Here is a 72,089-nt window from a genome sequence, read left to right as displayed (position 1 = left end):
CTGATGAAGTGATGAGAGGCAGGTGAGCAGAATGGGAGAGGTGATGAGCTGATTGCAACCAGAAGTGTAGAGCTGGGAGCCAGGAGAGCCATGCCCAGGCCAACACACACACACACACACACACACACACACAAAACATAAACACAAAGAAAGACAGACAGGGGAGCACTGGAAACACAGGGAAGGGGGAAAAACAGGGAAACAATAGGGAATCTTCAGGTACCATAATATAAATACATGAAAAGAAATGGGTAATTAGACTACTTAACTTACTGAACTAGCTAGACTATTGAAGATGACTATTGACCAAAATGACAAGATACTCTTGCTGTGATCATTCCCTGAGAGACCAAAACTAGACTAATAGTTTAACAGCCTTCAGAATGGCAATATGAAGAAAACAGAGTATCTAAAAGCACTAGGGTCTAAAACAAGGTACAGTAGTGCTGGTCAATACTTGCATATGCCTTTGGAACAGCATTGCATTGGTTAGTGTAGGATTGTTAAGGGAGAGAGTGAGAGAGTGGATTCTCTGGGAGTGGAAAGTGCTGCAAGGTGCAGCTTGCCTAGACAGACATACCCAAAATAAATCAAGAATAACCCCACAACTATAAGGTATATTTGCATAATCTTGGTCTATATGGATAGGTAAAACCTCACAGAATCTATTCCCAGTGTCTGTGTGACTGTTACTATGTGAGTAAATTGAATAAAATGAATAAATTGTGATAAACCAAGGGAAAAATGTCCAGTTTTATCCTCACCTAAAATGTATTTTAGATTAAACAGTGGAAAACACCAATATAGCAATGATCCCATGCAGAGAGATGCCACTGAATTCATTCAGCAACTCCTTGACTACAACTGTACCAAAGTAGACAGAAATACCACAAAGCACATCGATTCTAGAAAGGTTTTAGTAAGGATAGGGCCAGGTGGACTACCCTTTCGTCCATTTGGATACCCAAAGTACCCAAAGTGTGCCAAATGGGTTTTTTACCTCTTAAAAGGGAATCTGGTTACAAAATATTACTGATTTCCACTACAGGAGGCTATGTGCACAGAATGCAGATTTTGGCCATAACATTTACCCTGTGCATCATCAGATTATACCATTGTGCACTGTATAAAATCAATAAAAAACAACTAAATTGTATAATTTTGTCTCCAAATGGAGTAGTTTTCTTTTAACAATGGAATATGAACAAGTCAAACTTAGATATCAAACCTAGATAAGATAAAAATAAATAATCAAAAGTCAACTATGTACAGTCAATATAAAAACTGTCAAAAATATTATAAAGTAAAAAGAAAACAAAATGTGCAATATGTGCAATAAGAATGTACTCTTAGTGTCCTAGTGTAATTTCAGTAATAAAAACACTACTTAAGTGAATGTACATTCAACGGTCCATGGTCAATGTTACATACTCCCCCCCTGCTGGATGGGATATGTATAACCTGTGATATTCTATTGACCATGTGTTGTGCTCTCTCCCAGGTGGCCCTGATCTGGTAATCAAGGGAGGACCTATAAAGCGGGCAGGAATGTGGCTTGCAGTCTCTCTCTCTTCTCCATTTTCCAGCCTCGGCAGCAGCTGTTTTGTTCTTGTGTTTGTTTGCTATGTTTTGGCTTTGCCTTTGTTAGTTTTTGGTTTGTTTGGTGAGTCCGGTAGTCCTCTTTTCGCAGCATTATTTCTGTTAGGTTTAGTTTTTATGTGGGTTTAGGTTAGAGGCGAGAGCCCAGATCCTACTGTCCTTTGTGGGTTGGTCTGGGTGTTTCCTCTTCTTTTTGTTCTTTTTGGCCGGCTCTCCAGCTTTTGTTAGTAGTTGTTGTTTGTGTTAATAAATTGGTTTAATTGTGGTGAATTCTCCTGACCCTCCTTATCTGTATTAAGAAGTTAGTCCTTAGTACAGATAAAGTAATTATAGTAGGTGATTTTAATATTCATGTGGACGTCGCTAATGACAGTCTCAGTACTGCATTTATCTCACTATTAGACTCAATTGGCTTCTCTGTGTGTAAATAATCCCACTCACTGTCTTAACCACACTAGACCTTGTTCTGGGATTCTTATGGGATTGAAATTTAACATTTAATACATTTTCTACAAAATCCTATTTTATCAGATCATTTTTTAATAACTTTTGAATTCCTATTACTGGATTACACACCATTAGACGGAAATGTCCTCACTAGATGTCTATCTGATAGTGTTGTAGATAAATTTAAGGAAGCAATTCCATCAGTATTGAATTCAATGCCATGTCTCAATACTACAGAGGACTCTTATGTTAACTTTAGTCCCTCCCAAATTGATAATCTTGTTGATAGTGCTGCAGGCTCATTACGAATAACACTTGACTCCATCGCCCCCTTAAAAAGGAGGATGATAAAACATAAGAGGTTAGCTCCATGGTGTAACTCCCAAACCCGCAAATATCACAAAAATTGGAAAGGATTTGGCGTTCCACCAAAGTGGAAGAATCTCGCTTAGTCTGGCAAGATAGTCTTAAAATATATAGGAAGGCCCTCTGTAATGCCAGAGCCGCCTATTACTCAGCATTTATAGAAGAGAATAAAAACAGCCCTAGGTTCCTTTTCAGCACTTTGGCCAGGCTGACAAAGAGTCATAACTCTATTGATCCATGTATTCCTATAGCTCTCAGTAGTAATGACTTTATGAGCTTCTTTAATGATAAAATTCTAACTATTAGAGACAAAATTATCCACTTCCTGCCCTCAACAGGCACCATTTTCTCCCCAAACACGGGCACCTTAGAAACAGCTGTAAATCCTGACATATATTTGGACTGTTTTTCTCCAGTCAACTTTTCTGAACAAACTTCAATGATTTGTTCAGCTAAACCATCAACCTGTCTCTTAGACCCCACCCCAACTAGGTTGCTTAAGGAAGCCTTACCCTTAGTTAGCGCTTCTTTACTAGATATAATCAATCTGTCTTTAGTAACAGGCTATGTACCACAGTCCTTTAAAGTAGCTGTAATTAAACCTCTTCTTAAGAAGCCTACTCTTGATTCAGGCATTTTAGCCAATTATAGACCTATATCTAACCTTCCATTTCTCTCTAAGATCCTTGAGAAAGCAGTCTCTAATCAGTTATGTGACTTTCTACATAATAATAGTTTATTTGAAGATTTTCAGTCAGGATTTAGAGCGCATCATAACACAGAGACAGCACTGGTGAAAGTCACAAATGACCTCCTTACTGCATCGGACAAAGGATTTGTCTCTATCCTTGTCCTGTTAGATATTAGTGTCGCATTCGACACAATTGACCATCAAATCCTTTTGCAGAGACTGGAACATTTAATTGGCATTAAAGGAACTGCATTAAGCTGGTTTAAGTCCTATTTATCAGACCAATTTCAGTTTGTACATGTTAATAATGAATCCTGCGTGAAGGCAAAAGTTAGACACGGAGTTCCACAAGGTTCTGTACTTGGACCAATTCTATTCACCTTGTACATGCTTCCTTTAGGTAATATTATTAGGAAACACTCCATAAATTTTCATTGTCATGCAGATGATACCCAATTATATTTATCAATGAAGCCTGATGAAACCAATCAGTTAAACAAACTCCAAGCATGCCTTAAGGACATAAAGACCTGGATGACCTGCAATTTTTTACTACTAAACTCAGATAAAACTGAAGTTATTGTGCTTGGCCCTAAACACCTTAGAAACACATTATCTAATGATATAGCTACTCTGCATGGCATTACCCTGGCCTCCAGCACCACCGTAAGGAACCTGGGAGTTATCTTTGATCAGGATATGTCCTTTAACTCCAACATAAATCAAATCTCAAGGACTGCCTTTTTTCACTTACGTAATATCGCAGAAAAACTAGTCCACGCATTTGTTACTTCTAGGCTGGATTATTGCAATTCCTTATTATCAGGCTGCCCTAACAAGTCTGTAAAGACTCTCCAGCTGGTCCAGAATGCAGCTGCACGTGTACTGACTAAAACTAGAAAAAGAGATCACATTTCTCCCATTTTAGCTTTGCTACATTGGCTTCCTGTAAAATCTAGAGTAGAATTTAAAATCCTTCTCCTAACTTACAAAGCCCTTAATGGTCAGGCACCATCATATCTTGAAGAGCTCATAGTACCATATTATCCCACTAGAACACTGTGCTCCCAGAATTCAGGCTTACTGGTGGTTCCTACAGTCTTTAAAAGTAGAATGGGAAGCAGAGCCTTCAGCTATCAGGCTCCTCTCCTATGGAACCATCTTCCAGATTCAGTCCAGGGTGCAGACACCCTCTCTAAAGTTTAAGAGTAGGCTTAAAACTTTCCTTTTTGATAAAGCTTATAGTTAGGGCTGACCAGGCTCGCCTTGGATCAGCCCTTAGTTATGCTGCTATAGGCCTAGACTGCTGGGGGACTTCCCATGATGCACTGAGCTCCTCTCTCCTCCTCCTCCTCTCCATCTGTATGCATTCATGTAACATCAATGCATGTCAGTAACTTTGCTTCTTCCTCTGAGTTTTTTTTTTTGTGCTTCCTCATCTCGCAGGAAACGCTGGGTTCTGGGCCGAGCCTTCACGGTCCTTCACAGTCCTGTTGGCATCCTTCCCTGGCTACTGCTGTTGTCATTGTTGTTATGATTGTTGTTATTCTGTCCCCCCCCCCCCCCATTTCCCTCTTTCTTTCTCTCTCTCAACCCAACCGGTCAAAGCAGATGGCCGCCCACCAAGAGCTGGGTTCTGCTTGAGGTTTCTACCTGTTAAAGGGGAGTTTTTCCTTAGCGCTGTCGCTAAGTGCTTGCTCATGGGGGAATTGTTGGGTCTCTGTAAATTAAAGAGTACGGTCTTGACCTGCTATATGTGAAAAGTGCCTTGAGTTGACTTTTGTTGTGATTTGGTGCTATATAAATAAAAATTGATTGATTGATTGATTGATTGATTGATTGACTTTTAATTATGTTGGGCCTTCTGTGGGTGGGCTGTTTTTAGAGAGACATAACAGTCAAAAACAGAAGAAATCACACACACACAAAAATAACTATAAAAAGGATGTTCTTGAGGTATACACTGGTTGAGTGCTGTGGTTTCACAAATGTCTACATCCTCATATGGTACTCCTGAAAGCAGTTCCTGTACTTATTCTTTAAATACTGCTGCTGGCCTGTAAATCTAGCAGTGGTTTAGGACCAAAATCCATCCCTGACTGTCATTTACAATATGAATCCTCTGTTCCCATAGTGCAAACTAATTAATTAGCAGAGAGTTGGCAGAGAGTATCCTGAGAATGAGAGCTGGCTGACGGTCTAGGCAATCAGGCAAGGGGACTAGGCAGACAGGTATTCCTGGAGACAAGAAGAACAGGTGTAAATCTTTTGTTGGCTGGTAGGCAAACAAACTGACAGACAGGTAAGACAACAGGCAGGAGCGCAGTGAAAGAGAGAGAGAGGGCAAAGGGGGAAGGGAACGAGCAAACAGACAGACCAAACCAAAACACACAAAGTACACGGAGGAGGGGTCATATTACTTTGGACACTAGACTTGGGATGGAATCATACTTGTTCCCACCCTCCCATTATCTGTCTATTACAGCACTGTTGCCCTCCATTATTTTGCTGGCACTCAATGAACAACTTCCCAGTGCGCTGTGGACAAATTATACCAATTTCTTCTTGACGGGGACTGGGGCATGCTGAAACTGAAATGCATCAGCTGGAAAATGACAGTTTAATGTATGATCTGTTTCTCTGGCAGTGATGATGCAGTAAGTAAATAATATCAGTAGAGTAGCAGAACTGAAAAAATATCATTACATTTATTTTAAAAAGGTAAACTGGAGATTGGAGAAGTGTTAATGAACTGAAGAGTATGGTGTCAGGGTGTCATGCGCAACACTGAAGAGACACTATACATCCTTTAAACATTGCCATTGTTTTGCTTCACATTATTTAATTGATATTAGCAACATCAGAGAGATAGCTGCAGATAGCATTCATCCCAGAGTCCCCCTTCACTTTACAAACACACTTGCTGAAGAATAATGGCCACTGGTGTCACTGGGAATATAGACAGCATTAGATTATTAAGATGGTAAGTACTGATAAGGAACAGGAAATCTGTCAGGACCTGTCAGTATATCTCTCTGTGTGATTGGGATGTGCAGAGAGCCCAGTATTTGTATTTGTATCTATATTTGTTGAGGCAGCAAAATTATTTATATTTGTATTTGTATTCAAATAAAAGTGAAAATAGGTGTAAAAATCCAGTTTTTGCTTTTATTATGCTTTTAATTTTTGGATAACAAAGTGTTAAAATAAGTGTTTATGAATAAACTATTTTACGAAGGAAGTCCCCACACCAGGTCTCGAACTGGAGTCTCCCAGCTCATAGACAACTGTGCTGACTACTGAGCTAAAACTTTACTCATCACCTCATTGCAGACAGTCCTCTAGTTATTTATACACCCATAACACAGAGACAGCACAACATGTAACGTGTAGAGAAGAACTTCAATGGCGATTCTTGCACTTTTCATTTATTGCCTATTTTTTACAACCTAACTTTGTGGAAAGGAGAAGGAGAACAACAGGTTATGGAGAGTCTCTTGAAAGCACTTCGCTTGTGTCAGTAGCTCAGTTTATCTCTGGGGAACTCCCACGGTGTGAGCGTGTTTGTTTAGTAGTTGTGTCTGATTTTGCACCCTTGAAGATTTTCTTCTCTCTATTTCTCCCTGTCCTCTTGCCTCTCATTTGAAAATGCTGAAAACAATTTGCAAAAGAATAAAGAAAGAAAGAAAATGAGGTAGCAACAGTGGTGTGCTGATTGTATTCGGTGTATATATGATGATTTATTTATGAATTACAGACGTAAAAAAATGCAACTGATAACATGTTAAAGTGAAAACACTTATTTTCAACATTGTCCCAAGAAGTTAAATGACGAACAAGGCATACATGACAAAACTAAACAACAAAATCCTGAAAAAAGTATATCACCACTAATTAAATAAAAAATAATAGTAATAAACACTCACGTAAAAAACACCTTGTGGCAGAAGATTTACAATATTTGGTTGTCTTCACTCCTTTACATGGAGACAAAATGAATACTAGCAATAATATCTAAACAGTCTATTACACAGATGGGTTGTGACACACCATGACGTAATGAGCATGTTGGCATAATTCTTGTGATTCACTATGGAGTGGCCATGTGAGCTATGTTTCACTCTTGGCCTCTCATACGTTTTCTGGTCACATACATACATACATACATACATACATACATACATCCATACATACATACATTTTCACCTTCAATTTAATTAATCTTTTCATATTATTGGAATAATAATCATCATTCTTACAATAACCTTTATTTAGATCATTTTTTCAAAACCCATGTTACAATGCGCTTGTATAAGGTCGCAATGACAGGTCGTTCCTGAGTCTGAATTGCAAATGAAGCATGACGTAAACTGCCCTCTCATGCGCACACAGTTTGACTAAGGTCTTGTCTGTCACTGAGTTGGCCTGTGTGGTAAGATATAGTATTTTTCTGATTCACTGTCACATGCCACTGTGTCACCTTTGTGTTCAAGTCCATGACACAAACAGTGAAGTTTTGCTGATCAGTTGTCTTCTTGCTGAAAGGTGACACTGGAAGCTGCCTCAGTGACCAACTTAAAAGGCCCAAGAAGGAACAACTTTACCAAAGCCCAATGAGCCTTCTCTAGGTGTTTGACAGATTTGGAGTGATGTTCAGTGTCTCAGGCCTCTACTGTCCACAGCAAAGTCTAACACCGTGTCTACACAGAAAGTGTAATGTGAGCAGCACGTTTAGCAGAGCAGCAGCAGCAGCAAGTGCTTCATCTGAAGCGGTCAGGTACAGCTTTGAGTGTAGGTCACCCACATTTTCGAAGCATTACACAATGCACAATACACGACTGTAGTTACGTGTCTAAAATGGAGGAAAATAGACTTGAATCCTCAAAATACATTTAAGGTTGTGGTTAAACACATATAGGACATGTGACACGCAAGCTGGTACACATGCTGCGTTGACAGCTGTATTGATTAACATAGAAGCGTACTGTTCCGTCAGATATGCATGACACAGACAACTGAAAAACGCAGCTGCAGACACAGCGTATTTCCTTCAGATGAATTTCTCCATCAGCTGAAGGCAGAAGTTGCTGTCCCCCTCCATACATGCTTCCTGGGTGGTGCTGTATTTGTGTTCTGAAGCCCACTTTCTGTCGGATATTCTGCTGCAAGAGGTGAACCTCCATAGGACTTCAGGTGGTGTTACACCTCCACTCACCAGAACGGTGGCAACATGCATGTTTAAGTTTGTTATTGTCAGTGACTTAACAGGGATGCATGACCTGAAGCAAGAGATGAACAAGTGTAATGATAAAAAGTAATCATAAGGAGAACAAATGCAACACAAACATGATGGTACACTAACTTTCTATGCACTAAGATGACCATGGACTTCCTCTATGGTGCCTCACATACTCATATTAACAACAAAAATTTAACCTGATTCAGTTTCATAATACATACAACGTACAATCTTGAAATATGATCTGAGATCATGCTTATTAAACTGTTAACAAAAGTCCCATAATAACGTGGCTTCAGCCAGCCATTAAAGTTCGCTAAGTGATGTTACACAGAGGGAATGTTAACAACTATGCTAATTCACCTTTACTGAGGTAATGGTGTGTGTTGTCTGTTGAAGAAACTCAAGTCCTTCAAATCACTCAAGTCCTTGTTCAAAGTTTGCTGTGGTGGAAGTGCTTTAATAGCATTCCAGAAATGTGGTGAGCTTACTGACACAGAGTTGGTCTGATACAGTAGACTGACCCAGAGCACAAGAAATGGAAACGCTTTATACTGTAAGAACAAGGCAGTGATCAACAAAGGGTAAACAAAAGGTAGTGTAATGAGGATGCCTTCAGGACCCTGGGGAAGGCTACATAGGGGACATAGGAAGTGAGTGCTCTCTCTCTCTCTCTTACCTGTCCACGGAACGAGGAAGTACAGCATGGTAGATACAGCACGAGGGATGCCAAACATTTGTTCGCAAGCTCAGAAAGAAGCCCTTGAGGAGAGAGTGGACACTGTAAATGTGCGCTGACATTGACGCTTCCATCATCGTCATCGTCATCTGCTAAAAGACACCATGTGTAAACCTGATGTGGGATTATGATCTATTGGGCATCACGACAGTAAGCACACCGCAGGTCTGGGTGCTATCTAAATTAATTAAAGGTACGACATAGTGGGTTGGTAATTTTATGAAAAATATTCTTTTTAAATATGCCTGACTGTAGCCTAATACTATGTCTATCTTTATAGGACTGTCTTCATGGCAGTATTGACTGTCACTGTTTTTTCCCACATCCAGAGTCAGTAGAGTAACGGGCCTTTTGTTTTAAATTGTTTTTCTTTTTTTTTTCCTTTGTTTATTATTTGGTTATTAGTTAAATCGCGCCTTGTGCAATATTTCTACGGGCACTGTGCAATCCTTGGGCTGTAGCTAAAACACTGAGGAGTTTAAAGCTCCATATAAATTCAGAGATCCCTTGTTGTGTGCTTATAGTATAATGGTGGATGCGGTGTTAGTCTGCCCAGGATAGATGCCTAACCTGAATGCATTCGCATTTGAATTCCTTGCCCAATGTTCTTCCAGGCACTTCCTTGCAGAAGAGAAATTCCCCCAGTATTTTCCCTTCCCATAGATAGCCAACTAAGGCCATCAGAGCATTAGCTATGTCTGTTGATTCATCCAGCTGAATAGAAAATTGTTTGCAGGAACACAGTCTATCCACTAGCTGAAACTGAATGTCATCTGAAAGTTCTTCAACTCTCCTCGTTACTGTGTTGTTTGAAAGAGGAACAGTTTTCAACTTATTAGCTACCTGTGTTCCATGCATGTATCATACCGATACATGCATGGAACACGAGTCATCGCTGTCAGTCAGGATAATAACCAAACCCCTCTGTCCTTGTTGTGGAGAAGGCACACTCTGCTTTTCCAGTCCACCTGAAACAGCTCTCCTGTCATTGCTCTCCTCTGCCTGCCTTCCTGCTCCAGGATATGTCATTTTGCCTGCGCAGGGGTAAACAGGCAAGAGGGCCGTGTATTGCAAACTGTGTTAAAAACCCCAATTGAGACTCAAATTCCAATTGCCCTGTATAAATGTCCAAAGAATGCTCCGAAAACCAGAATAACATCAGCATATCCCACATGTCTTAATTGGAAAATACTACATAAGACCTAATCCAGAATATCCAAATTCAATATGCTGTTTACATGACCTGTAGGCTGTATCAAATTCAGAACATTGTCCCACTGATTTAGAGAATGCTGTTTTGTTGGACCATGTGAAATCTTATTTGTTGGGGCATTTAAATCTCTATGTCTATGAGACCGAAACTATATGGGTGCAGTGGTGTCCTAAAGGTTAGAAAAGGAGATGAAACTGTATAATTTAAAACAAATTTCCTGTATTTCTACACCACATTTAGACAAGAAATAGCCACCTGCACTAGTCTAAATTAGTTAGATTGAGGGTGGTATGAAAACCAAGAATGCATCAACAACAGTATATAATTGGGTGGATAAGGACAGGGAATTATTATCAGAAGAATGTCTATTTCATATTTGAAATTATATATACAAAAACATTATGTAGTCTAAAATGGTAGTAGGTTGCAGGCTACTAAACTGTCTTCAAGGTCAAACAAGGACAAACAGTCTATAGAAATGAAATAGCCTTACAACACATCACAATATGATTTTGATAATTAAACCTGGTTAAACAATCTTAAAGCTGAGGGTTGCTATTCTTAATATTCACAAAGCCATCTTCAAATTCTAACATTTGCAAACAATTTGGATGAATGAAATGGCCTCACAACTAACCTAAAAACCTATTATTGGGAATTGTGAGAAAGTTTCAGAGTGACAGAGACACAGAGCGTCCCCCTAACCATAGTAACTCACTCACTCCTGCCTGCCCGCATAAAGCGACAGGAGAGCAGCATGTATGGGAATACATTACATTATGTATTTGTGTTCATTTGTCTTTTTCCCCTGATAGTCTGAATAACTCGCTATAATAACTCGTCAATACATGAGACTTGGCAGCCCTGCTTAATTCAAGGCTCCCTTGTCATGTTCTTTGGTAATGCTCTTGTTACATCTTAAACATTATTATAGGTTCAAAAAGAAGTTTTGTGTACACATTTAGTAATTGTTTAAAGTTAAATAGTGTAATGTATTAATTGTATTAATAGGTTTTTAGCATCATGCTAAGTGAGGAGTTGTGTCCTGTCAACCAGTCCACCTGGAAACCTATTTGCAAATAGTAGTGCATTAATTAAAGCTCTAAGTAGTAGACCAAATAAGTTTGGATACAACTGTTTTTTTTTTCTTTCATTTGTACATGAAGAATAACAGCACACATGACTGTTGTAGTTTTGTTTGTTTGAGAGAGAGAGAGAGAGCTGCAAGCTTCAAACAGCTGTTTCTACACGCCTCCCCCTGCTTATTGTAAGTGTTTTTGTGATTATTCTGATTAATAAATGAATTCTTTGATTTTGAAACAGTAGCATTATGTTATTATCTATCCTTTCTGAGGCTAATGCATGGTTATATCAATGAATTTTATCTTATGGAGGAAGGCCCCCTTGCAATTTTTAACAGCCCCCTCAGTCACTTCATCCTGGTACCGGTCTGAGAGACAAAGGCTATTGTGACATCCATTGACAAGAAAAATATATGTGCTGGGTGGCTGTTTTAATATTTCCAGTTTCTTTTCAGTTCATTTTGTAGCCTAAATTCTCTGTTTTTTGTGACTTGTTTACTTTGAGTAGGTATAGAGAAGATACCTGAGCTTAAAATGATTATTATGCCTATTCTTGTTTACCTTAAGTCATGTTTCGTTAAGTGTTATAGTCGCTTATCCCTCGCAAAATCTTTTGCCCTGTTGCTACTTCTTTGGTGTGTGTGTGTGTGTGTTTTTTGGGAGGGGCAAGGCTAATTTCAGCTGAGCTGAAGGCCCAGCTCCAATAGCCAAGGTTTGCCACTGTGTAACTGTGAATGTGATCAGCACGTTTCTGTAAAAGTGTGGCTTCCTGTCAGTGAAACTTCTCTGAATACATAAAGGTTTATGTACTCTTCCTCTCTCTCTCTACCAAAATTAATAATATTATTCCTAAAAACATATACTTACAATAACTCTATTAGTACAAACTTGAGTAAGCCTATTGAATACTTGAATAACTTTTTTTTCTTTCAAGTGTGTAACAAATTGCAGAAAAATGTCTTGTTTCTACTTCAGTTCAAAAACAACCTTTAGGACTGGAGTTCATCAGTGGCAAGGTGGATGTCCTTCCTTCTTCCTCCTGCCTCTATGACAAAGGCTTTGGGACTGATGAAGAATGCTGTTTTACCATCCTTTCTTGCCTTATTCACAAGTGGCCAGAGCAGATGAAGGTTTTAAGTTTTTTTTTATTGTCATATACAGTAAGGCTGTGCAATATGATAATATATATTGTGTGACGAGAGAAAAATGTCTATTGTTTCATATTACGCTCTATTATTTATTTCATTGTGATGCAAATCACACTCTTTATGGCAGTATTTTTTGTCATTTGGAGTCTGTCCATCTTTTGCGCGGATTACACTGATAATAATAATTGACTGCTTTTTACTTGCAAAGCTTTTATTACACTTACAGGAACATAATGAGTTTAGTTGTTGTTAGCTCTCTCTATATCAAGATATGAGATTTTGGTCATATTTTATCAAAAACAGAAAGGGTAAAGAAAGTACATGTCTCAGTTCAATGTAGACAGCTCTTGCATGTCAACAAGTGACCAGCACTGATGGGGGAGTGAAATAATCCATTTTGCTGTCCAAAAAACATTAGGCGGCATGATTGTTGGAAATGCCAATTTGTATGGGTTAACAATTACCCTAGCTTGCACTCCGTGCTTGCCCAGCGTTCTGTCACACTGCTTTCAATGTTTCCTCTCCAATACAGCTCCAGGCAAGGCCGTGGTGTCCTTTGGGCCGATTGGGCATAGCAGACAAAGTTCGCTCAGCTGATTTAGCTCCCAGCCAGTATTTCTCTTGGCAAAAGTCTTTGTTACGAATGTCCAAAACAACATATTTCCCTTGCACTCTACACGATGACACAAACGTAGATGTTGGATTTGGTGGGAGTGCGTTTGGGTATTGGTAATAATTATAAATAAATAAAATAAAAGAATAAATAAATCAGAGAATTATGAATTATGAAATCAAGAGATTATTAATTTTGATTAGTAATACGGGCACCACCGGGACAAATAACCTAACTATAACGTAGTCTCATATACAATTTATTCACTTAGGGGAGCAAACATCTGGGATATCAGCACCACTAAGTGAACAGTGAAGATATAAGTCCAAGCTCTGACACTCTCAATCAGTCACTTATCACAATAAAACATGCACAATAATGACAAAAAAACCTCTCTTTAAAGCTATGACAGTATTCATTAATCTCCACGAGAATCAACAAAGTCAACAAATGTTTCAATTAACAAACACTATACTTCCAACTAATACTAAATGAAACACATAAAAACAGCAGCTGTGTACAGTCAAAACATTTAAAAAGCAAAATTGTGTGTGTGACACAAGATGACCGACATGATTTGGCCAGATGACGCCACGCAACCTTATGATAGCGGGCGTGATCTGGCCAGATTTCACGCGAAAACCAACCGGTGGAAGTGGCCACAGTGTCCCAACTGAACAATAGAAGATAGCAGATAACAAAGGGGGCAGAGTGGCGCTATATCCCACGCTATCTGACCATCAGATGTGTAAAAAAAGGTGTGTAATTATGTAGGGGTGTGTGTGTGTGTGTGTGTGTGTGTGTGTGTGTGTGTTAGTAAAAGGAGAGGGATGGAGAAGGAGGGAAAGTGACTCTCGGTCCAGTGACCATGAGAGGAGAGCAGCGGTTGCTTTATCTACATAGAACGCACATATGTATGGTAGTCTGTACACGTTGTCTGGTTTTGAACCGATGAAGCAACTTACTTTTCACTTGCGGTGGCACAAACACAGCAGTCCTGAGTGGGACAACACAGTCTAGCGTGTTGAACACAAACTAAAAAGGAGAAGCAGCAGAATAACAGCAGAAAACGGAACTCTTCGGTCCGTCAAATCACACAACAAAATTACAAAAACACAGAAAACTAATATTATCTTTGCCCAGACAACCTCTTACTTTTGTCGCCCTCCAGAGCGAACCAGTGTGTGTGTGTGAGTCCGTGAGAACCAGCACGGGTCCTACAGTGGGTGGTACTGGCGGCGCCATCTCTGTGAAGAAAATCCTTTCTTCCTTCTGCAGGTAAAGTGAGAGCGCTGAGTTGCAACAGCAGTCTCTCATGGATCCGGTAATAGTGTTCAGGTGAACACGGGTCGAAGTCTTGTCTCGTCCAGCGAGGGGAGGAGCTCCAAAAAGAAAGGGGGATAAGCACACGTGCACAATTCACCTCCATTGGTAATCTGGCTGACAGAAAAAGCAGACCCTCTCTTAGCGCAGATACACTGGCAAGGGACGAGACTTGTTTCCGAACAGTACTTAAAGGGCAGTGATATTATGGCTGCGTTATCATGGCTCCCTGTGGTGTTGATGCGTCTCTGCCAATCAGAGATGAGAACCTGAGGCTCCTTGCTGAGTTCACACTTAAGTGCAAACTTGCAAAGCATCAGGGGAAGTCTGTAAGTAGCATTATGGCACTGTTCCTTTGTTTCAGGGAACAAAGGAAAGAGGCAGCCTTGTAGCTAGGCCTCAGAGTTTACATATAGGCCTACCTTTGTCTGACGCCATGGCTGAGGCCAAACATAGACATAGACGTAGACATGGACAAAGACACTGCCTAGTCGTAACTGGGAGAGGTCACTGCAAACGTCAGTCACACCACCATCACACCAGTTCATGGAAAGAGATAGAATATCACCAACAAGGGCCCCTTCATTTCTCTTCTTATCTTCACAAAATAACTCTTCTGTTAGCTTCCTCAGTGCAGTTTCTCCTTTGGAAGGTTGGTAACAGTGGCAAGTAGCAGTTAGCAGTTGACAGCTAGCTAGTTGTTTTGATTTAAAAAATATATCCAATGACAATATTTCCTCTTCTGTTCTTGCTGCTAATGCTGTTAATTTGATAATTTGAGAATGCATCTCAAACATGCACTTAAAAAGTCCATGTTTCAGGAGCCCATCTCTGGTGCACCCATTCTCATTCCAGAGGGGACTTTTTTTTTTCTTTTTTTCTTTCCAGACAAAATCCTGGTAGTGTCTATTCCATCATTGGCAACCAGGTCAGTGGACACTGCAGATGATATTTGGTAGTTTACTTTTGAGCTCTGGCACAGTTTCCTGGCAAACATTTTCTCCTTCCTCTTTAGCTGACCCAAACATACACAAATCCCAGCGTCGGTTATACATTGACAATTCTTGGATCTTGTTTTCCACTTCATGGATTTTTAGCTCTATTTTGTCCACCCTGTTGATTGTTTCTGCCATTTTTCCGCCTGTAGACCATCAGCTCTTTCATTTATTGCATTTTTATATTTTCATAAGCATTTTTCTGCACTTGCTGGGGGTCTTTGTTGGAATTTTGTTTGTGGCAGTAGATTTGCATTTGTTGTTGAGAGCCATGAAATTTTCGGTTCAGATTCAGAATATCGAAGATTACACTTTTTTTGTTAAAGTAAGCTTAAAACAGATCTAAAAATCATCTTGAGTAGGAGAGTCTGTATAAACTTGTGTAAATAAACTTTAAGCTGCTGTTTTCCTAAATAAATGTAAAGGAGGTTTTGCCCATTATCCGGTTACACTGCCATCTTGCTGGAGGACCTGGCATACATCCCCTGGGCCAAATACATCCCAGGCACATTGCACTTCCTGTTTGCATCACCCACCCACCATCCCGTCATGAGATCTGCAGTGCCAAAACTCAAAACATATTCTTTCCAAATGGAAATCACAAGAAGAACAGGAGTGACAAAATCCATGAAATTCTGTATTATGTCATTTTACATATTCAATGCATTTCATTCCAATTCTTACACTCATCTATCCATTCATATACAGTTGTTTGTGGTTATGTCTTAAAAACCTGTGAACATTCAGAAAAAAGAACAATTACATTTTTTCACAAAAGATGACCTGGAAAATGTGTTTATCATTGACATGCTATATGATGGTATTTCTGAACAGGCCAACATATTCTTTAAAGAAATAAAGGATAATGTATAATATACAGAGCTAAGAAATGTTCATGTAACAATTATGCCATATGCCTGCAAATAAAGGCCTAGGCGAGAAAACTAAGCAAAAACAGTCAAGGGTTCAGATGGTTAAAAGGGGAGACTTGTTTCTCTTTCTTCCCACATTAAAATAGTAATAATTAAAGCGGCATTAATTAATATTTTTATACTAACAACAAATCAAAGACTGCTTAATGTGAAAGGTTACTTATAAGAATGAACCCAGAGAGAATTATCACCAACACTACAGTTCCCCTCAAAGCTTTTTAGCCTCTTTCTGCTCTTGGTTTCAGTATTCAGGCCCATAAACACAACTCTCAAGAACCTCATTTGCTGCAACAGCAGGTAGCTGTTTTCAGTGAATAACTCAACACCAAACAGCAGACAGAGAGTTAGTGACTAGCTGGTGAACATAGTGGACTATTTAGCAGTTAATCTGTTCATCAGGACACAAGCAGGACTGTGTCCTAGCAATGAATGCTGACGTTGCTTTGTGTCTCTGGTTGTCAATAGGCAACTTGCCAACATGTTAACCATATACAACTTTATAAGGTGATAATATGTTACTGTTGTGGTCCTCAGCTTGTCTTGCTGCCCACCAGTGGCCAAAAAAACAATTAATGCAGCTTTAATGATATCAGTTTCAGTCATGCTGTTTCTTCCCACAGACTTTACATGTTTTTGGCATAAAAATTGGCATTGAATATGTAGACAAAGTGCTGAGTGTTTAAAACATTTGGATCAGTATGGCCTTCAAATTCCACGTCATCTATATTATAGATATTACAGCTAAACAGTTTTTATTCTAGTATTATTTGTGTGTTTTTTTAAGTGTGTTTTCAAGCCTGGTGTCCGGCAGCTGTCAGTGACTCCCTACAGGCAGGCGTGGCAGGCAGATATAGGCCTGAGCAAACAGATTAATGTTCAGGGGGTTACCATCCAGACGGATGTCCTCCAAGTTATGCCGAATAAACTTGCGGTCATGGTGGTTACAGAAGGTGTCCTCATGCAGAGACTGGATGTTATTGTTCTGATTTGAGGGGCACAAGGAAGTTGCTGTTAATGTTTTTACATTTAAAGTGTTAGCCATTGGACATTTTACTGTTGACTCTGCATTTGCCACTATTTCATCATTTCATTCATCACTGTTGTAACCTCACACTATCCTACTAATTGCTTTTCAAAACAGGTTTTTGAGGAAATGATTTTGCTGTCTGGATTATGTTTATTATGATTATGCATTTTACCATATTTTATCTTAATGCAGAGAAAACAGAACATTTCCCTTCAGAGACATTAAAGAAGAGACAATAGATGTCTGTGCTCCTACCTGCAGGTGTAACACTCTCAGGCTCAGTGGCAATGGTGTAGGAATGTAATCCAGGTTATTATTGGACAGATAGAGGAATTCTAGTTGGCTCATATCCTGCACAGAGAAGAAAGGAAAGGGAAACAGTCACATAACAAAAAAGTAATACATGAAAATATCCATAAGAGGGAGCACAACACCCACTGACTGTCAACTTTCTACATCTTGAACAATTTATTGTCTTTACATTTTCTTCACATTTTCAATGTTTTCCATCATGTAATCAGTGGTCTGCATCATGCCCCTTTGGATCAACTGTAGTTGATCCAGAGGGGCATTTTATGCTCTAACTATCCAAGGATAAAAGCTGTTTTCTGCAAGAAGAATAAAAGGAGGAGACTGTTCCTGCAGGATAACAGATAATTCCCTTCCTCCCCTGCTTTTCCCAAACCTCCAGACGATTTAGATATAGATGAAGACATAACATTATACAATTGTTTTCACCAGTGGTGGAAGAAGTATTCAGATCCTTTACTTAAGTAAAAGTACCAATACAGCAGTGTAAAAATACTCCATTACAGTCCTGCATGAAAAATCCTACAAAAGTACAAGTAAAATCCTACTTGAGTAAAAGTACATTACACAGTATTAGCAGCAAAACGTACTTGAAGTATTACAGTAAAAGCAGTGGTTTGGTTCCTCTGACTGATATATTATTATATATGACATCATTAGATTATTAATACTGAAGCATCAATGTGTAACCAGCATGTTACTGTTGTAGCTGCTGCTAAGTCCCTCCAAAGGGTCACCAGATAAATTTGAGGTGTCGAAAGACGATTAATGGGAGAGGAAAGAAGAAACAACAAAGTTCTGATACACAAATCTGTTTTCAGTTTTCAAACTTTTCCTCAAATCTTTGATTTCCGGTGAAATACCGGATCATTTGAACATTTATTGAAATTAAACCATGTGAAAAGTTTAGAGGGAAAAATCACTATTTGGTGGAGCTGTAAACAACTCAGACATCTGAAATGTGACCGCGACTACACGCTGCTTTTTGTACGATGTCAAAAGCCTAAAAGGTTGGAAACCACTGCTTAATTTTTAACGATGTGTTGTATTTTAAAAGCTTGTTATATTATGTGTCAAATTTTCATCTGAAAAGTAACTAGAGCTGTCAAATAAATGTAGTGGAGTAGAAAGTACAATATTTATTTAATTATAATGGAAATACTCAAGTAAAGTACAAGTACTTCAAATTTTTACTTAAGTACAGTACTTTAGAAAATGTACTTAGTTACTGTCCACACTGGTTTTCACAGGTGGTAGTGGTACTTCCTTTGACAGATAAACAGATCTGTGTAAAATGGGTTGAGTGACAGTTTTTTTTTTTTTAAAAAAAGATTAAAATAGGATTTTTAAAAGTCTAAGCATATAAGCAGGGGGTCTACCTTGAATACCTCTGTGTGCATCCCCTGGCTGATCAGCCTGTTGTTGCGTAGATCAATGCGCTTCATGGTGATTGGCAGCTCAGGAATCATCTGCAGGTTGTTATCAGCCAACAATAACTGCTGGAGGTGCAGCAGAGAGCGAAACGCGTCCTCATCCATCTCTGAGATCTGGTTCCCAGTTAGATCAATGGACTGCAGCTTATCTGTGAAACAAACAAAAACATAGTCTATATCTGCCATTATTTGAATATTAGTTTTTATTTGAGACTTTACAGTAGACCTCAGTCTCCAAACTGATTCCTCACTGAGGTTGATGAAGTCTGTGTTCTTGAGGTGTCGGATCTTGTTGAAACGTCCATAAAAATGGGTGGTGTCTTTGGGCAGGGGTGGGATCTGATCCAGTCCGGCGTCGTCACAATACACACTCCCTCCGATACATACACACAGCAGGCAGGTAGGCATTCCTGCACATAGACAGAAGACAGCTGTACCACATATGCACACAGCCACACAAAATTTTAAAGGGTAACTACATACTAAATCATCTTTTAATGCACACTGTATGTAGGTCTATGTTGGCACATGATGTTAATTAGGGTTGGGTATCGTTTGAATTTAACGATTCCAATTCTGCTTATCGATTCCGGTTCTTATCAATTCCCAGCTTTAATTCCAATATAGTCAAAAAAGAGGTCAAATGTTTAGATAACAAAAATATCTTAATTCATCTTTATTCTTTTAAAGGTCCAGTGTGTAGTATTTAGTAACATCTAAAAGAGCAGACTTGATAAAAATTGAATAGATTATTTATAAGTATATTTTAATTGGTGTCTAATCAGCTGAAAATAATAATTGTTGTGTTTTTGTTACCTTGGAAATAAGCCCTTTATATCTACATGGGAGCGGGTCCCCCTCAACAGTAGCCGCCATGTTGCATCGTCATGTTTCTACAGTAGCGCAGAACGGACAAACCTAACACTGGCTCCAGTGAGGACCTTACGCATTTTAGATTCAGTGGGCGACTACTGGAAATGCACTGGTATTAAAACGAAGAAGAAGAACGGACCAATTATTTTGTATTGTGAGAAGTTTTTGAAACCAAAATCTGATAAATGGAGGATCATACTTATTTAGAAAATCACAGGAGCGTGAATTGTCGTCGTCAAAGAAATAAAAACACGTAGAAGCTAAACGAAATCGGGACAAGCAACGGCATAAAACGAGGATAAACCCAGATGAAAATCCCTGATGAGAGAAATGTTTGCAGACGACTAACGCCAAAGTTTCCTGTTTACTGCTGGACAGGTAAGAGTGTAATGTATATTTATTTTGCCCCGCTGGTAATGGTTCAAAACCTAGATGATGTACAATGTTTATTAGCAGTACATTTGTTTCCCTGAAAAGAAACGCTGCCACGTAACGTTAAATATTAGCATACTTTAGCCTCAGTTTGTGCCTCTCACTGAGCTGGTGGTCTGACAAGAGACAACAGGGAGGAAACGTGCTAATAACCCAATGACACATTGATTGATAACTAAGATATTTAGCTCTGGTGATGTGCCAAAGACAGTAAGTGAGAGTAATGAGTTAGTGTGAAAGATAAACTGAGGAGAAGTCTGCTCATCACCAAATTAATACATCCTGTGAATATTTTTCACAGCGCTCCATGATTTCATTATTTGCTCCTAATTTGTCATTTAGGAGCACATGTACACACTGGGGCAAGGGAGGTTAGCTTATAGCCCAACACAAGTAACATTTTCCCCGTTTCAATGGTGAAAAACATGTAATTGCTAACATAGTTTTAATTTTACATGTATCAGTCAGAAGTAGAATTTTTCTGTTATTTATTTTGGTATGTTTATCCAGGCCAGCCAAGAATCCCAGCATCTTAGGACGTAACATAATGTATTACAAGGGTTTGTGACTGTGTCATAAAGCACTTATTTTTTTGATGTTGCTGTTGTTTCTCCAGCTATGAGAGAGGTCCTGTAGCATTGATGCATGGTATTGCCTTTATCTTCATCCTGAAGTGATGTAAAGTGGGTATTTCACCATGTGCCATTGATGGCTGGGAGTATGTAGGTTTTCATTACAACCAAAGACAACAAAAGTTGATTTCACTGAATAGCTACTTGTCTCTGACTGAAAGTGTGTTAATCAATTCAATAATCTGATCTAGTCTGTTGTTGGGATGAAAATCTGCATGGAATAAGGTTGAACAGTTTTTTTTTGAACAGTCATTTGTGCTGTTTTATTTTTCTCAGGCACTGTGGGTCGGCATTATTCACCATGTCTGTGACATTCGCACTCGCCATATCAGAAGTATTGCAGACCAAGTCAGGAGAGGTAAGTGATACACATTTGTTTGCCTATGTAGCATATTAACTTACCCTGTAAGTCCTACTCTTGGTTAAATAGCACTAGTTCCACATGTACAACTGCATAAAATGTATGAAATAGTAAATTAACTTGTTGTGTAATGGTACTGTCTTCCACAGAAGCAGTTTTCCCTGCAGCTGCTGCTCTACACACAGCTCCTGGAGCAGATGAGCGACAGTAGTGACAGTGAATCATGGGTGTTGTTCCTGCCATGAGAGCATCTTCATCCAGAGCAGTAAATTGAATACCTTTGGTGTGGTATTGGTCTGACCCTTGTCAGCTATTATATATGCAGCAATTTGACTGCTGGAAGGTGATCGGATAAGTTTAATCACACTGCTTTTAGTGTTCAGACTAATGATTTGATAGATTATTCTGTCTTTATCAGAGTCAACTCTGAAGAACACAGAATAAGCTGTCAAAATGTTTGTTTGAAAAGTAAAAGCTGCATGTTTATGTTATCCTTTTATTGTCCAGATTGAAAAGGATGCCCAAAAATGTTTCTGTTAAATAAAAGATATTTTTATTACAAATTTTATTATTCTTAGTGTTGTTTTTTATATTTTTATTTTGTGGTTCAAACTAGTGAATTACAGTTTACATAACCTGAAGTGGCAATGAAAATGAATCCATAACATGTTCTACAATGCCCTGTTCTGAGGATCAGTGGTATTCCAACTTCACTACTGTCTTCTGTTGCTTTATAATATATAAATAATGAAAATATAAATTAATGGTGGAAGTGTGAATGACAATATACTGACACTGCAGGGAAGTACTGTCATTGTATAAGTATATATTAATATGTTTATCATTGCAATTATCACAGCACATCTGATGAATATCTTTTATTGGTAAACTTGCACATTTAAGTTGAACAAATGTGAATATATAAACAAAGAGTTTAATAATTATCCAGAATATATATAAATATAGAAAATGTATAGAACAAGCGTAAAATAAATAAAGTATCAGAAATGTAACAAATAAATATTTGATGATTCGATGCCTTGATGATGAACAGGCAGGTGTGTGAGTACCTGAGATGCTGTGTAGACGTTCCAGAGGACCTGGAGGGAAACTCAGAGGCCAGGTGTGAAACCAGTGTGATATCTTTGGAGGACCAGGGAACTTGTCCCTGATCCTCCAAACACAGCAACTGTGAAGTGCAGTATTAGGCTCACACAATCTGCAGGGTTCTGGCCACAGCATTTCCTCTCCCTGGCCGTAGGCATGTCTGTACAGTTACTACAAGTACACCATGGTCCCCCTGGTCCCACTCCAGCAAAAGGTGGGACAACATGCCTGCACTGATGCATCATCAAGGCATCAAAAACAAGCCCTGGCTGCCTCTGAAGCAGTTCGCTAGTGAGCTGCCTGTGCTCCTCCAAGGTCATCTCTTCAAGAAGTCTCTGAAAAAATAAAACACAGATAAGGCTTTATAGGTTATAAGTTTCATATGTTGGAAATATGGTAATGGTAGTGCAGAATATGGATTGTAGGCTGTGCAGTGTTCCCAAACATGTCTACAACAGTAACATGATTTTTTAAAAAAGTCAAAACATTGCTGCTCAATACTGTTCCTATATAGTATTTATATCATCATTCAATAGTGTTGCTGATGTTTTCAGTAGCCTCTTTTATACAGAGAACCTGCAATATAGCCACAAAGAGGATCCAAGGGGAGGACATTTCTCTTCGTTTGATAACATTAAAAGTAAAGTTAGAATTTTCTGTCGGCTTCCTGACTCATTTTAAAAAGACGAGCGAGAGAGAGAGCAGCTGTGGTTGAGTGAGCTGGAGGGTGATCGGTGGTAGTGAGGAAGCCGGTGAATCAGATCAATAAACATTATTTTCTTATTGTTTCACAGCGGTTAGCTTCTAAAGCAAAAACACACCCACACACCCCCTCAACCCTGCAGCTGTACGCTGCCCCACCAGATTTGGTCTGAATACGGGCTAAACAGAACAGTGAGGAGGATTACCGGTGCAGTATTCCCGCCTTGAACGGGCTGTGTAAAAGGGGCTACTGACTCATGTTACACTGATAATACATCAAACTATACAGACTACTGTAATGTAAAGCACAGAGCTGCTATGTAAATACCACTTTGTGTTATACTGGCATTTTTAATATCACGCAGAACAGGTAGGAATATAATAAAATAATTGTATAAATAACGTCACAAACCTCAGTTGCTTCGGTCCCTTTGGAGGGTTTCCAGCCTCTTCCCCTGCTTCTGCGGTGCCGGTGTTTGCTCTCCTCCCTCGCCTGGCCCTGCCTGCAGCAGAACCGCTAACTTGCCCTCTTCCTCACCCTCTTCCTCTCCCTTTAACCTCCAGTACTTGACTCTGCAAATGGATAATAAAATATGTAACGTTATCCTGCCAATGCTATCTCGCTATCAATAATCCCTAACGTTAGAATAAAATAATATAAGTTCTGTGTAGCATGACATTGCTAATGTTAGCTTGTATTACCAAAACAATAAAACACTCATAATTGCTATCTTACGTGTGAGCTATAACCTATAGTATTATAGACTAAATAACTAAATACATATTCACCTCATTGCTTGACTTGTTAGAAATGCTTGGAGCTGTCGTGGACAATGACATCTTCAGCAAATAGCTTCTTGTCTTTGAAGATCACCGTAGCTTCTGGAACCTCTCCAAAGTCTTAGGAAGGATAGGGGTGAGCGGCGGAGTGCTTCAATCTAGAACCTCACCGTTAGAGGCTGCTAAATACCACACATATTACACACTGGACCTTTAAGCATTTATGTCTGTGCATGAAGTATAATTCATTTGCAGTTTTTCACTTTGTATTCAGGGTATTTCCTAAGTTCATTGTCTTAAGACGTGCAATGCAATTCAGCGCGCTGGAGCGTCCGCTGGTTCCATTATTCAACTTGTAGAAAAAAAATTGAAACAGGAGCTCGAAACAGAGACAGATCACATTCAAAGTAAAAGTTACACGTTTTGAAGCGTGTTGGCTGCAGAGGTCAATTTAACGACAGCTAAACTAAATAAAAAAAAAGAAATAGCCTAAATAATTAATGTAATTCATACTTCTTTTACACACTTTGGAGATAAAATTATGTAAAAGGAAGCAGAGGTGGCGGAACCAGCCCAGGGGTTTTCAATGTAAATGCAGCAAACACCCAACTCCTATTTCCCCTTCACATGAACTGATAATCCAAGAGGTTCACATACCTTTGCCACGCGCAAATATGTAACATTGGATCATATTCCTCAATAAATAAACGAACAAGTGTAAGGTTTTTTCTCATTTGTTTTAATTGATGTCCCTTTATCTAGCTTTAGGACTTGCATGGAAATGTGATCATGCTTTAGCTCATGTTTATGCAGAAATAGGGAAAATTCTAAAAGGTTCACAAACTATCAAGCAGCACTGTATATACTGTCAAGAGAATTATTGCAATTTCGAAGCCTTCCTAATGGAGAATGAGTAGCATTTTAGAGAACAAATTTAACAGACATCACACATTATTTAATGTCATAGATCATATAGCAGGCCTCAAGTGTTGCAAACATCCCTCATTTTCTAATGAATTCTTTCTCATCACCCCTGCTCTACAGAGGATCAACATGAACAGGCTAAGTATAATTCAACTGGCCTAATGCTTCCCACATTTATGTAAAACTTTAAACCAGTCAAACATTGTTTAAACTCACAATAGTGGAAGGTCACAATGTTTTCAGTGATACATTGTACTGTATAGCATGTTGGATTTTTGTGACTCAGTGAAGTGTTGAAACAATTCAGTATAAATGTGTACATCATACATACAGTAGTGATACCATCATACAGTTTTGATGGGGATTTGTCCCCTGTACATTGAAACATTGATAAATATACTAACCTTACCGACTTGCACCAAGACACTCAGCTGGTTGCATCTCTGCAGTGAAATGGGATCAGGGTAATTGCCTCTCTCCTCATTCAACATACTAGACTCTCCGGGTCACACTGGACAGGTTGTGTAACTAACACATTGTTCAAATTCAAGTTTCTTAGCATCTTATCACCTATTGTTATACATTTGAAATACTTTAAATCTTCTGGTAATTTACATGGAGTTGTATTTATATACAACTCATGTCTGATAACACCTAAACAATGTGATGACATTTTACGTGATACAAGGAATTCTGAAAGCAGTCCAACAACCTCACTATGACTACTGAAAATTGCAGACGTAGATGTGGTTTTCATATTGTGAGTGTAGCCATGTTTTTTGTGTAGTGTTCAGGGGACTCGCCTCAAACTGAAACATTAGAATGTAAATTGAGAACTTCATTTCCTTCACAAGACAGTTTCAGGTTGCCATAATGTTTTACTGAGCTAATTAAGTGAGAATTCCAAGTAACAATCAATTATTTGTGTACTAACTGCAAATGTATTGCAATTAATTACCACCCATGATTAATAACAATACACATCCTTTATTTGATTTTAAAGCAGAAAAAACATCATTCAACACATTATTTCTTTGAGTTAGTGGGTATTTATAACTCCCTCCACTTACTTAAGACATTCAACATTTTAATAGGTTTTTAACAGTGGCAGAAAGGGGGCACAATACACAAGCAAGATTAACTTTATTTCATGAATTGTTGCGTTTTTTTTTTTTTTTGTTTGTTTTACTTACAGAATTAGACTGTGTTGCCAACACCATCAGTGATGAATACAAATCCAACAAAACAATACCACAATGATTTATGATGAAGAATTCAATTTATGGGACCTGTATAAGCCACTGTACATGTTTCATGTGTCTACTGTACAAAAATTAACCATCTCCTCTAATCATCCACATTAAAATGTATTAAAGACACTCAGGACTCAAAGTGTCTTGGATTTTTTATTTCTTGTTTACAGTTGTTTGTACTGATATCATCTTGTCAGTTATATGCATCCTAAATGCATCTATCCATCTATGCATTCTTTCTAACAGAAGAATTAGGACAGACTGTGTATGTAATCACTGATTAATCCAAATTCTAAATTAAAGCTGCAAGCAGCGTTGAATGGTAAGTCTGACCACTTTGAAACCTGTACCAATGGATTTGCAATGTAATTTCCTACAAAAAAATGTGATTTTTAATGTAGTATTTGGCCAAAGTCATGGGATTTATGAGGATATTTCACAAGAAGAGTGACATTCTCCTCTCCAACTGAGAGGGAGAGAGAGAGAATAGGAGGGGGGTGGGTGGGTGTGGGGGTTGAATGGAGCTCAGTGAGTGAGAGTGACAGTTTAGTGATAAAGTGCTGCAGAAAAATAAAATCAAAACTAAAATTTGTAGCTCTGTACTGCAGTTTTTCCTTTATTATGGCCCGAGCACCTAGCGGTTTGCTCACACCCTCCATTCAAATATATGAGTATTTTTCTGTGTCCAGCTGCAGTTACTTATTGTCTCTCCACACCTGACAGTACACATTTCAATCAAACTTTGACCAGGTCATGTGGGTTAAAAGTCTTTACTTTTCTAAAAATAAACTTGATGAAAATCAGGAAATCAATTTGTTTTACACACAAACTCATCAACAGTTTTCTGTTTACTAATTGAAATTCAAGTGAATGGGCCCAAAACTTGCATAATTTTGATGCCACAGGTGTGAGCAAGACAGACATGTCTCACCCTGCAGAAAATTCTCATCCTCACACCGTTGAGATTTGATGCTTCGTCTTGACAGAAGAGGTTGTGATAACTTTATTGTACATGCTCCAGTCTGCACCAAACGTTACATGTTTGAAAAGAGTCTGTCCTGAACAAACTGGCTGAATAACACCCCCTAAAAAATTTTAGCGAAGCAGTCCCAGCAGCAGGCAAAACAGTGGACAAAGGAAGTGATGTTTATCTCCTTCTTGCACTGTCTGAAAACAGCCTGGGTCTGAAGACATCTACATGCCCGTGACAGAAGCCCTTCGACTGCGCCGCGGCCCGACGTGCGCGGAGGCACGAGGGCCCATTCAACGCTGCTTGCAGCTTTAATTTATTATTAACTTTTCGATAATTGTAAAGACCCAGCACCATGTGTGTCTTAGTCCTTTGCACTGAAAAACTGGTAGGTACTGTTAGAGACACAGAAAGCAGACATGAAACCCCAGCAAAAGCATTCAGGGTGAGCGACACTCCATCCACTGGCTGTCTTCCCTGGTGTCTCACAAGGTCTCTACTCTGGTCCTCTGGAAATTCTGTAATAAAAGAAAAAAGGTTTGAAAGTTTAAAACAGGTGTCTTCAATAAATTAAGTAAATTCAGTGAGAATCTGTTTACTTAAACTTTTACTACATATATCTCCATGCCACTGAGTGCTGGTACATTTTACCAGCCAGTGACAGGTGAACAATGTGAAGGAAGCCAGTGTGGTGGTGTGAGCGAGTAGACCTGAAAAACATTAAGGCAAAAATTCCCTGAAAAGGTTCCAACATATTGTCTACTCCAGTAGAGCCACATACGTAATGTTAAGTTGTGCACCACAAATCTTTAATAAGGAAACTGTAATATGACTGCTAAAACTGCTCAAGAAAGACACATATTTGATAGCTCTCTTGTAATTTATCTGTACTTCAGCACATTGGCTATTTAGAACATTTCTTTACTTTGTAGTCTGCATGCACAAACACATTGCTGGTACTGTACACATCTGTGAGCTTAATAAATGAAAAATGCATGTCAAAACACCCCTAATCCTTACATATGTGACTGAAGAGAGTTCAGTTAACTTACTTCTCCCATAAATATAGATATTTCACACAGACTTAGATGAACAAATAATCTAAACGATGTGCAAAACAGCTGATAATAAGAAAGGAGTAACATTAGCATACAACAGCTGTTTGTTAGCTACAACAGGTAGCTAGTTTACTTAAAAATCAATTAGCATTGCTAGCATTGGTAATCTTCTGAATTTAACAGTTAGCTACGCTGGTGGATGAGTAAACAATTTAAACAGTGTTTGGTTGGAGAGGTTAACTTGATAAAGTCATGCACACAACATGATCACAAACACATTAAGTAGGACTCACCGGTACTTAATGTTAATGTCTGCAGCGGCTTAGTGCATCTGTGTAACACATGCTGCATGTACCTCATGCAGAAATCCCCGGGTTGGTTCTGCCGCCTCTGCTTCCTTTTACATAGTTTCATCTCCAAAGTGTGCAAAAGAAGTTATGAATTATGTTCATTATTTAGGCTATTTGTGTATTTATTAAGTTGAGCTCTCCTTAAATTGACCGCTGCAGCCAACACACATGCAACTTTTACTTTGAAGGCGAGCTGTCTCTGTTTCCAGCTCTCAACTTACGGTTTCAATTTTCTTTCTACAAGTTGGATAATGGAACAAGCAGACAGTCTGCATTGCACATCTTAAAACAATGAAATTAGGAAATACCCCCCAAAATCGGATTTTTCATTATACATTGTGAACTGCAAATGAACTATACTTCACTATACTTCATATACTTCGGACGGTTTACTTGCATTAGCGTGAGTTGTAGTGAGCTGCTAGCGCTGGCTGATGACACACTCGGGCTAGGCTGTATGACATCAAACACTGAACATTCTTTTAGATCGACGCCATGCTGCCTTGAATGTTTGGTCAAATTTGATGTGCAACCTGACTTACAGCTAATTAGCTTCCCATGTGCATTGCACTTTGCCTTGTTGTTTTCTTTAATGAAGTGAAGCAACCCTTTTGAGCATTTACAGTGGACAATCTTTCACTGCTGTTGTGACATTAACCATGCATGATCATGGTTTAAGGCACTTCTGCATTGGCTTCACTTGACAGACCACGAGCTATCTGCTTGCTGACAGGATTTTAGGGTAATACCCCCTCCGGCCACAATGTAATTGCAATGGCAGAGTGGCACTGTCTGTATTTCTGCTCAATAAGTCCACCAGAAGTGAAGCAACTGCAGAGGAAACTGACTGACTGCAGTGAGCTATCTTTCTTGTAGCTTGGCACCGCATATATTTGAGTTGTGTGTGTGGCAATTTATGTTTGTCATGTCTTAATTCAAGGCTCCCTTGTCATGTTGCTTGTTTGGAAATGCTTTTAAGTTAAATAGTGTAATAGTGTAGTGTGTTACCAGTAAACTTGTACTGCTTCTAAAAGATCATTTATGATTTCTCATAAACAGACACTAACTCATTCTGCCAACATTTAAAATATTTCTGTATTAATTTTACCTCCATGTAAAGTGAATAAATGCAATGTTTCCCAGATAATGCTCATTTGCCTTAACAACACATTTCACACATTTTTATTATGGCTGATTTGTTAAATCTGAGTTTTACTGATTGAAATATGACGCCGAATTTAGCAGAGGACCTCTAATATATAAAAAGTATTTTTTTCAGGTAATTAACATTGTCAGTGTCTGATATCCAATACTAATGCACTGCCATTACTTTTGTTTTTTATAATGTGACAACAGTGTGTTTAAGATCTGGTTAGGTTTAGGCACTTAACCACTTGGTTAGGGTTAGGGAAAGATCATGTTTTTGGGTTAAAAAGATCACAAGATATTAAGAGCAAAATACTCTAGGGAGCAGCCTCCGAGACCTACAGGATGGACACAAAGCTTTGGCACCACACTAACAGCTGTTGTGTTCAATGTTGCTGTCGACATGAACGCAAAAGAGACACAGGGGGTTTTCTGTGAATGATAGCTACACATCCAGAGCATTTTGGAGTTGGTTTATCATTGAATATTGACGGAACAAATTAAATCAAATGTATCAATGTATCAATGTATTCACCTTCAATTTAGTCCATTATAGTTAGGTTATAGAGAAAAACTCTATAAATATAGTAATTTTCATTTGGAAGGTGGGGAGCTTGGGAAGCGATAAATGCATATTTGTGTAAATATAAGAACCCGTTTTCTTATGTGTGATCACTATATTCCTTTAAAATGGAGTGAGTGCCTTTTAGAAAAAGAGTATAAGCAACCCCTGCAGTATAAACAATTTTTAAAAAAATGAACCAAATTAAATTAGTAAACTTGACTTTTGGTTCTCCATATTTTAAATATTTGGAGCTCCTAAATGTAGAACAAGAGTCACAGCCCCTACTACCTTAAAGGTCCAGTGTGTAATATGTGTGGTATTTAGCGGCCTCTAACGGTGAGTTTCTAGACTGAAGCACTCTGCCGCTTTGGAGAGGTTCCAGAAGCTACAGTGGCCTTCAAAGACAAGAGGCTATTTGTTGAAGATGTCGTCGTCCACGAGCATGTCTAACAAGTCAAGCGATGAGGTGAATATGTATTTAGTTATTTAGTCTATAATATTATAGGTTATAGCTCACAAGTAAGATAGCAATTATGAGTGTTTTATTGTTTTGGTAATACAAGCTAACATTAGCAATGTCATGCTAAACAAAACTTACGTTATTTTATTCTGACATTAGGCATTATTGATAGCGAGATAGCGTTGGCAGGATAACGTTACATGTTCATTTTTGATGCCTTGATGATGCATCAGTGCAGGCATGGTGTCCCACCGTTTGCTGGAGTGCCAGGGGTACTATGGTGTACTTGTCGTAACTGTACAGACATGCCTACGGACCGGAAGAGGAAATGCTGTGGCCAGGACCCTGCAGATTGTGTGAGTTTGCACTTCTCCCAGTACTGTCTTGAACATGCTTTTTATGCATTCACAGGCGGTACTGGGAGGACATTATGGCATTAAGCCAAACCAGGAAGCCTGGGGATGACAACCGGGAGTACCGTTATGCTGCTTATAGACATTTCATCTATTGACAGCATCGACTTGTCATCCCCAGTTGCTGTGTTTGGAGGATCCGGGACAAGTTCCCATGGTCCAATGCCACATGGTGAATTACCCCTGACCTATTACACAGTCACCTCAGGATGAAGATAAAGGCAAAACCATGCATCGATGCTGCGGGACCTCTCTCATAGCTGGAGAAACAATAGCAACCTCAAAAAACAAGTGCTTTATGACACAATCACAAACCTTTGTAATACATTATGTTACATCCTAAGATGCTGGTATCCTTGGCTGGCCTGGATAAACATACCAAAATAAATAACAGAAAAATTCTACTTCTGACTGATACATGTAAAATTAAAACTCTGGTAGAAATTACATGTTTTTCAACATTGAAACGGGGAAAATGTTACTTGTGTTGGACTATAAGCTAACCTCCCTTGCCCCAGTGTGTACATGTGCTCCTAAATGACAAATTAGGAGCAAACAATGAAATCATGGAGCACTGTGAAAAATATTCACAGGATGTATTAACTTGGTGATGAGCAGACTTCTCAGTTTATCTTTCACACTAACTCATTACTCTCACTTACTGTCTTTAGCACAATATCTTAGTTATCAGTCAATGTGTTGTCTTACTGCCACAGAAAATGAATAAATCGTTGGGTTATTAGCACAACGTTTCCTCCCTGTTGTCTCTTGTCAGACCACCAGCTCAGTGAGAGGCACAAACTGAGGCTAAACTGTGCTAATGTTTAACGTTACGTGGCGGTGTTTCTTTTCAGGAAAACTAATGTACTGCTAATAAACATTGTACATCATCTAGGTTTTGAACCATTACCAGCTGGGCAAAATAAATATACATTACACTCTTACCTGTCCAGCAGTAAACAGGAAACTTCCGCGTTAGTCTGCAAATATTTATCTCATCAGGGATTTCCATCTGGGTTTATCCTCGTTTTATGCCGTTGCTTGTCCCGATTTCGTTTAGCTTCTTCGTGTTTTTATTTCTTTGACGACGACAATTCACGCTCCTGTGATTTTCTAAATAATTATGATCCTCCATTTATCAGATTTTGGTTTCAAAAACGTCTCACAATACAAAATGTTTAGTCCGTTCTTCTTCTTGGTTTTAATACCGGTGCATTTCCGGTAGTCGCCCACTGAATCTAAAACACGTAAGGCTCTCACTGGAGCCAGTGTTAGGTTTGTCCGTTCTGCGCTACTGTAGAAACATGACGATGCAACATGGCGGCCACCGTTGAGGGGGACCCGCTCCCATGTAGATATAAAGAGCTTATTTCTAAGGTAACAAAAACACAACAATTATTATTTTCAGCTGATTAGACACTAATTAAAATATACTTATAAATAATCTATTCAATTTTTACCAAGTCTGTTCTCTTAGATGTTACTAAATACTACACACTGGACCTTTAAATGGCTGATTTACATTTGTATAGCAGCATTATCATGTCCATGTGAAAGCCAACTTCACTGTGGTAGTGGGGGTTGTGGGGGGCTGTGGTAATAACCCCTCATTGTAGGGCAGTTGGTTATAGTAAAGATGTACAACTGAAGGTATTTATGAGAAGGTAGCATGACACATATTTGAGAAATATGTGAAACACTTAAGGATTCAAGTAATTAACTGTAGTAAGTAGAATCAGAAATACTTAATTGATCCTGAGGTGAAATCAGGTTATGTTTCAGTTGCTTACATTCTAGAAGAGAAAGCACAGAGAAATTATTATAGATAACTTGGACGTTAAGCTACTTCAAATAAAAATATCCTAACAACTCTGATGGAGCTCAGTATTTATCCCTAAGTCTGATTTATTACAAACAATTCCACTGTATAAAGCTGAAATTTGTGTGTCACAGCTGACCTGTGACAACAGGTTGTGCGTAACGGTCATGCATAATGACAGCTGTTTTGGCTGTTGGAGAACCTCACCGGTGCAACACAATCGGTGAAACAGCACTTTTTATTTCTGGTTTGTTTCATTGACAGCTGTACAGACTGGTGGACCAGGCATCATGTTGATATGAAGACAGCTTGTTCAGGACGTGTCTTCACCCATTTATGGCTCATTGTGGGTGTACCAATGAGACTTGTGTGTGTAGTTCCACAATGACTGAGATATATAAAACAACCATGCATACGCACAGCTTTATGAATCTGATGAAAAGAATGCATCTGAATATTTCTGGCTTTGTGTGTACACACAGTTGAAGTCATGAATAGACACAGAGTTTTATGCATCTGGCCCCTGGGTGTTAAATTTCTGTTTCATATATTCTAAATTGTGTTGATGGATGGTTGGTTTAAATATCATAACATTATGAAATTAACACTGTGTAATATAAGTATACTGTACAGGCCCAGCAAAAAATATAACAGTGCTGTGACTAATTCGCAAAAAGTTTCACAGCGTTTCTCTGTTCCCCCGTCGTATCTGCTTGCCAAGCATGGTCTCCATTTTGTATTGACTACCCTCCAGAGAGACAGGCAGACACTGCATTTGGACTACTCACATATGGCACCTGGTGGTTGTTGGTGCACACTGCAGCTACTCCTGGATGAATTATTTCACCCCCATTCACTGCTGCCATGGCAGTGCCGCTGTTATCTCGCCAGTTGAGAAAAGAAATATCTGTAACTGTGCTATATTCAGAGCTTAACAAAATATTCAGGGCTGATGACGGTAACATTAATCACGATAAACAGCAGAGCTATAGCCACATACTGACACTCCCGCGTGACACACTACATAGCCATGAGACCACACCCCCTACAGTCATTGCCCTCCGCTCCTCTGTTGCATTTGTTGTATATATTGGAATGGAGGGAACAGTGTAGAGCCTTTAACATTAAAGATTGTCAAACATTTGTGTACATAAATAAGGACCCAGTCCTTGCTTTGACATACCCAGTCCAGTCTCAGGGCCAAACAGACCTGGTCCCTTGAAGTCCAGGGTGACAGGAGCTGGAGGCAGGGTGGGCTGGCTGGGCAGGGTCACCTCCTCCTCGTGGTGTTCAGGCGGAGGAGTGTCTGGAGCTACAGTGCCCACTTCAATCTGTCATTTGGATTATATAGACATTTTTACCATACCATCCAGACATCCAGACACAAAAAAAATTTAAAAAGTAAATCAATTAGTTAAAAATCCTTAAAATGGCTTCTCCTCCTTCTCTCTCATTGAAAAATCCAGAATCTATAAATATGCAAATATTTTTTTATTTCAGATGTTTAATTACTAAACATGAGCTCTTCTGCTTCATTGAAAAGTCCAAATCCAAAGTCCAAAAGATTCAAGACTCCAACAACTCCAACTCCTCTGTAAGTTGCATACTGGATAATGATTGGGTTCAAACTAGTTGTGATTACAAATCCTGCTTGTAGGTACACATCTTAACTGAAATTTAAGGTGAGCACAAAAACTTTCCTCCTTCAGCAGCTGAATGTGAAAACAGACTCTACACATACATCATTCTGCACAGAAAACAGAACACCACAGTGAAGCAACAATAGGAAAAACATAACAAATGGTTAGTAGGCTCAGTCAGTTTGTAGATGTAGTTTCTTTTTCTACATAAAACTTTTTGATAACCTGGTTAAGTGCTGCTGTGGGAGGGGGTATTCATTTTTTCTGTGTTATGAACACATTCCAGGCCTTTAGGATGCGTGAAAAATCACGAAACTTTGTTGTTGGTCGGATTAGTAAATATTTCAATTAGTAGTGGGCTTGGGCGTGACTTTTCAGCTCTAAAGTGCCCCCTAATTGTTTTTAGCATTTATGAGGTGCTAGGGATGCTCAAAAAGTCATGAAACTTTGCACATGCATCAGAATTGGCGTAACTTTCATCTGATATAGGTCTTGGGCATGGATGTGGCAAAAGGGCAGGAAATTTCATAATCAAAGCCCCCACTTTTATATTTGACTAGATGTATGAAATTTAGTAGGCAGATGTAACATCTACAGATTTTTTTTTAAAAAGCCTCTTGGAGCCATATACTATCTCCAACAGGAAGTCAACCGTTTTTAATCAAATTTTAATTTTTTTTGGCAAAGTGAAGCCACTGACAGACATTGTACTTTAACGAGCTCCTCCTAGAGATTTAACATGATTGACCTCAAAGTTAGTAAGTGATATCTAAAGACCTTTGTGATGCTAACTTGTGAAGGTTTTTAATTTTCATGAAACGCCCTTGCTGTGGTGTGCCGATAAATTTTGCCCAAAACGCGTTTGGGGCATTAAACAGGAAGTTGTTTTAACTCCACTTTTCATTGTCCAAGCCGCCCCAAATTTCTCATGTTTGATAAGAGTCCAGGCCTGAACACATCTACATGTCAATATTGAGTTATAGTCATATTGCCACCTACTGACAACAGGAAGGTAGCCTTATGTGACAAACATCATCAGATTTACATAAAAATTTACATGGTGTGGTGTATAAGTGATACAAAGCAACATGATGTATGCTGATCCTGCTCTCCAGAGATGTTCCGCTAAATCCTGGACCAGTGACCCCTGAAACACTGCAGAACTTCAATGCTGATTTGTGCCCAAGTGTGTCTGGGACTCCTCTGGTGCCAGTGACAAATGAGAGGCAAATTTCTTAGCCAGGCTTCTCCCTTAACAGACTAAGCTTTTTTAACACAAGGCATTACGTCTCACTGAATAACTTTTCGCTACTGGGCTGTGAAAACCTTGATATGTCCATTCGGTGGACATTTTAACATCAGAAACATTACTACAAAGAGCAATCAACTAACTCATCTTGTGTCTGACTCAAATCTGGCCTTTCTCTGGCTGTCTGAAACATGGTTGAAACAAACAACTCCTGTGAGTGTGTTCACGGTGCCCGGATACCAATGTTTCAGAAGAAACAAACCTGATGGAAGAGGAGGAGGGGTGCTTTTTAATGTGAGTCAACATCAAATGTGAACGTGTGATTTACAATGCAGGTAACACGTTAGAATATGTTGAGATGAAAAAAAATGTTATCCCAACAAATGTCTTTTAACATCATAGGTGTCTATAGGCCTCCTTCTGCAGATGACACTTTCTATGATCAACTCACAGAAGCCTTGAAAGAGTGCAATCTCAACAAAGAATTATTACTTATGGGTGATTTTAATGTGAACTGGAAGGATAAAACTAAGAGGAAAAAACTAAAAATGATCACAGAGAAATTTCAATTAAAACAACTAGTAAAAGGCCCAACTGGGATTGCAAAATGCTCCAGTACACGAATTAATCTGATATTTACTAACAAACCAGAAAGAATAACTAAAAGTTATAATTCAATCACTGGCTTATCAGATCATAACCTAACCCTATGTGCGAGAAAATTGACTAAAAGAAGGCAACTACGACAATGATCCTCCAATGCATACCCAGAGATAAGCAAGAAGAATTTATCAATGAAATTGAACAGCTTGAACTGGGATGATGTACTGTCCTCTGATGATCAGGACTATGGCTGTGATACTTTTACTCACAGAATCAATTCTGTGAGGGAAAATTTCATGTAAGGATACAGATAAAATCTAAAAAACAATTTACTGTGGTTTAATGAGAATTTGTGAAAACTAATGAAATCTAAAGATGCTGCACTAAGGAAGGCAATTAAAACTAGAAGAGACACTGACATGCTGATTTATAAAGGTTTGAGGAACAAAGTTATCCAAGAGCTAAGAGAAGCTAAATCTCGTTTTTATATCAATATTTTGAATGAGGCAAAAAGCAACAGTAAATTGATCTGGAAAAACATCAATAATGTCACAAGGAGGAACCCAAAATTTTTAGGATATTTTAAACTCAAAGTACAGGGAAAGTTAACTGAAGATCATCTTACTGTTGCTTCTGTCTTTAATATTTTTTTTCTTGAGTCTGTATATGAGTTAGGGAAAAAAATTACGAAAAGGAAACTGGATATTGTTCCTGTAGCATCTATATGCTACAGGCCAGGTTTTTGAGCTGGTAGAGACTAATGAGTTACAAGTAAACAAAATCATCAACTCCTTAAAAAGTTCCAAAAGTAGAGATGCTTTTCAATTTGACACAATGTTTGTCAAATCACACAAAGATGTTTTAACTCCCCCTATTGCTCATTTAATTAACTTGTCTTTTAAACACAGCTCCTTTCCTGATGACTGGAAATGTGCCATTGTCACACCTATTTTTAAATCTGTAGACTGCCTGAAGCCAGTAACTACAGACCAATAAGTATACTGCCAGTACTCTCAAAGGTTGCTGAGAAAGTTGTCATTAAACAACTGACAACATTTCTTAATACAAGCAATTTTGTATGCAAGCAATTTTGTATGCAATTTTGCTTTAGAGCAAATCATTCCACCAAAACTGCTACCTTGCACTTAATAGAGCACATTAAATCAAGACTTGACAAAGGAGCAGTAGTTGGTGCTGTATTTTTAGATCTGTGTAAAGCATTTGACACAGTCAATCATGATGTTTAATATCGAAACTCTCTAAATTTAACTTCTCATCTAGAGCACTGGCATGGATGTCTTCATATTTATCTAATAGGATACAATGTGTTAAAGTTGGTGACACACTGTCCAGTAACATGAAGTGCACAATGGGTGTTCCACAAGGGTCAGTGTTAGGTCCCCTGTTATTTAACCTATATATTAATGATCTCCATCAACAGTGTCATGATGTAGAACTACAAATGTATGCAGATGACACCGTTGTGTCATGCAAAAACAGCTGAGTTAGCTGCTGCTAAGCTAACAATTGCATTGGAAAGGAGTCCTCATACAAACAAACTCCAAAAACTCCGGACAAAAAGCCAATGCATTTCCATCACTGTAGGGTACTGGAGAAATAACAATTTACCGAGCTTTGAGAATTTTAGGTTATTCTCAAATTTGTGCCTAGTTTATAAGATTTTAAATGGTTTGGCACCTCCTCCACTATGTGACTTTGTGTACACTCGCTCAGTAAGTTCTATTAGATCCTCCAGAATAATTTTGTATGGTGTGTTCTGTGTGTTTTTTGCTTTGTACTGTTTGTTGTTGTGCTGTTGTATGTTTTGATTGTGGGGGACTGCGGATGTAAATTAACTTTGAAATAACTCCAGTGCATTGCATATTTTATGTTAAAAACTGTACGATGTTCCAATAAATAAATACAATCAATAATTATTGGTCTCAACCCAACAGGTCAAAGCAGATGACCCCTTGCCGCCCACCAAGAGCTGGGTTCTGCTTGAGCTTTCTTCCTGTTAAAAGGGAGTTTTTCCTTGCTGCTGTCACCAAGTGCTTGCTCAAGGGGAAATTGTTGGGTCTCTGTAAATTAAACGTCTATGGTACAGTCCAGACCTGCTCTATGTGAAAGGTGTCCTGAGATGTCTTTTGTTGTGATTTGGAGTTATATAAATAAAACTGAACTGAATTGAAATTGGTGTTCTCTAGCGCCACATAGTGGACACAGGAAGTGATAGTTATTTCCTACATAAAATGTCCAATATTCATGAAAATGTGTATTGGTGTCATTTGCCCTCTGGCAAATGTATTTCTGCATTAATATTTCACTTATGGAGTATTGCCTATGTGCAACAGGAAGTAAGGCCTAAATGACACATCGTTCATCAAATGTGTAAACAGTTTCTAATAATTCATCTCCAGAACCACATACTGCACAAAGAAAACAATATTTTACCCATTCACAGTGTCTGACAATCCTGACAATTCAGAGCTGTGTCAACAGACCTCTAATAATGATACCACGGTGTCCTCTCCCTCCGACGTGTACAAGATGCAAGGGCCCGTTCATCGCTGCTTGCAGCTTTAATTATAATTGTGATTCTAGTACGGCATTGCATTTTTGAGGGGCTTAGGATGCTCAAAAACTCACAGAAATTGGCATACACATCAGAACTGGTGAAAACTGCAAAGTTCTGTAGTGGGCCATATTGGAACAAAGTTTCTTTGATGTGCATGAAATTTGGTGGGTTCATTGCACTCATCATTATCAACATAATACCATAGACTGTATAAAAATATGGACGGAGTTACCGTGACGTCACCTGTTGGTTTCTGAAGAGCACTTTTGAAGCTCAAAGCAAGCCGCTCTGGCCATCGCCATCTTGGCAGTGCGTGACACTGCCTAACTGTCAGCCAATCAAAAATGGGCAAAGAGGCAGGCCGAATGGTTGAAATGGTTGAAACAAGTCACCTAGCGGCTGGCGGACCTGTCACTCAAAGTAGCCATGTCCTTCATTATGCATAACTTTACAGCTTAATAAAATTTAAACAGGTGAGTTATAAAAAAAATTCACCCCCCGTACAGTTGTCATGAAAGGGGAAATTAGCTCTAGAGACCAAAACCGTTTTTTGTTTCAGGCTGTAAACATGTTTATTTCTGCTGTAAAGTTGGGCATTTTAACATGGGAGTCTATGGGGAATGACTCGCTTTTGGAGCCAGCTTCAAGTGGCCATTCAAGGAACTGCAGTTTTTGGCACTTCTGCATTGGCTTCATTTTCGGCTCGGGTGTGGCCATCAGGCTCCATAGCGCCCTCAAATGCATGGCCAGGTTGGGATTAAGTTGCTTGGAGGTTAATGAAATTTGGTGGGTTCATTGCTCTCATCATTCTGGTCATGAAACCTATTTTTTTTCAAATTTTTTCGCTGGACAATAAGTCAGCCATTTTGAATTTTGTGTGTCAATTTTCATTGTACGAACACATGTTTGAGGCCTTTAGGATGCCTTAAAACTCACAAAAGTTTGCACCTTTGTTTGAAGTAGCGAGTATTGCAGTTAGTATCGCAATTGGGTTTGGGCGTGGCTTGTTGGCTCTATAGTGCCCCCTAATTACTTTTAGCATTTTTGAGATGATGGGGTGGTTGAAAACTCATGAAACTTTGCACATGCATCAGAAGTGGAGTAACTTGATATCTGATATGGGTCTTAGATTTGGGTGTGGAAAATTTCAAATTCAAAGCCACCTTCAAATTTGACATAGATGTAAGAAATTTGGTAGGCAGATGTAAGACTTTAAAAAACTCCTCTAAACCTAAAGCCAACAGGAAGTCCACCATTGTGGATCTACTTTGCATTTTTTACGTAAAGTGAAGCCATTGATAGGCGTTGTACTTTAACAAACTTCTCCTAGAGATTTAACCCAAACGACTTCAAATTTGGTAGGTGACATCTAAAGATCTTTGCAATGTTAAATTGCAAAGCTTTTAATTTTCATGGAGTGCCCTTGGCATGGCGTGCCAACGAATTTTGCCCAAAACATGTTTAATTGCATTAAACAGGCAAATGTTGTAACTCCACTCTGCTTTGTCCAATCAGCCCCAGTTTTCTCATGTTTGATAAGAGTCCAGGCTTGAATACATTTACATGCTCATATTGAGTCACAGTCATAGTGCCACTTAATGGCAATAGGAAGTCAGCCTTATATAACAAATGTCATCCGATTGACATGAAATTTACATGGTGTGGTCCACACATGATGTACAGCAACATGTCGTATATTTAGTGGGTGTTCTCTAGCACCACATAGTGGACACAGGAAATGATAGTTATTTCCTACATGCAATGTCCAATATTCATGAAAATGTATATTTCTGTCATTTGCCTTCTGGTAAATGTATTACTGAATTAATATTTCACTTATGTAGTTTCCCCAACATTCATTCAGCAGCAGCGGTGCGCTGCTGCTGAATGAATGTAGGGGAAACACTGCTTTCCTCTGTCCTTCTCCTGCTGTTTGTTGTTGCTAGACAGGTATCTATTATTATTGTTGTTGTTGCTGTTGTTGTTCTGCTTCTTTTTGTCTCCACCCCCCACTCCTTTCTCTCTCTCTCAACCCAACTGGTCAAAGCAGATGGCCGCCCACCAAGAGCCAGGTTCTGCTTGAGGTTTCTTCCTGTTAAAGACAAGTTTTTCCTTACTGCTGTTGCCAAGTGCTTGCTCATGGGGGAATTGTTGGGTCTCTCTGTAAATTAAAGAGTATGGTCGAGACCTGCTGTATGTGAAAAGTGCCCTGAGATGACTTTTGTTGTGATTTGGCACCGTATAAATAAATAAATTGAAATTGAAATTGATTAAACTCACTGGTGACATCTTGCGCTACCTCCTGAATACAGTACACACCAAGTTTTGTTCAAATCCGATGAAAGGGGGACAAATGGCGGAACTTTGAGTGCGCAATTATTGTAATGCTGCAGGCTTTCTGATGATGAAACAAGTGTGTGATTTGTCTCACTACTTCATTAAACAGAATTTAACAAGCTTTGACTTTGCTCACCTTTGTGAAGTCTGAACCCTGTTTGTTTTTGAAAATCAAAATTAACCACCGCACACTGTAATGACTTTACTGTGACTTTATTAAGAGTGAACAATGCGTTTCGCCTGTAGCTTCTTCAGGTTCGCTCAGTACAACTGCTGAGTACTCACAGGTGTCATAAATACATTTGAGTCACATGACTAATTATCACAGTCTTCATTTTCTCAAAGTGAACATTTTACAAAGGGCACGAAAATGAAAATATACATATTACAAAAAACATAACATGATTAATGTTGCACAAAGTTACAAGAATTACACCATTTTATATAATTAAACTTCATTACATCCTGTAAACAACTGACTGAATAGGATGGGTAAAATTCCTTAAGCAGAATGGACTACAGGTCCTACAGCTGTCCCTCTACATCACTAAATGGGAAGGGTGAGTGCCAGGGGCTCATCTCATCTCTCCCTAAGAGTCCAAATAGCCTGTGGAGAGAAATACAAGTTAATATTTACATATCTCAGACGAAAAACTCAAATCCTGTGTTTCATAAAGTTAACATACTTATATCACCGAAAAGAGCTCAAATACTATGTGTCATATGGTTAACATTTTCATATCACAGAAAAGAACTCAAATCCTGTGTTTCATTAAGTCCATAAGGTTCAATAGTATTCAATCCAAAATACCTCTCTTCTTAAGAGCTGGTTAATCAAGTTACCACCTCTTGGATTGGGTCGCACTCTTTCAATGCTGATAAATTTGAGGGACGTAGCCAACCCATGGTTTTTCTCCTTGTAGTGTCTAGCAATGGCATAATCCATATTACAATTTCTAATGGCAGCCTTATGTTCAGCAACTCTTAGTTTGAGATGGCGCTTTGTTTGGCCTACATACATTAAGCCACATGGGCATTTCAAGATATATATGACGTGTAGAGAGACAGTTAATGAATTCTTTTATGTCATATTTCTTTCCTGTATGAGGGTGATTAAATGTCTTGGTATCAAATGTGTTTGAACAGTGTGCACTGTTCAATTGCGATGTGACGGGACAGAGTGCACAGTAAACTCGGCAGCCACACATTTCTCTGTTCTCTATTTCTCTGTTTTGTGTCTTTAGGTTTGGCTAACCCATTGTTGTTAACTTTGGAGCTACACCCCTTTACTTTTCCAGCATTTGGGGAAATAACAGACATGACTTTTTAGGATTTAATAACTGACACACTGTAGTCTGTATTGTACATTTACTGCCAGACTGACAACTTACTACTAACCTTTTCCTCTGCCCCGCTTGCATCCACCGTTATTTCTCTGCCCCTCGCTCTTTCCCACTCGCTACGCAAACATACTCCTTAACGGAGCCACGCTACCAATAGTTTCCCAGGCAATGACAGAGGTTGACTCATGTGCTGGCACAGCGCTGCACAGAGACTCCTAAATGCTATCGATTTTCGAATGAATGGATATTCATTCGGATATCAAATATTATATGGCGGGGGCTCTCGTTGTGTCAGGTCATTATGGAGAAACACAGATTCAGTAAACGTTCAGTAAACGTTGAGTACAGTTAGACCCAGCAGTCTCCATTAGGTTGAGCGAGTTCAAAGTTGTGAAAACAACGAGGGTGTTTTGAATACACCCCCATTTTCACAGGTAATTTGTTAGTCTGTTTCTCTTGCCGCAGGAAATAATGGATTACTCCTGGAAAGCTATTGATGTAGCACTTTTCTCCTTATGAAATAACATGGAGATTATTCGACCAATGAGAATTTAGTCAGATGAGAGCATATCGACCCAACTACTTGACCAGTCGACCAGCAGACTACAACCCTAGAAACCAGCAACCCAAGGCATTTACCTAAGGCGTTTGTGCATTCTACCAGTAGCCTGTACCTCCAAGCAAGTTCAGCTTAGTCTGGATCTCTTGGGGTTAGCTCAGGTTCACTGAGTGCAACACTGTCCATCCTGGATAACCAGTATCATGAAGCTAGTTATCAACTGGTTGTTGACTCTGTATCTTCTAGCTTCATGTATGTTCATGTGAAAGAGGCAGGTGTGTTAATATCAAAATATATTGCTCTTTTTTTACTTCACTTTATTGTAAACTCAAGACATTTGTTGTCTGGATCCTGATGACTGTCCCAGTGATCTGATTGGTCAGTGGTTGGGGTGTTGACAGGTTGTGATCCGATCCTCTGAAGTTAACCTGCTCTGGAGCATGTTAGCTGTTCAGCATAAGCTACCATGGTGATCTACCCAGGTTAAAGTGATCCAGCTTCCTGATACTGGAAAACCTGAGTTAAAAAACTGAGGCTTGGGGAAAAAAAACTGACTGAGTGATGCACATGCACGAGTGAATGTGCATGCAGGTAACGTCGGGTGGTTAACTCTGTTAGATGCGAGAGATTTAAAATATTAAGTCATCTTTCAATGTATCGATCTGGACTCAGAAGCTGTTTGCTGTTGAGCGATCTGAAGCATTCAGATTTTTGATTTTTGCCGGAGTTAATTTTGAGCAGTTTTTCCCGTCTCTTTGTTTGATGGAGGGCAGCACGCCCAAACAACAGGTGATCCAAACCGAGAAAATAGAATTAAATATTCGAGTCAACCAGCCAAACGATTCATATGGGACATAGAAAGCAGTCCAGAGAACTCACCTGCGCATCTCTCTCTGCCAAAGTCAAAAACTAATATTATGGAGGATGGGTATTGGGGTTAGCATCTTGCTTGAAAACCTTTTGGCATCAGTGAGCAGTTTCTGTCTGAGATTGTGGACCGAAGAAACAAACTTCTCCCCATATACTGGGAGTTTAAGCAGCAAAAGAAAAGCAGGGTAAGACTTGTTGCTGATAAACTATACATTGATGGCAAACTATACAAAGATATTAATATTACACTCTGGCTTTTTCCACCAACTGATACTTTTGGGCCTTAACGTGGATGAACGATGCATGAAGAGGATATCTAAACTATGATCTTATGTTGACTTGTGACTCTCGTGACTTTATTTATTTTTTGAAGATTCTGGCCCACCCACTATCACTTGCTTACCAGTTATTCTTTTAGCACTAGGCTCATGCTACTCTTAAATTTGTTTTGTGTTGTTGTGTTTATGTTTGTTTGTTTATTTGTACATGCATTTATAAACAAGCAATAGTAGAGTACAAGATTATTAATAAAGTTCTATGTGCAGGCATTATATATTCTTTTTTTAAGTTATGAATAATGAGACCCTTTGTATTGCCAGTTACAATTGTAATGGGCTTGCCAATACTATGAAAAGACTTGAGATATATACTTGGTTGAATAACAAAAAGGTTTGATATAACATGTCTACAAGAGACACATTCTACTCAAGAAGAGGAAGCAAGGTGGGTACGAGAATGGAGGAGGCACATCTTTTTTAATCATGGGTCAAGAAATCAGAGAGGTGTTGCAATTCTGTTAAGAGAGCATCTAAATTATTGTTTACATAAGATGGAACATGATATGGATGGTCAATTAATTAGTTTAGATGTTACAATAAAGAATTTACACTGTATAATATGATCCAGTGTTATCCAGTGTTCGATAGTTATCGTCGGGGACTTTAACACAGTCCTTGACCCAACTAAAGATAAAACAGGAGATGGAAGAGATTGTCAAGGTCAAAAACGCAATGCTATTGCATCTATGATGTCAGCTGTGGACTTAGTTGATATATGGAGGTTAAAGAATCCAGATATAATCAGATACACTTGGCGAAGAATCTCCATGGCCAGTAGAATAGACTTTTTCCTTCTTTCTCCCTAATCACAAAAGTTAGTCAAGTAGTGATAGCTGAAAGATTCCGTTATGATCACCATCTTATTATATCAAAATTTGATCTCTCTGAAATTAACAGGGGAAGAGGTTATTGGAAATTTAACCAATCATTACTGGAAGATAAGACTTTTGTTTCAATAACAAGACAATTTATTCTGGAATTTTTCTCTATAAATAATGGCTCTGCAAATCCACTCAGTGCATGGGATGCTTTTAAGTGTGCATTTCGAGGTCATGCTTTAAAGTATTCTTCTTGGAAACATAAACAAATGTACACTGTAAAAGCCAATAGTATACCTTACTAGAAATAACATGGCAAGTTTACTAGATGTTAAAGAAAATGTTGAGTTTACTATCGGTGGTTAATTGTTGTGAAAATAGAGGTGGCACTAGTTCACAGAAATACTATTATTCAAATGAACTTACTCAGAGAGTCTAAATTGTTACTTGAAATAATGAACAGTAGGTGGACCCCCATGGAGGTAAATCGCCATTTAAGAAGACACTGAAGAAGTGCATATGGCTGTTTTCCACTCTCCCACACAGCCCATGTTGATGAAGAAGAGGTGTGAGGAAGACAATCTTAGTGTCAAGGTAAAAAAAAAAATATTTGCAGAATGTTTAACTTTGCGTAATGTCTTTTAGTTATTGTCAATTTCCAGACTGCCTCCGTCAAAATCAGGGTCCCCACAGATTCTTAAAACATCTTAAAATATATGTCTTGTCTTATTGTAACGCATCTAATAATGGGACAAGACCACAACAAATAAAAACAACAAAGTCCAGCCCTCTGCAGAGCAACCACAGTTGACATTAACACCTGAATACAAGTTGAACTTTGTGAAGCTTCCCTGTTTGACAAAACGCAGTATTTTTTTTATTTCAGCTGTCATGCGATCAGATATTTCTTCTTACTTGTAAGATTAATTTAACTGGAAAGTCCTCCTTATTCTAAACAAAATGAGGTACAGCACTCCATGGTTTTATAGAAATGTGATTGATTAAACGGATGTTCTAATCATAAATGCTTGTGATCTATAGCGCTACACACTGGAAAATCACTATTTAGGGCTCGACACCAACAGCGTCCCATCATCCCGGGACGGTAGAAAATGTTTTCGGGACGAACAGAGATCTTCCCTGGGACACCTTCGGGATTTAAGGGATTTTATATTTAAAATTTTTATTATCTATTTTAAACTATCACTTAACAAATGACAAACTGAACCACGTGCTGACTACAGTGGAGAGCGTCTTCTCATGCTGTTACTACAGTTACTATCACATATCAGCGCAAGACCTGGAATGTTCCAGCGGTACCTGTACATCTGTCCCCTCAGTCACAAACTGCTTGCTGGCAGGACCTTGCAAATATGTTGCGCTGGTTAAACAAAACACAGCTTCCCCGGCTGTGTGTGAGTGTATCAGCTAAAACATACATTTGGACAATTTCAGTATATTATTGTGGTCTTTTAAACACTTACCAAGTCGGGCAGGTCAAGTCATAAAAAATTACATTCTGATTAATAGCGCATGAGTGGTGAAATAATATATCATTAATGAGGTAAATATTAATTACATTCTCTAAAATGTGAACATAGCAGAACAGAGCTGACAAACTGATTCAAAGGTATGGCACTTCATAATTAGTGTGCTAGCTTCAGCAAGTCACAGTTACACAATCTTCATTTACTTCTCTATTATTCTTCCACGAAATGTTCGCTATGTCATCATTTGAAAACAGTTTAAGATATCATAGAAAGAGAAAGTAAAAGTTGAATGTTTTTCTTAAAGGCTTGTGTCATGCATTTCCTTTTCTATTACAAATACCATTAAAGACCTCACCCGTAAATGTTTCTGTCCCCCCACTGTCTGTCTGTCCCTCGCTCTCTCTCTGTCCAGCCCCCCACCTCTCAATCTCTCCATCTCTCTCTCCCTCCCTCTTAGTAATCTGATGTAACAGAACTGTGTACAGTGGAACTCCATGGCCCTCCAGTCCTTCTCTGTGATGACCCTGAAGAATTTTTTTGAAATGCTTCTTAAGTAATGTTACCAGTTAGTTAGAAACAGGTCCTGACTGTTATGAATGTTTTGGGGGATGGTTGTTGCATTGTTCAGGGACAGGTGTGAATGGTCCTGGTGTGGGGAGGTAAATGTTCTGGGGGGATGGAAGTACTTCTTTAGGTATGATAAGTAGAGAGCATAATAGGCTAGTCAAACAGTATTGTGTGAATTTAGTGAAATATGTAAATGAATTAGGATTAATTTGCACTGATAATATTTAGCCTGGAAAATACTTGGCTCTCAATCCTGAACACTTGATCCCCCACCTTATCTATTCCTTCAGGTTATCTCATACAATGTAATACTTATATGTATCATCAATACATATATTTATTATTATTTGTTTTTACTTTTTCCATTTCTGAATGCAACCAGCAAAGACAGGTCTTCTATGCAGTGTGCAGGATGTCACTGTTGCCATCCGAAATGGAGAGAGTGATTTTGAAATGGAATCAGACAACACTGATGTGAGTGACGAAGAGGCAGATGAAGATGCCAGTGAAGTGGACGAAAAAACCCAACAACCCACTGACTTTCCAGCCAGTGATTATCATCGAGCCCCAATCAAACAAACACACCAAGCCCCGTGACAAGGTATCGCTCGCTGAAAAATCGCACATTTTCCAGTGAAGATGAAGAGAGGACGCTGCAGACACTGCAATAAAGGATAAACCAACAAGCTATGCAGCAAGTGTGATGTTCATCTTTCCTTTTCAGAAGAAAAGAAGTGTCTTTGGGACCATCACTGCAAATAAACATGGCTGAACACTGGGATGGAGATGAAATTCAGTTTTGTAAATACAATTTTATTCTGTTTTTTACAAATTAATAAATGACTATTCATAAAAAAAATATGACTATTATGTGATTATTATTCATGTTATATACTGTTATGGGGCTAAATAAGAAGACAACCCTGCAAATTAACCCTTAGTTGTTCTGTATATTTGTTCAGAGAATGTGAGTAAGAATACAGAAATTCTGCTCCCACCTAGGCCCAACGTTGTAATATTACAACATTTCCGTAAAAACGTACTAAAATGTAAATAATTCAAAAACCCTTTAATTTCTGCATCAGAGGCCTCCTACAACAACATCTGAAAGGTGAAAGTGCTCATTTTTTCCATAATTTGGGCTTTACAGGGTTAAGGATAACATCTGTGGATGTGGCAGTTGTTCCATCTTCATTCAAAAGTTGCACAATATTTTTTCTGGGTATATTTCTATTTTGAAGTTGCAAAAAATGTTTGGTGCATTTTTCACCGTATTCCATCCATGTAGCTTTGCTTCTATATATACTCCCTTTAATCTTATTCTGATATAGCCTCTTTAATTCTTTTGCTTCAGATCCAATAATTGTAGATCATCATCAACAGAACTAGATCTATTCTCATCCAAATGAGTTCAAATATTTTGTAACTCCTCCAGCAGTGTTTTTTCTGTATTATACACTGTAAATTCTAACATGTTGAGTTTACTTGAAAAAAGTTTGGAAACCAATTGCCTCACTTTTACCCAGCAAACTTCAAAGCCAAATTAAAGTTAAATTAATAAACAACTAAAACTTAGTTGAACATATTGTTTTCGAGTAAGTTTACTCTTAGATTTCATGTAAAATTATTGAATGATTGTAAGTAAGTTTAGTCTTGGACCTTAAGTTATCTTACTAAAGACTTGTATGTGGTATAACACCATTACTTCCACTCAATTAACTTAGTTATAGATAGCTTTAAATCCTATTTAACTCAATATGTTTGAGTTAAAATTGGATGAAGTGAGGCGATCGGTTTCCAAACTTTTTTCAAGTAAACTCAACATGTTAGATTATGTTGCCACAATTAGCTTTAACTTTCAGTGGAAAAGCAATCAAAAAGTGAAACAACCTTGAACTTTAACAAGTTTACTAACAATTCTTTGAAAATCATCCTCTCATATACAAAAATAACTCTCATGTAATGGTTCAGATGGCTTATATTGGCCATAAAGCCCTCCACAAGCCCCCTTTCTTGGAAAGCTAACATTCCAACATGCTGCCAAAATGAGATTTAAGTTTCAGCAGGTAAAAAGGTAAAGTTCAACAAGACAATGAACCGTTCTCTCATGTACAAAAATCCTCTCCATACGATAATAAACAGTAGTTTTTAGGGTTTACCTTGGCCATAAAGCTCTTCAACATTCAGAGTTCAGGGCATAGAGTGAGCCAAATAAGAGACATACAGCTTTTGGCAGATCTCGCAGATTATCGACCATGATCTGTCCCTCCAGAATGATCGCTCTTTCACATTCAAAGTGTTGTGAGTTCAGAGTTGGGCCTGGTTCTTGTTGAGGGATGACTGGGAGCACTGCAACTGCAACTTGGCTTAAGTCAGCATCTGCATCTTCAGCCTAAGAAAAGGGGGGAAATCTGTTATATATCCTTAATGCACCTGGTCACCACTCTTAGTACACTACTATAATGTTTAAATATTTATTTGACTGGTCAAGGATGTGCTTTACGTACCGGATTGATAAGCAGTTTTGGTAGAGTAGTAGTACCGTTAAAATCTCAACAATACCCATCCCTGTCATTTAGGAATGAGATCGCATAAAGGTATGAATCGAGATCTTAATACGATTAATGGTGCAGCCCTACTACAACATACAACACAACTCCTTTCATAATGACACAACAACTTCCTCCTTTATGTCCTGACTTCAAAACTAAGCAATACAAATAATTGTTTGTGAATTGTACTAATATGAATGATACTAATGCATTACCGCTGGTAACATTACTAAAGAAGCATTTCAAAAAAAATTCTTCAGGGTCATCACAGAGAAGGACTGGAAGGCCATGGAGTTCCACTGTACACAGTTCTGTTACATCAGATTACTAAGAGGGAGGGAGAGAGAGATGGAGAGATTGAGAGGTGGGGGGCTGGACAGAGAGAGAGCGACGGACAGACAGACAGTGGGGCGACAGAAACATTTATGGGTGAGGTCTTTAATGGTATTTGTAATAGAAAAGGAAATGCATGACACAAGCCTTTAAGAAAAACATTCAACTTTTACTTCCTCTTTCTATGATATCTTAAACTGTTTTAAAATGATGACACAGAGAACATTTCGTGGAAGAATAATAGAGAAGTAAATGAAGATTGTGTAACTGTGACTTGCTGAAGCTAGCACACTAATTATGAAGTGCCATACCTTTGAATCAGTTTGTCAGCTCTGTTCTGCTATGTTCACATTTTAGAGAATGTAATTAATATTTACCTCATTAATGATATATTATTTCACCACTCATCCGCTACTAATCAGAATGTAATATTTTATGACTTGACCCGCCCGACTTGGTAAGTGTTTAAAAGACCACAATAATATACTGAAATTGTCCAAATGTATGTTTTAGCTGATACACTCACACACAGCTGGGCAGCGCTGTGTTTTGTTTAACCAGCGCAACATATTTGCAAGGTCCTGCCAGCAAGCAGTTTGTGACTGAGGGGACAGATGTACAGGTACCGCTGGAACATTCCAGGTCTTGTGCTGATGTGTGATAGTAACTATAGTAACAGCATGAGAAGACGCGCTCCACTGTAGTCAGCACGTGGTTCAGTTTGTCATTTGCTAAGTGATAGTTTAAAATAGATAAATGAAAATTAGATATAAAATCCCTTTAATCCCAAAGGTGTCCCGGGGAAGATCTCTGTTCATCCTGAAAACATTTTCTACGGTCCCGGGATGATGGGACGCTGTTGGTGTCGAGCCCTAAATAGTGATTTTCCAGTGTGTAGCGCTATAGATCACAAGCATTTATGATTAGAACATCCGTTTAATCAATCACATTTCTATAAAACCATGGAGTGCTGTACCTCATTTTGTTTAGAATAAGGAGGACTTTCCAGTTAAATTAATCTTAAAAGTAAGAAGAAATATCTGATCGCATGACAGCTGAAATAAAAAAATACTGCGTTTTGTCAAACAGGGAAGATTCACAAAGTTCAACTTGTATTCAGGTGTTAATGTCAACTGTGGTTGCTCTGCAGAGGGCTGGACTTTGTTGTTTTTATTTGTTGTGGTCTTGTCCCATTGTTAGATGCGTTACAATAAGACAAGTCATATATTTTAAGATGTTTTAAGAATCTGTGGGGACCCTGATTTTGACGGAGGCGGTCTGGAAATTGACAGAGGTGGTCGCCTTGAAATTCTCTAATTAGGAAAAACTCTTGGAGCTCTGAAGAAACACGCTCAGCCTGCTAAATGAAAATGGCAGTGATCGAGGCCTGAGTAACGTTGATAACTTAACTCATTGTTTTATATCAAGATTTGCTGACTTAGGCTGGACGCTAACGTTAGCTAGCTAACATGAATGCAGCAATATATGATGAATTGAACAATAACTAAAAGACATTACGCAAAAGTTAAACATTCTGCAAATAATTTTTTTTTACCTTGACACTAGGATTGTCTTCCTTGCACCTCTTCTTCATCAACATGGGCTGTGTGGGAGAGTGGAAAACAGCCATATGCATTTCTTCAGTGTCTTCATAAATGGCGATTTACCTCCATGGGGGGAGGGGTGTTAACTCCACCTACTGTTCATTATTTCAAGTAACAACTTGGACTCTCTGAGTAAGTTCATTTGAATAATAGTATTTCTGTGAACTAGTGCCACCTCTATTTTCACAACAATTAACCACCAATAGTAAACTCAACATTTTGTTTAAAATCTAGTAAACTTGCCATGTTATTTCTAGTAAGGTATACTATTTGCTTTTACAGTGTGTTGTGCATCCTCCAAAACATTTATTTCAGCTCAAAATGGTTGTTTGGTGGTCCAGATCCACTTCATTAATTCTGGAGTACAAAATTTTGGAGAAGAACAGTCCAGGTGAAGCGCTCGTTCTTGCCATAGGGAAGGAGCTGACGAGTCAAACTTGGAGGCTCTATTACACTCCTATAAAGCAGCAAATACCCACTATATGACTAAGAACCACAACTATCACTTTAACTACACAGAATGTGCCATATGTTATTAATAAAGGAAAAATAGAAAAAGAGAGCTAATCCATATTACCTCAGACTCCATTTTGAGAGCAGGCCAGAGGTCCATGAGCTCGTTCACTGGTGGTCTTCACTATGGTCTGTCACCGCAGGGCAAATGTGGTCTGCATCATCTTTTTAATGAGGGGTAGGTTCTTCTCAGTCTTCTTGACTTCTTCAACAATTTTCTGCCTCAACTGCTCAAGACTTGAGGGATCCTCTCTTTGGGGAAAGTTGGGTAGAGAGCTGACTTCTGCTCACCTGGGTCTTTTAATGTTGGAGTGTAAAGATTCACTGTCAGGATTGCTTCTACTTCTTTTTCCAGCATTTACAGTGACCTCCTGACATCCAGTCCGTCTCATCTTGTTCCTGTAATTGCCCATCTTAAACTTGATACTGTTCTTCCATTCATTGCAGCCAGTCTCAGATCCTGCTTCCCTCAAGCAGGGATGTTTGGCCACAAGAGCCTCAGCTGCCACTGCTATCTCTTTACTACTTGGGTAAGCCTTGAAGCTATATATTGTGGATGCAAGCTTTTCTATAATGTTGTGCTTTAGGTCTCTTGTCAACTTAAGGTGTTTGTTGTTGTTCTCAAATTCAGTATTTCCTTCTCTAAGTTTCAGCTCAACATCAAATGAAAATGTGGGAACTGGAAAAGGACTTCGAGGCCATCTGCTTAGACGTTGTGGAGATGACACACTTGAAAGTGTTTCAGTAGATGCAAGAGAGCTGGAATCTTGTGCAAGTGAGATATTTTCAACAGCTTTTTGTGGCAACTCCTCAATGTCAGCAAGGGAAGTAAGTTTTCCATCAAAGTCTGGATCTTCATATTGCAAACTGAAGTCAAGGTCTAGTTCCAACTTGTTCCAACTGCATCCCCACAACCCATGATCCTTCATGTTATTGAGACAAACTGGGTTAGAAAGAGACATTCAGGTCATTAAAAGGTTATTCTTAAAATATAGAGATTATGAACTGCTTGATTACATTCAGTAATAAATAAAGATACAATAATTGATTAATAAAGAACTACTCACCATTGGCTGGTCTCAGTTCTGTTTCACACTTGTATGAACCGCTTGGGAGTCAACAGCAGGAAGCCATCTATCTTGTATGCTGAGAGTGGGACTGTATCATTGAGACCAGACTGCAGGTGGATGGACAGATTGCCTGTGTGGCTGACAGCTCATAGGACTGAAGACGTTCTACATACCAGGAGTTATAATCACAACACAGAAAAGAAACATTGTGATTCACAAGGTAGATCTGTTCTATTTTGCAAAATTTAGACAGTCCACCACTGACTCCGACAGACAGAAACATACCACAGACATAGTCTGTGCCATCAATGGTCACCTTCGATGTCTGGTAGATTGTGTCAGTAGTTGTTTGTGTTCTAATATGTACTTACGTTACTTCTGTTAGGCCTGAAACCAGAACAGAGTCAACCCAGGATGCTTCTGTTCTTGGCTTGAAAAATGATGGAGCAGCAAGATGATATGCCATCATATGTTGGTCTCTGATTGCCACTGTCTTAAAAATATTTTTGAAGTTTTGAGCATCATGCACCACTCTTTTGAAAAAGTGGTGTTTCAGCCTCAAATCGCATGGTCCAAAGGTGCAGCAGGGGCCCAAAATACTTGACTAGGGTGGGATAATGCTCCACATAGTGATGTTTAGGATGAAGCCTAATCTCAGGGAAAACCTCTACCAGTACCTGCCTATGATCACTGATTTTGCACTCAAAATAGTCTAAGGTTTCATCACTAAATGATGGGCACAATGCTAACTCCACCACCTCTTTCAATTCCATCAAAACTGCCCATGCACCATCACCCTCTGGTACTACACTGCCTACAAGCAATGGAAGCAATCAGAGCAGAGTGGCATTTTCATGCCCATTGCCCCCTATTGATCCTCTAGCTTGGCTGAGGTCTATCTACTTTATCAGTGTGCTGATACAGGAATGATGCAATCTTTTGGCTCAAATACCATAAAGTACTTCAGCCGGATCATCTCCTTAATGCAAAGAGAAAGCTCCAGAGGAACGATACCTTCCAGGAGATCATGTAGTATATCTTGAGGAAAGCCTGTGATTGGATGGAAGTAATTAAGTAATTAATTAACTCACACAAGACACAGCCACCTTTAAGACCAAAGTGGCTGCTCAAAGTGTCACTTTCTTGAATATTTTCTACATGACTGGCTTTGGTTCTCTGAGAAAACTGTTTCTCGAAACTGTTCTCCTGTGGCCATACAGAATCTGCAAACATAGTCTGCTTTAAACGACACTACAAAGCCACTTAATCCATGGGCAGCCAGATTGTCAGCAGAAACACAAAAGATGGTGCCCTTGATATTCTGACCAACTCTTTCAATGAAGACACCATCCTGTTCAGGAGTATGAACATCAATGGAGCAAGTACAGCTGCATATCCATACTTATGGAGGTCTGTCACTTTTGCTAGTATTGCTAGCTGTATAGCTTTTAATACTGATCGGTATTTTGGTGGCACCTGAATCATGGCACCTGAAGGATGGGAACATACATGATGGGATGTCCAGGTTGCTCCAACTGATACTCTGCCGGTATTAATTCTGCGCTTGGGTGAAGACAACTCTGCACCTTTAGAGGTAGCAGCAAATAGAACACTGGAGTCCATGACAGCACTAACTACTTCATCCAGTGTAGGTTCTGCAATATTGTGCCCATTTCTCTGCAATATGTCACTAACTGCCTCCTTGATCAATGGCTGAGATAAGGTGAAGATCTGATTCAAGTGGTCCACTATTTCTTGTGTAGCTGTGTTTGAGACATGGAGGATAGCCTGCATCTTTAGGAATAGGGAAGATACATTCATTTTGAGTTGATTTTTTAGATTGTCAGTGTCATACTGATCATCATCCCCCCACTTCTATGTTCTGGCTGGGACATTCTTCATGCAAATCACTCGTGACCTCAGAAATACTGGCTTGGAGATTCTGGGAGTCCTCACTGACAATGTCACTTCGAAAGTATGATGCAAGACTTGCTTGGTGTGCTCTACTTTTATGGGAATTGAATGATGAGTACACATTTGTGTGACAGTTACAATCCTTATATGGGCATGCCAGTGTTTCATGCTTTCTGAGATGACAGAGGAGAACAGAATCAGAAAAAGGTTGCTGAAATGTGCGTAAAGGGCATTTAAACACAGGCCCCTGACTCTGCTCTGCACTACTGCTAAGTTGTGCCGTATGATATCTTGACAAATAAGTTCTCAGTGCATTAAGCATCTGAAATGTACACATGCAATCATTATAGAGGCATGGGCTAACACTGGAAGAGTGGCTGTGCTGCAGTCTGTAGTGTTAAAATAATTGTATTCTGGCAGTGAAAGAAGCTGAAAATAACTCACACAACCAAATCAAACTGGAGCCAGCAACCTGAAAGGCAAGAAAAAAACTGTAAGAAAGTTTAAGCCTGCGTGAAAAACATTCAAATCAGAATATCTTACACTTGCAACTGAGTACAAGTTCATTACTATCAGGTTACAAAAACATGACCATGGAATATAGCTTACACTTTCAGAATGGCAATATGTGAATGTGTTAAATAGGGTGTCTATAGATGGAGAAGTGTATATGTAATACTTTTTAACATCTTTTTAAGAAAAATCTTGAATGAAATTTTTGACTTATTTTTGGACAAATCATCTTTCTTTATTGCAGGCAAGTGTAAAGGTAAGTACCCATCCAAGAACTGTTATTGTATGGATTCATCCATACTGTTAAAAGATTTGTTTAGATCAAACTGCAAGTAAATCAGGCACCACAATAACTTTTCCACCCCCCCCCCCCCCCCCCCCGGTAAGTAACTGCCTTTTGCCTTTGTAGAGCAGATGTGTGTGCAGCAACAAGACAGAGCCTAGCATGATCAATATAAACCCATGTTTTCTCAGAATACATCCTTATGTTACTGTTTTTTACTGTTTATCTGTTGAACTTATTAATGGTTAAAGCCCTCGGACTCCACTGTTTAGAAAGGCTGCAAGTGTTTAACAGTGAACTGGTTAAGAGCCCTATGGCATCATTCATCCTCTCCTCTGTCTCCGTCAAAGACGTTGTATTTAAGTTCATGTTTGGCTTTTTTGATAAATTGCTCGTACTGTCTCCCTGACTGATGGATTTCGTTGCACTTAGGGCAGAGAACAGTTGTAGTAAAGTCGAGTAAAGTTAAACCTAAGGTCTGTTTCATTTTGTCTGCTGGTTTTGTGTGTGTGTGTGTGTTTGTGTGAGACAGTGCTGCGCTGCTATTGAAAGCATATACGGAAAACACTGAAGCACATGAAATACACAACCATGTAAATCTTAGTTATTTACCAGCCACTTGGCTGGTGACTCCAATTTATTTTTCCACTAAACCCAAAATTTACCTGCATTTGGCACTTGGCGGGTGTAAAATTTTGACCCTGTGTATTCACTTGGCGTTTTATTTTTCTTTCATGTACAATACTTGCCCAAAATTGCCCCCCAATAAACATCTAGATATTTGTCTCGGTCACATCCCTAAATATAACGTTAATTTCTATTCGGTTTAACCAGCTCATTTCACTTACCTAACAATTAATCATGGCGTGTTTCCCCAGCTCCGAACTCCTCACTAAGCTTCCAACTATGACTGTTTTCCATGAAGTTACAAATACAACACTTTGTTATAATCTGTCTATCCCAACAAGTTGAAATTAACATGGTGTTCATTCAATACACACATAGCCATCCGCATCTTGTGGCTGATTATGGGCAAAACGACTTACCTTAGTGAGGTGAGGTTGTGTTGGCTTGCTAACTGTTAGCTGGTATCTTCTATTTTGTTTTAAATTTCAGTACATGGGCTGTAACTTCAGCTTGGCAGTGCAAGACTGCCACCCACTGGTTAACAAGGCACACTACTTAAATGGTCTGCTGCAGTCAGTCAGACTTTCATCCTCTAATGTTAAGTTATTCTCATTTTGATTTTGAATAGATCATTAGCGCAAACATGTTTCAATGATGAAATGTGGGTGATAAGGTCACACTACAAAATAGTGGAGTGAGATGTCTGTCCTCCCTCCTTTTCTCTGCTGTCAACATACCATATGTCAACTCAGACCAGGAGGGCCGCCGAGCTTGCAATACGCTGGCGGAAACTCTGAAAAGTGACTGTCCTACTTTGGTAACAACCACATCTCTAGCTATGAATATTGTAAATTAACATTATACAGTAACATTGCACAAATAATTCAAGCATTTCTGTTAATCTCCTGAGTCAACTGCTGGATAATGTTAGCTAGCAATTATCTGGCTAACATCAAAGTTAGCTCAACATTATTAATCTCAAAGTATCAACAAATGTTTTTTAAAAAAAGAAATGTGAAGAAATGTGAATATTAACACTTACAGTGAGACCAATGATGCTGATTACTGCGGAAAATTAAGAGTGCAGATCCACCTCACTGCTGGCATTTCTGGTGCTTTCCTTTCCTTTTCCTGCCAAATCCCGCGTTCCCATACCCTTGTCACATTTCTTCTTCTTCTTTTTGGTTTTTAACAGTGGTTAGAAACCAGCGTATGAGGTGCATTACCGGCACCCTCTGCTCCGGAGTGTGGATCAGACATTAAGAATCATACCCCTTTATCCTGTCTGTCTAATAAACTCAAAGAAAACTCTACTGCTCGGCCCACTTGGCAGGTTCATTAAAGTTTTAATGCTGAGCTCCCGATCTCCAGTCCTCCTGAGTTCTTCCTTCATTGTCTTTCTTGATGATACTTAGTACAATCTATGATTATATGCATAATAATCTCCTCAGCCTGACAGTGCTCACATAAACCGGTTGGATGCTTTCCTATTATCCTTCACCACACGCAATAACGTTACTGATATTACTGACGTCAGACACACGCTAATGTTGAAACGATAGAAATGAGTACAGTGAAATTATACTTTTAAATGGTGCTTATTTAATACACAAAATAGTTCAAGTCAATCAAAAATTATCAGTTTAATTAACTCAAAAAGGAAGAAAATGTCACAAGAACTCAAAATATTTACGTTAGTAGAATTTTTTTTAAATTAAGTTTACACTACTTAATCTATTTAATTATTTTGAACATTCGGGTTTACAGCGTACAAAGATCTACCGAGTTATCTTTGATGGAGTAAACCAGTAGTGAAGCCCGTTAGAGGGTTATGCACATACTCATAGAACTGGAGTTACATCCAGGTAACTACTATTTTTTATATTGTTGTGTAGGTTACATATTCAATCAATCATACAATCATTATGTCTGCAACTGCAGTTGTTTTTGTTATATTATCCAGAGTCAATATCCCCTTGCCACATGTTATTATGATCAAAACATTTTGTCTCTGACCCATAGACAGAAGCTGGAGAAACTGCAGAGAAACAGGGTGAGGGAGTGGAATGAGAGAGATCACCAGCTTCCAGAGAAAAGGTGGTGTAGCTGAGGGGAATCTAGAGCAGGCAAACAAACAAACACCCCCACCTCCACCTCTCCACCAGCCCCTGTGTTGTCTCCCTGCCCACTCCCCCAGCCCCCAGGACGATGTCTCTCTGATGTCCACTCCCTCGCTGCCAGCAACATGAGGAGAGGCCTTGGGGCTCCTCCCTTGCACTCCATTGCCCCGTCACTGACACCCACTGCTGACCCAGCCACATACCCCATTCCCCAGGCTGGATTATACATCACAACCAACCAGATAAAATGTGAGCTGGAGAGACTTCACTGGGGCAAGGCTGCAGGACCAGACGGCATCAGCCCGTGTGTGTTGAAGGCTTGTGCGGACCAGTTATGTGGAGTGCTCCAGCACCTGTTCAACATGAGTCTGCACCTCAGGAGAGTTCCTGTATTATGGAAAACATATCTGGTGCCAGTGCCTAAGAAGGGGTGCCTTACGGTTCTCAGTGACTACAGGCCAATTGCATTAGTGTCCCACATAATGAAGGTCATGGACAGACTGGTCCTAACACACCTCAAACCACTTGTGAGCCCTTCATTAGACCCCTTGCAGTTTGCGTGTCAGCCACATGTGAGTGTTGATGACGTAATTATATTCCTGCTGCAGAGGGCCTATTCCCACCTCAACAGACTCAACAGCTCGGTGAGGATAACATTCTTTAACTTCTCAAATGCCTTTAATACAATCCAGCCCAGGCTGCTGAAGGAAAACTGGAGGTTATGCAGGTGGATGCCCCCATGATCTCATGGACTACCTAACAGGCAGACTGTAGTCTGAGGCTACAGGGCTGTGTGTCTGCATGCCTGGTGTGCAATATTGGGGCTCCCCAGGGGACTGTGCTGTGTCCCTTCCTGTTCACCCTCTACACATCAGATTTCAGGTACATCTGTGAATCATGTCATCTGCCGAAATTCGCGGATGACACTGCCATTGTGGGATGTGTGGAGGATGGACAGAAGGGGGAGTATAGGGGCCTGGTGGACCACTTTGTGAAGTGGTGTGGGGAAAACCACCTGCAGCTGAACATGGCCAAGACCAAGGAGATCATGGTGGACTTTAGAAAGAAGAAAGCTCTACTTGCTCCAGTCTGCATCAGTGGGAGGAATGTGGAGATCGTTAATACTGACAAATACCTGACTGTTTTTTTGTGAGCATATACATAACATACTGTATGTACTCTTCTCCATCTTTATGTCATCTTTTCCTCCCCTGCTCCCCAGGCACTAATATTTCCTCATCCTCCCTCATCCTCTTCCTTACCTCCACCCTTTTCCTCCTCTAATCCCTGTCAGTCCTTTGCCCTCTCTTTCCTCTGCCCTTTCTCAGTAAAGTTAACAGTCCTAGTAATCTTATCCTTCAGCTGCAAAATGAGAGCTGGAAAAATAAAAGGTTTAACTCATGGACATAGTTATTTTTGAGTTTTTAACCGTGAGAGTTTTGAGTTGAGTTGACCGACTCGTAATATGAGCTTTATCTCTTAATCCCCTTACCTCTTGGTCCAAGTCATCATAATCATAACTGTCTCCATAAATGTTGATGTCCAGGTTCTCCCAGTCTGTCTCACTGTTCAGATCGTAGTTCTCCATGTCAAAAGCTTCATCATCTGGTTCACCTAGAGGGGCTGCCATGCCAAGGCCTGGACCCACGAAGATCAGGACCAAGGCCAGAGCCACCATCAGAGACTGCAGAGACATCCTCAGCTCAAACATGGAGACCACCTGCAAGCATCAAGATTGGGTTGTACTGTTGTACCCCCTTCATTGTCTCTCAAACAAGACATTTACATTATACAATTAAAAATGTGTATATAGTGGGTATTTAATTGGCAGATTCCAGTTTTTCCAGACTCAACATGTTTAAATTTTACTACTCTTACTGGGAAACCACATCAAAAGTGGCCGTCTGTCCACAGGACCAGCTGTCTGTCAGCAGAAGCTACTGAACTGAGAGGACAGCAGCCAGCTGAACTGTCTTCACCAGTCAGACTGACAGGCTGACAGCTCCACAGGAAGTGAGCAACATTGGGCCTCATGCAAGAACCACTTGTACAAACAGATTTGTTCATAAGATGAACATACAAGTAATTTATTTATTTGTGGCATTCATCAGTTTTCTCTTACTTAGAATCTTGTAGGTACGAATAAAATTTACTAGCGCTCCAGACCTGTTGGATACATGTCATGAACAGATCATCTCTTTTTTTCTTCACATGGGAGAAACACTAGTTTAAATATGATAGAAAAATGAAATATATAACTAAAACAAAGGTAATACAACATTAATATTCTATTTACCATATCATCATCATGGATGCCAATTTACTGAAAGGTTTTTTGATTCAGCTATAGGAAACTTCTCTCACTCTGACAGCTGCCTCTGTGCCTCTCTGCTGGTATCTGTCATCTTCTGTTGCAGCTGACAGTATAACGTCACCTGTAGACTATAATATTCTCTCCTCTAATATCTTTGTGACTGTCACATCCCTTGGCTGCCTTCCATCATGGACAGCTTTGCTTTAGAAAGATGTTTTTTAGCATCTGACTTCACGTCCAAGCATTCCATTTTTATTCTGTCACAGTGCAGAGCTACTCTGATGACATGTTAGCTGGATTCATATTTTCTAATTGTTTCAAATCCCCTACTACTGACACTTCTAAAGATTGGGTCCCATATTACTGAAACTCCTAAAGATTGGGTCCCCTACTATTGACACTCCTAAAGTTCGGGTCCCCTACTACTGACACTCCTTTGTGAATGAAACTTGCCCACAAACAGAGTGGAACATGGAGCCTTATATGGTACTTTTAGGGGTGTGGATTATGCTAATGATCATATCTCATGAACATACACCTACTCATGAACAAGTGGCATTCATCAGGCTAAAACTAGCGATTTACTACAAGTTCAGGCAGTTAAGAGAGTTTGTTGAATCCCACTTGGAACACTCACACTACACTACAAGCTACTCACTACACGCATGTTTGTATGTGTTTATTCACTGGGAATCTGCCTATATAATCTATGTGTTTATTTTGTTAATTGGATGTACGAATGTTTATCCATGATGGACATTGGAGACATGATGATGACTGCATGCAGCCGGTGTGCATAGTGAGCAAGAGGTTTGCAGCATAAATGTTGTTGTTACTGTATGTTACTGAAAAACGACCACAAGTGAATCTTTCGTTTACTTGCTTCATGTTTAGAGGTTGAAATCCCATTCCAATCCCTTTATTCATTTCAGTTCAAAGATTTGTAGTCACTGACTATGTAGTTTGTTCACTTTTTTCCAAAGTTAAGCAGTCACAACACAGTTCAATTGCACTTCAGTATTTACAACAGTAAGTGAACACATCACAAGTTGTTAACATGACGAATGTACAGCACTTCTGACTGTCTTCAGTTCAGTAGTATATTCAGTCTGTTGCTAGTCGAGGCAGTCACATTCAGTTCAGTACAAAGCACTACACAGACAGATAATAGCTCAATAGCATATTATTTAGTAGTGTAGTTCATTTTTGAGGAACATACTGAATAGGTACAGAGCCTACACAAATAGCTGCTGTAGGTAAGCTGTGACCCCTTAATGCAGAAGTGTAAATACATGTTAAAATGTACCAGAGAACTATATCCTGAAGGTCTGAGATCCATTACTTCTTCATTCTGGATGAACTGTTGCATTTGGAAGTCCTCAACTCATTTTTTTTTAGACTCAACAATATTATATTTTTTTCAATTATCTAGGTTATTTGTCATGTCTGTTTACCTTCTGAGATGATTTAAGAGTTTGCATAGCAGTCCTGCTACTTCCTGATAGTGAGCCAAAAGAGCATTGTTCACTGTTTGGTCAGAATGCCAGAGGAATGTTTGCTTTGTAAGCTGACATGAGTGTGTGAGTATTGGCCTGCTGGGACAGCTCTACAAACATTAGTGCCAGGGTGAAAAGAGAGCTCTGGCTATACTGTTGTAATTTATATCCTGTTCATAAATGGACATTTGATTACACACTGGCCATTCTCATGCTATTGATTGGAGCACAAAGGTCCATAACAGCTGTAGCATATCTGAATGGTCATCATCAAACCGACTGACATGCTATAGTCACCTAAAGACTAGAACTGCAGATAAAGAACCTACAGTTTACATGGAAGTTACACTACAGACCTACAGTGTGTAATGCAGAGTACTACTCTGTCATTGAAAAACAGTGAAAATAGAGCAGTTCTTAATCCTGCACTGCACTATAAGCTGTCTGCACACAGGAAGAATTAAGAATTCCAGCAGTGATTAAACTAGTCACTGCAACACAGACAAATATCCGAAATAAAGTAGAATATATCTCTCTTTAACCTGAAACCTATCTCTTTTTTTTATCCAGAAACACTCTCAACTATCAGCAAATTGTCATCACACTCGGTGTTTCTGAAGTGACAAAAAACATTATTTTCACCTGCCTGAATAACACGAGGAAACAAAAAGGCTAGCAATCATGGAAGAAAACTTACTGCTTTGTTTCCTCTGTATGTTTCTGAAGATTTTGCAACCTTCAGTTCTTCTACTCCTGTGGCTACTCTTTGCTGCTTCATCCCCTGGGGTCTCTCAGACTGGTCCCAGAGTCCCTGCAGGCCCCTGTTGTTCACTTAGCCTCAGTGTGGCTTGTGGACAATGTGTCATTATGAGGGAAGAGGAGGGGGGATGACGCTGCAGAAAGAGAGGGGGGTTGTGCAGGTCATTTCAATGTGTATTCAGCTGTCACCAGTTTTTAAGACTGAAGTTGAGGAGAGCATGCCACCATGAATAGCACATCACTCAAAAACAGTTTTAATACAGTACCTTCATAACTTATGGAATTGTTTTAAAGCCAGTCAGTGAAGGCAGCAGGAAAATCTCTATAATTTATTCACATAAACGGAGGATTTATTTCATCAGGTCTTTCTGTTTGGAAGATACTGGGGCTGTTCATACTGTATTCTAACTTAAATGTTTCCAAATGTATTTGGTGGTGCCAGGTGAAGAGTTTTCTTGTCTTCCTCTTTTACACTACGCTTTTCAAGGTAGTCAAAGAAGCTTTACATAAGTTAAAAGGATCATAAAAAACCCACACTAAAAGCACGAGGTAGCACACAACATTAATCACACATTAAAAGCAGTTCTTAAAAGGTGAGTTCTTATTATTCTTTTTGGAACATAGACATATCAGATGTGTGTTTCAGAGGGAGTGGGCAGCTATGGAGAAAGCTCTGTCACCCCAGGCCCAAGGCTTGGTTCTGAATGGCGGAAACAGGAGGTCAGCATCAAAGTGGGGGTGGTGGAGCAAGTCGGTGAGGTGGGCAGGGGTCGGGTTATGGAGGTCTTTGTAAGTGGGAAGGACTTTGAATTGAATCCGTTGTGGAACAAGGAGCCAGTGGATGTGGTCACACGAGTGGGAGCAGGTGAACAGGTGAGCAGCAGACTTTTGGATGTACTGGAGTTTATTTAGAATCTTGGATGGTGTGCCATAAAGAGTGCTTTTACAGTAGTCAATTCTGGATATTATGAAAGCATGGATCAAAATTTCTGCAGTAGAGAAGGAGAATGATGGGTGGTGACAAGCTATGTTTTTCAGGTGGAAAAAGGCAGTTCTGGTGATTAGATTGACGTGGTGTTAAAAAGAGAGGGTGCTGTCAAAAAATTACTCCAAGGTTGCAGATGTGTGGGTAGGAAGTGTGGTGGAAATCTGAAAATAAAAAGCTGACAATGACTAAGTTGTCTTTTAATGGTAAATGGACTGTACTTGTATAGCGCCTTTCTAGTCTTCCGACCACTCAAAGCACTTTTACACCACGAATCACATTCACCCATTCACATGCTGAATGGGTACAGGGGCTACCATGCAAGGTCCTAACCTGCCCATCAGAGGAAGCTAACCATTCACACACATTCATACACTGATGGCACAGCCATCAGGAGCAATTTGGGGTTAAGTGTCTTGCCCAAGGACACATCGGCATCTGGACTGGAGGAGCCGGGAATCGATCGCCGATCTTCCGATTAGTGGACGACCCGCTCTACCTCCTGAGCCACAGCCGCCCAAGGTTAATGAAAAACCTTGCAAATGATCAGCATACAGTCACAGAGTGCAATTGCAGACTGATGTTGGTTAAAAAAGCGTATATGCATTTTATAGACAAGGAGTGAGGAAGGCAGTGTATGGTACAGTACACACAGAGAAGCAGAACAACAACAGCAACAACAACAGCAACAACAGCAATAACAATAGATACATGACTAGCAACAACAAACAGCAGCAACAGCAGGAATAGCAGGAGGACATCTCCATGTCAGCGTGGTCCATGGGGTTTCCTGTGGATGAGAAAGCACAGAGAACTCCGGGGTAGAAGTCAAGTTAGTAACATGCATTAATGGTAAATGAATACATACAGATGGAGGAGAGGAGAGAAGAGCTCAGTGCATCAATGGAGGTCCCCCGGCAGTCTAGGCCTATAGCAGCATAACTAAGGGCTGGTCCAAGGCGAGCTTGGTCGGCCCAAACTATAAGCTTTATCAAAAAGGAAAGCTTTAAGCCTACTCTTAAACATAGAGAGGGTGTCTGCCCCCTGGACCGAATCTGGAAGATGGTTCCCCAAGAGAGGAGCCTGATAGCTGAAGGCTCTGCTTCCCATTCTACTTTTGGAGACTGTAGGAACCACCAGTAAGCCTGCATTCTAGGAGCACAGTGTTCTAGTGGGGTAATAGGGTACTATGAGCTCTTTAAGATATGATGGTGTCTGACCATTAAGGGCTTTGTAGGTGAGGAGAGGGATTTAAAATTCAATTCTGGATTTTACAGGAAGCCAATGCAGCGAAGTTAAGATGGGAGAAATATATCTTTTCCTAGTTTTTCTCAGTCCACGTGCAGCTGCATTCTGGACCAGCTGGAGAGTCTTTAGAGACTTATTAGGGCAGCCTGATAATGATGAATTGCAATAATCCAGCCTGGAAGTAACAAATGCGTGGACTATTTTTTCTGCATCTTTTTGAGAAAGGATGTGCCTGATTTTTGCAATATTACGTAAGTGAAAAAAGTATTTGAAATTTGTTTTATGTGGGAGTTGGAGGACATATCCTGATCAAAAATAACTCCCAGATTCCTAACAGTGGTGCTGGAGGCCGGGGTAATGTCATCTAGAGTAGCTATATCATTAGATAATGTGTTTCTAACGTGTTTAGGGCCAAGCACAATAACTTCAGTTTTGTCTCAGTTTAGTAGCAGGTTGCAGGTCATCCAGGTCTTTATGTCCTTAAGGCATGCTTGGAGTTTAGTTAACTGATTGGTTTCATCTGGCTTCATTAATAGATATATTTGGGTATCATTTGCATAGCAATGAAAATGAGTGTTTCTGAATAATATTACCTAAAGGAAGCATATACAAGGTGAATAGTATTGGTCCAAAAACAGAACCTTGTGGAACTTCGTGTCTAACTTTTGCCTTCATGGAGGATTCATCATTAACATGTACAAACTGAAATCGGTCCGATAAATAGGACTTAAACCAGCTTAACACGCATTCATTTAATGCCAATTAAATGTTCCAGTCTCTGTAATAGGATGTGATGATCAGTTGTGTCAAATGCGGCACTAAGGTCTAACAAGACAAGCACAGATACAAGTCCTTTGTCCGAAGCAGTCAGGAGGTCATTTGTGACCTTCACCAGTGCTGTCTCTGTGCTATGATGTGCTCTAAATCCTGACTGAAAATCTTCAAATAAACTATTGTTATGTAGTAAGTCACACAACTGATCAACGACTGCTAAGACTGCTTAGAGAGAAATGGAAGAATAGATATGGGTCTATAGTTGGGTAAGACGCCTGAATCGAGAGTAGGCTTCTTAAGAGAAGGTTTAATTACAGCTACTTTAAAGGACTGTGGTACATAGCCTGTTACTAAAGACAGACTGATCATATCTAGTAAAGAAGTGCTAACTAAGGGTAAGACTTCCGTAAGCAGCCTAGTTGGGATGGGGTCTAAGAGACAGGTTGATGGTTTAGATGAAGAAATTGTTTAAATTAATTCAGGAAGATCAAAAGAAAAATAGTCTAAATATATATCACGTTTAACAGCAGTTGACAGCAGGAGGTAATGAATTTTATCTCTAATAGTCAGAATTTTATCATTAAAGAAGCTCATGAAGTCATTACTTCTGAGAGCTATAGGAATACATGGATCAATAGAGTTATGACTCTTTGTCAGCTTGGCCAAAGTGCTGAAAAGAAACCTAGGGCTGTTTTTATTCTCCTCTATTAATGATGACTAATAGGTGGCTCTGGCATTACAGAGGGCCTGCCTATATGTTTTAAGACTATCTTGTCAGACTAAGTGAGATTCCTCTAGTTTGGTGGAACGCAAAATCCTTTAAAATTCCTGATGTTTGCTTTAATTTGTGGGTTTGGGAGTTATACCATGAAGCTAACCTCTTATGTTTTATTATTTTCCTTTTTAAAGGAGCAATGGAGTTGAGTGTTATTCGCAATGAACCTGCGGCACAATTAACAAGATTATCAATTTGGGAGGGACTAAAATTAGCGTAAGAGTCCTCTGTTGTATTGAGACATGCCACTGAATCCAATACTGATGGAATTGCTTCCTTAAATTAAGGTACAGCACTCTCAGATAGACACCTAGTGAAGACATTTTTGTCTAATGGCATGTAATCCAGTAATAGGAATTCAAAAGTTATCAAGTAATGGTCTGATAAAATAGGATTTTGTGGAAAAACTATTAAATGTTCAACTTTGATGCCGTAAGTCAGAACAAGATCAAGGGTGTGATTAAGACAGTGAGTGGGTTTATTTACACTCTGAGAGAAGCCAATTGAGTCTAACAATGAGATAAACGCAGTGCTGAGACCATCATTATCGACATCCACATGAATATTGAAATCACCTAATATAATTACTAAATCTGTACCAAGGACTAAGTTTGATAAAAACTCTGAGTGCGGGCCAGGAGGACAGTACACAATAACAAATAGAATTGGCCTTAGAGTTTTCCAGGTTGGGTGAGAGAGACTAAGAACAAGGTTTTCGAATGAGTTATAATTAAGTTTATGTCTAAGGTTGATAATTAGGCTTGAGTTGAAAATGGCTGCAACTCCACCTCCTCGGCCAGTGTCTTGAGGAATGTGAGTATTAATATGACTAGGCGGAGAGGATTCATTTAGGCTGACATGTTCTTCATGATGCAGCCAGGTTTCAGTCTCATAATCTGAGACTAGATCATTTACTAATACAGTTTTGGATGATAGTGATCTAATGTTTAAGAGTCCACATTTAATTCTCCTATTTTGTTGTACTATTGCAGAGGTAATGTATCATATGTACCAATACCAATCTAATAAATCTAATTAAAACATTGCAATGAAAATGTTCATTGAAGTTCATTGTAATTAATCCATTAAGTAAAATGCTGGACCTCCTTCACCTATTTCTATATCCTCTTCCCTCATGCATGCTCCTGATAGCAGAAGGAGCAATCCAACAACAATTGAGATTTTCATGTGTAATTTAAGTGTAAGTGATTACTGAAAATCAAAGTGTAATGTGTTATATTGCTAACTGGTTCTCTTGTACAAACAGCAGGGTTTCCCATACATTCATTAATTTGTGGTGGCCCACCATAATATCAACATTGACTGCCACATATTGATTTTCTATTTTTTTTTTTAATTTTTTTTTACTAAACTTAAAATGGGTGAAATCTGATTTCACTGTAGAGCTGTGTGCAGCGCATTGATTTGTTCAGCCCCTTGCCCCATTGTTGCTCTCCTCTGTCTCTCCCTCTCACAAACACATTGACAATGAACCCTGTCCATGCGCACTCTGGATCAAAACATGATCATGCCCAGGAGGAAGGATTGTTGTGTTATCAATACTTAGTCGGATGACTGACACTACAGTTATAAACTAAAGTGTCTGCTCTCTGAGTCCGCAGCAGCAGAGTTGCAGCACAGAATAGCGGCGTGACCACACACTCTGGACCACATACTGAGTTATTCCTTAAAGTAGCTAAAACTAACTTGCAATACACACTGGCAGAAACCCTGCAACTTAGGTAAGTCTATGTTCTTAACATAACAGTGTTAAAATACATACCCTAACCCCAACAACTACTAAAAGGCCAAACTAGGATTGCAAAATGCTCCAGTATACAAATTGATCTGATATTTACTAACAAACCAGAAAGAATAAATAAAAGTTATAATTTAATCACTGGCTTATCAGATCATAACCTAACCCTATGTGAGAGAAAACTGACTATAAACGTAGATTTAAGACCACGGCAACTAAGACAATGATCTTTCAATGCATACCCGGAGCTAAGCAAGAAGAATTTATCAATTAAATTAACAGCTTGAACTGGGGTGATGTACTGTCCCCTGATGATCTGGTCTATGGCTGTGATACTTTTGCTCACAGAATCAACTCCGTGAGGGAGAGATTTAATGTGAGGATACAGATAAATCTAAAAATAAAAACAATTTACTGTGGTTTAATGAAAATTTGTGGAAACTAATGAAATCTAGAGATGCTGCACTAAGGAAGGCAATTAAAACTAGAGACACTGACATGCTGATCTATAAAGGTTTAAGGAACAAAGTTATCCAAGAGCTAAATCTCATTTTTATAATATTTTGAATGAGGCAAAAGGCAACAGTAAATTGATCTGGAAAAACATTGATAATCTCACAAGGAGGGACCCAAAATTTTTAGGAGATTTTAAACTCAAAGTACAGGGAAAGTTAATTGAAGATAATCTTACTGTTGTTCCTATCTTTAATAATTTTTTTCTTGAGTCTGTATATGAATTAGGAAAAAAAATTATGAAAAGGAAACTTGATATTGTTCCTATAGATGCTACAGGCCAGGTTTTGGAGCTGGAAGAGACTAATGAGTTACAAGTAAACAAAATCATCAACTCCTTAAAAAGCTCCAAAAGTAGAGATGCTTTCCAATTTGACACCATGTTTGTCAAATCACACAAAGATATTTTAACTCCCCCTATTGCTCATTTAATTAATTTGTCTTTTAAACACTGCTCCTTTCCTGATGACTGGAGATGTGCCATTGTCACACCCATTTTTAAATGTGGAGACCGCCTGAGGCCAGTAACTACAGACCTGCCAGTACTCTCAAAGGTTGCTGAGAAAGTTGTCATTAAACAGCTGACAACATTTCTTAATACAAGCAATTTTGGTCTACATTGTATGCAATTTGGCTTTGGAGCAAATCATTCCACCGAAACTGCTACCTTGCACTTAATAGAGCAAATTAAATCAAGACTTGACAAAGGAGCAGTAGTTGGTGCTGTATTTTTAGATCTGCGTAAAGCATTTGACACAGTCAATCATGATGTTTAATATTGAAACTTAATATTGAAACTAAAGTTGGTGACACACTGTCCAGTAACATGAAGTGCACAATGGGTGTTCCACAAGGGTCAGTGTTAGGTCCCCTGTTATTTAACCTATATATTAATGATCTCCCTCAACAGTGTCATGATGTAGAACTACAGATGTATGCAGATGACACCGTTGTGTACACACATGCAAAAACAGCTGAGAGTTAGCAGAGTTAGCTGCTGCTAAGCTAACAATTGCATTGGAAAGGATCACACATTGGCTTGATCAATATTGTCTGAGTCTAAATGTAAACAAGATAAAAGGTATGTTTTTCTCTAAAAAAGATGATACAATCTCCTAATGCTGATATTTTCATCAAAGGTGAAAATACTGACATAGTTAGCCTACTGATTTTAAATATCTTGGTCTGACACTTGATCCAAATTTGAACTTTAAGAAACATGTTTAAAAAATGGTTAAAACCATAAAGTACAACTTAGCAAATTTTAGACATATTGGAAACTGTCTCTCTTTGGACACAGCCAGGATATTTATGCATGCTATGATTCTTTCCCATATGTCTTATCGCATCACATGTTGGGGGCAGGTTGGTGAAACAGCCATAAAACCTCTTGAGTCCTTATACGAACAAACTATAAAAACATCACTTAAGGTTACTGGAGAAATACAGTTTACCTCCTCCACTATGTGATTTTGTGTACACTCGCTCAGTAAGTTCTATTAGATCCTCCAGAATATCGTCTCTACAAGATTGTACCATACCATTTCGTCGCACTGCATTTGGGCAGTCAGCTCTCTCTGTGAAAGCCACAATTCAGTGGAATATCCTACCTGATGATATGAAGAACTGTAGTTCAATCATTACATTCAAGTCCAAGAGTGTGTGTATGTGTGTGTTTGTGTGTGTGTGTGTGTGTGTGTGTGTGTGTGTGTGTGTGTGTGTGTGTGTGTGTGTGTTTGTGTGTGTGTGTACCTTGAGTGTGTGAAGCTCCTCAGTTATAGTTACAAACCATTCTGGCTATTACAGCTGTTCATTAAATAAATGAATAAATTTGATGTACACATCTGTATATATTTAAAAAGAGGGCATATGAGACAGAGAAAAAAGACTTTGTTGTCATTGACCTAGGTTTGCACTGGCATGGCGTTTAGCAGAACTTTGTCTGAGGGCATTACATAGAAAAACTTGGCTCAAGAACATGTTGCGTCAGATGTTTCTATAATTTCACACAGCCTACTGCTACTGTTCTTTCTCTACCATGTCTTCTACTGATAAATAAATGCAGCAAACAAGGAATGGGAAGGTGTAAAGTGAAAGAGAGACAGAGACAGTAATGAACAGATGTGGAATAGCTGGTTGCTAATATTATAATAAAAGTCTACCTCCATTACAGATGAAATAGCCCTACCCCAGAAGACAATCACAGAGGCTAAACTGCAACCAAAAATAGTGCTTATTTATGAATTCTCTGCTTTGTCCTCTGTATTGTTTGTGGGGATTAGCAAGTTTTGGCAATCTACAAACTCACACAAATTGGTTTTGAAGGCTGACTCATATTTTGTTGACTAAATATCTTTACATTTCAGAGTTTTTAGAGAAGAAGAAGTAACATATAGTGAAAGGATTTAGTATTTTTTCAACAATGTGGGTTTAGACCATCAGGTAAGGAGATACAATTTACAGAAAATGTAACTGAACAGTGGAATTGCATAACAAATTGCAACAAATGACAAAAACATTATGAAAAATCTCTATCAAATCACC

At 39.0% G+C, this 72,089-nt stretch overlaps 2 protein-coding genes and 2 long non-coding RNA genes across 7 annotated transcripts in view; all 4 read right to left on the bottom strand.

The window, feature by feature from the left end:
- LOC122980008 overlaps positions 1 to 1,230 on the bottom strand; it is a 3,270-nt gene extending 2,040 nt beyond the window's left edge. Inside the window, exon 1 of the mRNA XM_044347675.1 lies at positions 1 to 1,230. This exon is cut by the window's left edge and continues 64 nt beyond it. Coding sequence (XP_044203610.1) covers positions 1 to 92 — 92 coding nt within the window. The 5' untranslated portion in view covers positions 93 to 1,230.
- A 14,849-nt stretch (positions 1,231 to 16,079) lies between these two features.
- optc (opticin) lies at positions 16,080 to 63,599 on the bottom strand. 2 transcript variants are annotated; one of them, XM_044349475.1, is made up of 7 exons: positions 63,430 to 63,599; positions 60,415 to 60,642; positions 34,185 to 34,332; positions 19,408 to 19,566; positions 19,103 to 19,305; positions 17,670 to 17,765; positions 16,080 to 17,369 (listed from the first exon to the last, which is right to left on the bottom strand). In XM_044349475.1, the coding sequence occupies exons 1-7, from the start codon at positions 63,508 to 63,510 to the stop codon at positions 17,202 to 17,204; spliced, it is 1,083 nt and encodes a 360-aa protein (XP_044205410.1). In that variant the 5' UTR covers positions 63,511 to 63,599; the 3' UTR covers positions 16,080 to 17,201. The 2 variants fall into 2 exon arrangements, with proteins under 2 accessions (XP_044205410.1, XP_044205411.1); XM_044349476.1 differs by having other exon boundaries at positions 19,112 to 19,305.
- Positions 22,438 to 24,657, bottom strand: LOC122981000. Its single transcript, XR_006403137.1, has 3 exons — positions 24,053 to 24,657; positions 23,676 to 23,836; positions 22,438 to 22,896 (listed from the first exon to the last, which is right to left on the bottom strand). It is a non-coding gene; the product is annotated as an uncharacterized LOC122981000 (long non-coding RNA).
- Positions 49,330 to 53,534, bottom strand: LOC122981001. 3 transcript variants are annotated; one of them, XR_006403138.1, is made up of 5 exons: positions 53,463 to 53,534; positions 52,460 to 53,338; positions 51,834 to 52,339; positions 49,901 to 50,317; positions 49,330 to 49,785 (listed from the first exon to the last, which is right to left on the bottom strand). It is a non-coding gene; the product is annotated as an uncharacterized LOC122981001 (long non-coding RNA). The 3 variants fall into 3 exon arrangements; XR_006403140.1 differs by having other exon boundaries at positions 49,901 to 50,272; XR_006403139.1 differs by having other exon boundaries at positions 51,834 to 51,881.
- Positions 63,600 to 72,089: the final 8,490 nt, after the last annotated feature.

The sequence above is a fragment of the Thunnus albacares genome, chromosome 4, assembly GCF_914725855.1.
Source record: "Thunnus albacares chromosome 4, fThuAlb1.1, whole genome shotgun sequence".
NCBI classification, from domain to species: Eukaryota; Metazoa; Chordata; class Actinopteri; order Scombriformes; family Scombridae; genus Thunnus; species Thunnus albacares.
Note: the sequence above shows the minus strand (reverse complement) of the source record. Positions and strands in the feature narration are given on the sequence as shown.

Coding starts and splice junctions, on each gene's coding strand:
- optc (XM_044349475.1), bottom strand. CDS start 63,510: ATGAAGCAGCAAAGAGTAGCCACAGGAGTAGAAGAACTGAAGGTTGCA. Junction 34,333..60,414: donor ATGATGACTTGGACCAAGAG/GTAAGGGGATTA, acceptor TCCAAATGACAG/ATTGAAGTGGGCACTGTAGC. Junction 17,370..17,669: donor TGAGAGTGTTACACCTGCAG/GTAGGAGCACAG, acceptor CCCTCAAATCAG/AACAATAACATCCAGTCTCT.